The following is a 72,089-nucleotide window of genomic DNA, read 5'->3' on the forward strand; positions in this document are numbered from 1 at the left end:
AGACTCTGGAGTAGGGTTCAATTCCTTCACCTGGCTGTGGAAACTATTCACAACTAGTGACTTCAGTTTTCTTATCAGTACAAGGAGTGATAAAAATATGACCTATTGCAGGGCCACAAAGAGAAACCCTGTCTTGTAAAGCCAACATATATAAATGTCTACTCAGAAAGATTTATAAAAGTTAAATGAATTAAAGTTTCCATTCATTAAAATGTTATGTGGCACATAGAAGACAGAATTTAATTTTTACCTCATTTTTTCTGATTAATACTTTAATGAATTATTTTTAAATAGTAATTCTTGGAGATGACAATAATCTATGTCAAACGAGAAACTTTCTGATTGAGCAAACACCAAACAATTTATGAAACAGAATACAATTGTAAGCAAGTATTTTAGGAGCTCTCAACTTGAGCTCCTCATAATTCATAACTACCCTGTCAGATAATTGTAGCTAAACACAATCAAATATTCTGAATATAGAATGATAGTTAAGAACATAAAATGCTGAATTTGTGCTTTCAGGTCATGCAGGGCAAGAGATCTAGAAAGAGGTAACTTTTATTTTTATTTTTATTTTTATTTTGCAATACAATTCAGTTCTACATATCAGCCACGGATTCCCTTGTTCTCCCTCCTCCCGCCCCCCTCACCTTCCCCCCAGCCTACTCCCCATTCCCACCTCCTCCAGGGCAAAGCCTCCCCCGCGGACTGAGATCAACCTGGTAGACTCAGTCCAAGTAGGTTCAGTTCCCTCCTCCCAGGCCAAGCCAAGCGATCCTGCATAGGCCCCAGGTTTCAAACAGCCAACTCATGCAATGAGCACAGGACCCGGTCCCACTGCCTGGATGCCTCCCAAACAGATCAAGCCAATCAACTGTCTCACCCATTCAGAGGGCCTGATCCAGTTGGTGACCCCTCAGCCATTGGTTCATAGTTCATGTGTTTCCATTTGTTTGGCTTTTTGTCACTGTGCTTTATCCAACCTTGGTCTCAACAATTCTCGCTCATATTGCCCAATGACAGAGAATTGGAATGAGATCTATATGAACAGCCTGGACATGAGTGGGGGTAGTGAAGGGCGAGGGTCGAGGGAAAGAGAGCTTGGGGGAGCGGGAGATCCCAGCTGGATCAACAACAGAGAGGGAGAACAAGGAATAGGAGACCATGGTAAATGAAGACCACATGAGAATAGGAAGAAGCAAAGTGCTAGAGAGGCCCACAGAAATCCACAAAGATACCCCCACAACAGACTGCTGGCAATGGTTGAGATACAGCCCGAACTGACTTACTCTGGTGATGGGATGGCCAAACACCCTAATTGTCATGCTAGAAACCTCATCCAACTACTGAGGGATCTGGATACAGAGATCCATGGCTAGGCCCCGGGTGGATCTCTGGGAGTCCAATTAGCGAGAATGAGAAAGAGGTGACTTCTAAGGATAGCATGGTCAACAAGCTTTGGCTGGACAGCCAACTCCCATGCTCATTATCATTACTCTGTATACAATTCTGCATCCCCATGTAAGTCCTTCATCACCCTGATGGCAGTATGTCCTCCTACTTCTGAAAAACCACAAGTCTTGGATCCCTATGGCACACCAAGCACAGGGTAATTCATATTAACCTGTCTCCTAAATTCCATTCCCTTGCATTCTGCTTAGCACTCAGTTGGAGTTCACAGTTTATTTCTTAGATAAATAAATACTAGATGGAAAAAAATACATCATTCCAGAAATCACTCAGAAAAAGTTTTTCTCTATAGTCATAATACATTTCCATAGAAAATTTTAATACATTTTTTAGCTCAATTTTACATGGAACTCCTTCTGGTCTATGAATGTGACATGGCCCTCCTTCTGGTCTCTGAATGTGACATGGCCCAGAAATTTTTTTTCTAGACTTCTGTAGATTTCATACATTATACTTTATCTAGGTGTAGATTTTTCCAGCAAACTAATCTACATTACACTGTCCACTGACTGACACTCGTGGATAGTGCTCTATCTGACCTGAGCATCTCCTAAAAAAATAGCCTATTTACACATCGATTATTATTGTAACCTGAGGCAAGCTTGTATACACAGCATTCACCCAGTTATATTGAGCTTTAGAACCAAGATAATCTGAAAAGCAATGGCACTAACAGTAAAAGTTTGGAATTTACTGAACTTTGGGAATGTACGAATGATACCAAATTCATTTCTCAGCCCTGGGGAGAGCAGAAAACAGACACACTTAAATGTTCATAACCTTTCCTAGTTTCACGTAACAACTGATTGATGAGTGCAAGATAAACACCCAACTAACTACTCCAAATCTTACCCACTGTGCATCTTACTTTCAACTCTCCAGAGGGTGCACTCTGTTTGTATGACATGAATGCAGTGCTTTGCTCAAAGCCCTGTGCTTCTAATTGAATGTTCATATGTAAGTGGACAATTAAAATGTTTTAAGACAAATATTGCTGAATGTTCTGTAATTTCATAGTACAAGAAACAGATTTTCTTTCTTTAAGAAATTGAGCTTATTTAAGTTTTTAAATGATTTATTTATTGTTCTTATTTTATTTACATAGGTGTTTTGTAACATGTAAGTCTGTGCAATTCATTCAGAGGTCAGAAGAGGGCATCCAATCCCTTGGGACTGTAGCTGGAGTTGGTTGGTAGCTGCCTATGGGTTCTGGGATTGAGCCCAGGTCCTCTGTAAGAGCAACCAATGGTCTTAATTGCTAAGCCCCTTATTTAACCTTTTAAAAATAAGGTGTTAAAAGAAAATCACTTTGGCCTCAAATGAAATGTATTTGTAATCCTAACAATTGGGGTGGGGGGGTGGGGAGAAAGGAAGGAGCAAGGGCAGAGACATGAGTTTTAAACCAGCCTGAGGTATGTAGCAAATCCGAAGCTGGAAGACTGAGCTACATAGCAGGGCACAACTCAAAAATAAATAAAACAACAACAATAAAAAAGGGGATGCATATTCCAGTGGCAGAGGCTCTGTATTGTAAAATAGTTCAACAGCACAAGCCAAAACTTTAAAGAAGTTATGCATTAATGACCACAAACATTTTAATTTAATTTTTAATATTTTACATGTGTGTTTTCAAATTTTGTGTATATGAGTGATAAGATGGCATGTATGTCTGAGCACCATGTGCTTGTTTGGTGCCTGAGGAGTTATGGATGGTTGTGATGCTAGGTAATCAGTGGCAGCAAATACTTAGTATAAGCCAAAATGCTTATGAATTATCCCACATAATCATTGCAATAATCCTCTGCTTAAATGAAGATAGCTCTAGGGTTTGAACCAAGGGCCTTGGATGTGCTCAGAAAGAGCTGTACCACTGAACTATATTACCAGCATGAAATATCTATTATTATCCCAAGTCCCATTCATGAGAAATTGAATTTGGTACCTTGTTTGTTTACCAAGCTTGAATGAAGCCGAATTAAATTGGAATTGTAGCAAGCCTGTCATCAGAATCTATGCACTTCATAATTTACCACAATAGAACCATAAGGAATGCCCTTACTCTTTTACACTGGATAATTCCGTTTTTTTCAAAACTATTGCTTGTTTTGTATTCTTTTTAAATCAGACAAAATGTTCTTGTGGATTTGTCTCACAAAGTCAGAATCCGAGCCCTTCGCTGCATACAATGTGCATAGTTTTCATCCGCCACAAGAGGGCGGTAGTCATATTTTCAGGGTAGGTTATTTCCAATTAGAAATGCTTGCTCTAAACATAATAAAGGCCAATGACTACTGTCAATTCAGAATGGAAAATGAAAAAAAAAAAACACTGAAATGACAAAATAATTGCTTTTATGTACTACATAATACAAGTAGTGCACTCTCGGAATTTGTTATATATTTAAGAATATATATATGTGTGTGTGTGTGTGTGTGTGTGTGTGTGTAACAAATCTGTATTTGGATAGTAGATTGATAACTTAGAAGGAGAAAGCACTATTAATTAAGTAATTAACATTACATATTCATAGAATGTTTTTGAAATTTATTTCTTTTCATTTTTATTTACTAAATTCCCACATTTTACATTGATATGTAACTGCAATCTACCTCACAGATAACAGAATTGAGAATTGAAGGTCAATGTCTCGTTGGTGCAGTGATGCTTATTAACATGGGAGATTACTCACTGGTACTACCTTCAAATCTATGCACACGAATTTTCTTTTGTGTTTTGCTTTTCTAGAAAGGGATTCTCATTGTGGCCAAGCCTGGCCATGAATCACTGTGTAACTCAGGCCAGCCTTGAACTAGTGGCAATCCTTCTGCCTTAGCCTCCTGAGTACTGGGACTCAAAGTCTGTCAATACACTCAGCTAAACAGCATCATTCTCATTTCTCACAGAAAGTTAGCATGAAAATGATAAGACTTGACAATTTCCATCAACTTAAAGTTTTGAATAATTGTTCTTTTCTCTACTACTTTCCATCACTCTTAATGTGGTTTGGTGAATTTTTTATTGCTGTTTCCAGAGTTAACAGGCTGAATAGATCAAACATGTATGTGTGTGTTTTTAATTTCACTAAAAAATAATAACTTGGTTCTGAGCCTCAGATCTTGTTTGCCAAGTTTCTACAAGGAGAGAATTTTTATGGTCAAATTATAAAACCCTGAAAATAGGACTTTATAATAGAAATGCTGATGCAACCGTAACTATGGTATTGCAATTGTATCAGTATAAGAAAATTGGTTTAGATAATATACCCTGCTGGAATGAATGCCATTCTAAATGATTGCACATCTCCATAAATCTAAGCTAACTCAGTAATTCAAAATTACTAAGATTTAAGTTTAGTACCAATAAGCAATAAACTTATGGCTACTGCTATAATAACTGTTGGTCGCTCCACCCTTATTTCACAGCAGGTGGTCGGCTCCATGCTGGTAGCAAGCTGAAAGAAAGCAGGAAACACTTGCAAACTAATTCTGGAAGTTGATGGAAGACTCCAGAGCCATTTCAACTGGTGAAATAGTGTTGTTGCATTTTGTGAGGGTTTTTTTTTTTCTTTTCAAATTAAATGCTCTGAGACACTTGACCTTTCTGACAAAGGAAGGGCAAACAGAGCTTTGCTTTAATTTCATGTCTCAACTATGGGCCTCTTGATTCTTAGAATTTTCCTGAGCAGACTGTTGTCAGTTTATAAGTCATCATTAACCAAAAACTGCTATGAATGAAGAATAATTTGTCATTGGAAGAGTTTCTTTGAGTCCAATATTAGATAGTTTTTTAGTCCATTTGTGTTTGATACTCATTTATCAATTATGAAATCACATGTCTTTCCTTCTCAAGTCTTAAAAGTTGTACCATTCATTCAAATTACACACCCAATGGATCACATGGACATGTCAAGTTGTCAGATGTAAGAGACACTAGTAAACATTTTTTTTCCCTTGGCTTGCAAAGAATTGTCCACATGGCAGTGGAGGGACTCAGTTCTTCTTGCTTTAGATGTCAAATTTTTTCTTGAATATTAGGAAATACTATTCTACACTATTTGAAAATTCGTTTGCAATTGTTATTAACATTAACAGTTCAGGTGAATTAGTTTGTCCTGTTGACATTGAATATCTTAAATCTCAAAATCCTTTCTATTTTTATTTTTTTCTCTACTTACTCAGAAGAAAACTTTACATTCAGTACTCACTGAACACATTTCTTTCTCCGTCCCCTACTTTGAATGTGGTACTCAGAAACAAGAAAGTGACATTAAAGACAATAGATAGAAGATGATTTGTTAAGCTGAAATATGACCTCAAAGTCCAAGACATAAATCATTGTAGAGAATGTCCTATTCAACACTGGTTCTTATAACATTATCTAAAATGATTTTCTACTTCAACTACAAACTATTATATGTTTACACCAACTTGAATCTGAAATTCTAAAATTATTCAGAACCTATATTCATAAACAGAAACGTATATTTTATTTGTTACTTGGGCTTTGAGTTCAATGGTTATAGTAGTCTTTAAGTACATGGAAATCAATTGACAGTGGAACTGTATATGTACATAAGGTACTTTACAGAAAAATTTTAAATTTCTGAGCTTTCATACTTTGTTCTAACTAGTGTCTTCTGAAGTTTATTCACCCTATGTTAGTAGATACAGAGAACATACATCTTGAACATTTTAAATAGGAAATGGTGAACACTGTTATCATGGAGAGTGGAAAACTCCATTCCTTGTGAGCCATTTAGAAGCCCAGCCACATAATTTATAATATGTCTTTCAGTCACTGCATCATCATCCATAGTAGCATTCACTTACCTTGTGAAACATGAAAAGCAGAGCTCATGTCAGATCACATGGTACAATGAAGTAGCCTTGGGTTCACAATGACAGCTTCTTGCCCCTCTGTTGTCCACAAGCAATGCCAAAGGCCTGCTTGCTTTGCTTGTCTGCTGAATTTGGCATATTAATTTAATACTATTAAATTTATGATTCTTCTCAAATGGCCAATGTTCACTCCAAAGGATAGAATTAATCTCAGTTCTTGTTGGCACTGCAGAGAATTGGAGTATAAGTGTAGCTTTCATTTGATCTCAGTCTACTATAGCTCTTGAATTTGTGATAAACATCCTTCTACAATTGGCCAGTTATCTGGCAACATCACATTCACAGTCACCCGACTTCATTGCTTCTCCACACATATTTAAATGCATGTGGAAAATTTGCGGTCTTGTCAAAGCTGATATTAACATGAAAGTTGAGATGCCTTAGAAAGTTGTTCCCAAAGTTGTTCTAAAGTCTATTCCCAACCTTAACTTATATATTGTTAGCATGATTAGGAATATTATTTAAAGTTCTGATATCACATAGCCAATAATGGTCTTGAACATACTATATAACCAAAGCTTGCCTTGAACTTCTAATCCTCCAATGGGGTTTTGGGTTGAATTGTCCTGATGACTAAGGGTGTTGAACATTTCTTTAAGTGTTTCTTAACCATTTTACTTTCCTCTTTTGAGAATTCTCATTTTTATTTGCTTTATTTGTTTTTTTTTCTTATTTGATATGAAGTTTCTTGAGCTATTTCTATATTATATATTTTGGATATTAGGCTATCAGATATGTAGCTGATAAAATTTATCATTCTATAGACTGCTGCTTTGTCCTTTGATGGTGTCCTTTACCACATAGAAGCTTTTCAGTTTTATGAGATTCCATTCATTAATTGTTGACCTTAGTGCCTGTGTTAATGACATTCTGTTCAGAAAATCTTTTTCTGAATCAAGGAGTTCAAGGTTACTCCCCAATTTCTCTTCTATCAGATTCAGTGTATATGGTTTGATGTTGAGGTTTTGATCCTTTTGGAGGTTGAAATTTTTACACAGTGGTGTGGATCTTGGGGGTCCTTCTACATGGAGCTGTCCAGTTTAACCAGCATAATTAATTGAAGATGTTATCTTTTTTTCCAATATGTATTTATGGCTATTTTAAATCAAGTATCTGGTGTCCATAGGTATGTGGATTTATGTCTTGGTCTTCAATTAGATTCCATTGATCACAATGTCTGTCTTTATGCCAATACCATCTGTTTTTATTATTATAGCTCTGTATTAAAATTTGAGATTGGGGATGGTGATACCTTAAGCAGTTCTTTTATTATTCAGTATTTTTTTTAGCTATCCTGTTTTTTTAAATGTTTCTATATGAAATTGAAAATTGTCCTATCAAGATCTATGGAGAATGGTTTTGGAATTCTGGTGGGTATAGCATTGAATCTATAGATTGCTTTTAGTAGGATGGCTATTTTTTCTATATTGCATCTACTGATCCATGAGTATGGAATATCTTTCCATCTTCTGGTATCTTGTTCAGTTTCTTTCTTCCAGGACTTGAAGTTTGTACCATAAAAGTATTTCACTTGCTTGATTAGAGTTACCTGTAGATATTTTTGAACATTTGAGGCTATTTTGGAAGGTGTTGTTTCTTTAATTTCTTTCTTAGTCCATTTATCATTTATATATGAGGGCTACTGATTTTCTGAGTTAATGTCATATCAAGTTACTTTGATTAAAGTGTTTATCAGATGTATGAGTTTCCCAGTGGAATTTTTAGGCTTACTTATGTATACTACCATATCATCTGCAAATAAAGATACTTTGACTTCTTCCTTTCCAGTGTGTATTCCCTTGGTTTTCAGTTGTCTTATCTTTCTAGTGAAGACTTCAAGCACTAAATTGAATAGGTTTGAGTGGACAACCTTGTCTTATTTCTGATTTTAGTGAAATTGCTTTGAATTTCTCTCCACTTACATTGATATTGCCTATGGGTTCTACTAAACTGCCATTGTAATGTTGAGGTTTGTCCCTTGTACCCCTAATCTTTCCAGAATTTTTATCATAAAGGGGTGTGGGAGTGATGTCAAAGACCTTCCCTGCATCTAATAAGATGATCAACTGCTTTCTATCTTTTAGTGTGTTTGTATGGTAGATTATTTTTATCAATTTACATATATAAAATCATCCCTACATCTCTGGGTTGAAACTTGTTGGGTCATGTTGAATGATCTTTTTTGATGTGCTCTTGGATTATGTTGGCAAGCATTTTATTGAGAATTTTTGCATTTCTGGTTATAGGGGAAATTGGTCTGTAATTCTTCCTTTGTTGAGTCTTTATGTGATTAGGGTATAAGAGTATAAAATGAATTGCATAATGTTCCTTCTGTTCCTATTTTTTGGAATAAATTTTGGAGTATTGGCATTAACACTTCATTGAAAATTGAGTAGAATTCATGGTCTATATTGGGAGCCAGTTGACTTTTAATTACTCCTTATATTCAATTGTAGTTATATGTCTGTTTAATGGCTTATCTGATCTTAATTCAACTTTGGTGAGTAGTATGTAGCAAGAAAATGATCCATTTCTTTTAGATTTTATGATTCTCTGGATGTTTTTAGCATCTGTTATTATTTTCCCCTTGTAATCTTTAATTTTGTTGATTTGGATCCTCTATTTACATCTTTCACTTAATTTTGATAAGAGTTTGTCAATCTTATTTATTTACTCAAAGAACCAACTCTGCCGGGCGGTGGTGGTGCACGCCTTTAATCCCAGCACTCGGGAGGCAGAGGCAGGTGGATCTCTGTGAGTTCGAGGCCAGCCTGGTCTACAAAGCGAGTTCCAGGAAAGGCACAAAGCTACACAGAGAAACCCTGTCTCGAAAAACCAAAAAAAAAAAAAGAACCAACTCTTTGTTTTATTGACTCTACCAATCTTGAGCTTGATTATTTCTTGTCATCTACACTTTTTGGATGATATTTCTTCCTTTTGTTATAGCTTTCAGTCAGATGTGCAGTTAAGCTACTTGTATGAGATCCCTACAGGTTTTTTTGTTTGTTGTTGTTTGTTTGTTTTCCCTTTTTATGTAGGCATGTAATGTTTTGAATGTGTCTCTTAAAATTTTCTTCATTGTGTCCCATAAATTTGGGTATGTTGTGTTTTCTTTTTCATTCAATCCTAGAAAGTCTTTAATTTTTTCTTAATTTCTATCTTGACCCATTTTCCAGTAAGTAGAGAGTTGTTCAGTTTCTTTGATTTTGTAAGATTTCTGTTATTATCCATGGTGATCAGATAGGATGCAGGGTGCTATTTCAATTTTCTTGTAACTTTGGAGACTTGTGGTGTGTCTGAGTATGTTGCCAATTTTGAAGAAAGTTAGATGACATGCTGAGAAGAAGGTATATTCTTTAGTCTTTGAGTAAAGTATCCTGTAAATATGTTTGGTCTATTTCGTTTACAACATCTGTTATCTGATTACTTTTGTCTGAATGACCTGTACATTTGCAGTATTAAAGTCACCCACTATCAGTGTGTTAGGGTCAATATGTGATTTAAGCTGCACTGGTGTTTCTTTATGAGCATAGGTGCCCTTGTATTTGATGCATAAATATTAAGAATTGCAATATCCTCTTGATGGATTTTTTTCCTTTAGTGAGTATATAGTGTTCTTCCCTATTGCTTTTGATTAGTTTTGGTTTGAAGTCTATTTTGTTGGATGTTAAAATGGCTACACCAGTTTGCTTCTTAAATCCATTTACTTGCAATATATTTCTTCAGTCCTTTACCCTGAGGTGATATTTATCATTTCTGGTAAGATGTGCTTCTTGGATGCAGCAGAATGATGGATCTTGTTTGCACATCCATTCTTCTAGTATGTCTTTTTATCGGGGAATTGAGAAAGTTGCTGTTGAGAGTTATCAATGATTATTGGTTTTACTCCTGTTATTTTGTTGTGTTTTTTTTCTGCTTTTTTTGATTGGCTAGTCTGGGATTGTTTATTCCCTGTGTTTTCTTGTTTGTTGTTAACTTCTTCGGATTGAAGTTGTCCTTTTAGCACCATCTGTAGAGCTGGATTTGTTGATGGATACTGCTTAAACTTGCTGTTGGCATAGAATGTCTTTTCTTCTCCATCTACATGATTCAAAGTTTTGCTAGATGGAATAGTCTGATCTGGTTCCATAGCCTCTTAGAGTCTGTAGCACATCTGTCCAGGCCCTTCCGCCATCTGAGAGTCTCTGTTAAAAGTCAGATGCTATTCTAATAGGACTGCCTTTTTATGTTACTTTGTCTTTTTCCTTTGTAACTCTTAATATTTTTTCCTTATTCTGTAATTTTAGTGTTTTGATTATCAGGTGCCAAGGGGAATTTCTTTTCTAGCTCAATCTATTTGGTATTCTGTATGCTTCTGGTTAGGGAAATTTTCTCCTATGATTTTGCTGAAAATATTTTCTGTGCCTTTAACCTGTGTTTCTTCTCCTTCCTCTATTATTCTTAGACTTGGTCATTGCCTAGTGTCCCAGGTTTCCAGAATGTTTTGTGCCTGGAGTATTTTAGATTTAATGTTTTCTTTCACTAAAGTATTCATTTCTTCTATCTTGTCTTCATTGCCTGAGATTCTCTCTTCTATTTCTTATATTCTGTTGGTAAAGCTTGCCTTTGAGGTTTCTGTTTTAGTTCCTGAAATTTTCCTTTCTAAATTTCACTCAATTTGGGTTTTCATTATTGATTTTATTACCACTTTCGAGTATTGAACTATTTTATTCATTTCCTTCCATTGCTTCTTTGTGTTTTCATAGATTTCTTTAAGGAATTCATTCATTTTTCTTGAGGACCTCTAACATATTGATAGAGGCTACTTTAAGATTCTTGTCTTGTGCTTCAGGTATGTTCCATTTCTCAGAGCCTACTGTAGTAGGTTTGCTTGACTCTAGTAGACACATATTGTCTTGATGTTATTAGTTGAGTTTTTATTCTGGCGTCTAGCCGCCTGATATGGGGTGATTGTAATTCTAGACACTAGTATCTATTTGTTTGTTTCCTCTGGTTCCTGGGAGCATGTGGTGGCTGTGTGTTATCTAGTAGGGAATGCTCTTGGGATCCTGCTGTGTAAGGCCACTAGGGGTTATGAGCAGATTGTGTTTCTAGGTATTGGGAGCTGACACTTAGGAATGGGGATGGGTTTCAGGGGTCTGAGGCATCCACAGTAGGGGGAAAGGAGGGCATTCAATGAGGATCTGTTAAGTTCCTGGGGATGGGGGCAGAGAGTGAGCACAGGCCAAAACAGATAATCTGCTACAAAGGTGAGGATGAGACTGGAGTTGTATTTAGAAAAGTGTAAAGTTCTGAAGCAAGGATATGTGTTTCACTGGCCTGCTTCCTTCTCTGGCAGGCTTTGAGTGGCCTGTTCCTAGAGAATACCTGGGCTGGAGAGATGGCTCAGCCGTTAAAGGCTAGGCTCACAACCAAAATATAAGAGAATACCTGCTAGATTTGAGGGCTGGGACAGCAGGATGGATGGGGAGAAAAGTTGGAGGATAAGTCTAAGTTACCCTGTTGGAGATGGTTTCAGAGCAGAAGAGGAGGCCGAGCAAGTTGTCTGCTACAGAGCTGGGAGATTGAATTTGGAGGAGAGGAGAGAGATAAAGGTCTACAGTTAACCTAGCTGCCTACCTGGCTAGTGTGACCTACGGATTTCCAGGGAATTTCCTGACTCTGTGCTGGGATTACAGGCATGTACCACCAAACTTAACTTAAAAGTTATCAGTTTTTTAAATGTGGTATCTAGATCTATCCAGATGTGAAGAACTTCCCATACCAGACAGTCCTAAATCCTTAATTGAATGTTTTCATAGAAGATTTTGAGCTCTTTTCTTTGAGGAGAAAAATATGTTGTTCTCCAAGTGAGAGTTAAATGAACATTTAGTCACCAGTAAAGTCAGATATGCTTAATTCTGACTAGCTTTTGAAATCCCATCTGCTTCTCCTTAAGAAAATATATCTAGACTTCATTTTATAATCAATCATATAGGTAAAATTGGACACAGGGCTGTGTTCTAGCACAAACAAAAAGATTAGTAAGCATGGTATGCAGCATTTTTATATAAATTACTGTCAAAGAAGATTCTGTTTCATTTCTGCTTTACACAGGGACCTTGCATACTACGCATTGAAAATAATAGATTCCTAAGATGTAAGAAATCCTGGCTGCCAGGATCCATGCTGAAGAAGAACCTTGTTTAGAATAGTGCTCCTGTTCAAATTTCATGAACAACAAATAAATGTTTACTATGCTTGACTCATGTACAAGTTTTCAATAATTTGTTATAGATGTTATTATGACCTAATTAATAGGCTTCCTAGGAACTTAAATCACTATCTTTAGACTAGAAAGAGAAATGACCATTCATCAAGGTTATTCTGAGGATGAAAAGAGCAAGGGAACGTGACCACTTTTAAAGTAAAATCCCATCATTTATTTTAGCGTGGTTTCAACATGGGATATTCACAACCTGGATGCCAACACCTGGCCACTTTGTGTCCCAGAACCTTGGCTAGGGATGGTGAGGGAATGAGGAAAGTAAAGACACAAAGACACACATTCAATGATGTTGGCATCTGGTATAGTTCATTAACTCATACCACCACAACCTAGAACCTCCATGTGCTTATTAGATATAGCACAGGGAAAGGGTTAGCTAGTCTGTTAAAAGGTCTTTGTAGGCAAGCAGCTTTAGGTAGTAAATATAAAAAAGGAGAAAGTGAAATTGCTAGTCTTTGCTATTCATAAACACTTATATTTGAAATATTGAGGAAAGCTGAAATATCTTCTCTCTTGAGCCTAGTCCAAATGGGTAACAGCTCTACCTATTTACCAAGGTCCAATTGGTCTCAGAGTCCTGAATAGGCCTTGTTCATGTCAAAATACACATTCACTCAGGTCTTTACTCATTCAGGTCTTCCGCCCATCCCTACAGGAAGACAGAAACTCTTTCTATACAAAATACCCTTCTTCAGTGAGAACACATGATGATTACTATAGGGTTTTTTACAGGTATTTGTAATGTAGGTAACAATTCGTCCTTAGGATTATGAAGATTAACCTGTGGAATGAATAAAAGGAAAATAACATTTGCAAGAATGGAAGTGCTATTTCCATTTCAGTGATATGGATCAGGGAAATAAAAAGAAAATGGGTTTTTGCTACAGCTCTTCTCCTTCTGCCAAGGATATCCCTGAACCTCAAGTGTGTGAAACACCACTAGTATATCCTTTTATCATCTTGATCTAAAAGCTGGAACAGAGTGACTTCAGAGACTAAGAAAATAGATGTGAGCTATTAATTTGTTGTGCTTGAAAAATACCAGAACTATTTTCTACCTTCTGGTAGAGCTAAATTCTTTTGTCTTTTAACCAATAGGATTTGTACATTTAAATGTCTAATAGAGGAGCATTTCCAGTCAATTTTTATATTTCCTAACATCCCTTGTGCCTTTACAAAGTAATTGCTCGATTTTGGTTTGTTTCATATAATGGCATAGCTTTCATTTGTCCCCACAATGTAATAAAATTTTATCACTAATGTAATCACTATCAGTATTTAGAATATCAGTGAAGCATAGACTTGGATCAAAGAGACTATGGCATTTTAATGAACAGCCTATTCTAAGTAGCCATGTGGTTGGGTTAAAATGTTACATGCTATTCTGGATGAACTCTCCTAGTATCACAAACTGTTCTGGGGTTTTCAGCCTCAGAGATTTCACATTATACTCTGTGAGAATAGTTTCTCATTTGAAGGTCACTGAAAAGTAGCATTGCTTCAAGACTGCCTGACTCACAGTCTCTTCTGCTGCAATGCTTCTGCCCAGTTTCCTTCACCTTGAACTGATTCTAACTTGGTTAGGTCTTCGCTTGATTATTTTATTTTTGCAAAATCCCATTCTTTCCTCCCAATGGTAGCACATCTGTTTGTTCTTTGTTTCCTTATTTAGAAGTTCTGTGAGATTAGATGGATGTTACAGGTATCTTATCATTTAATATTTGTTCTTGCCTCCATGCACTGCACATGCCTTGTTCTTTGTGTTTATTTCACTGAAAATATTCGCATCTCCACCCAAATCTGAAAATGTTAGTCATACTTATTTTTACACCTCACATACTATTGTCATAGGAGGTTAATCAAGCAGGGCTACATACGGAATTAGAGATAGTTTTAAGTTGCAAAACCAGCAAGAGATTGATTTATATCTTAAAGGATCAAGTTTATAAAATGAATGATCAAAGAAAAAGAAAGTCAGAGACCTGGGACAAAAAATAAACACAATTTTCTTCAGGGTTGAAGAAAGTGATAAGCCCATCGTGACAAAATCTTCAGGCAAAAAGAGTATGGGTTCTTTGTTTTCTAGGCTAAAGATCAAAATAAGATAATACGAATCTTCTCCATAGTGACATTCTAAATAATGTCTTTAGATATGAAGTGCTGGGAACCATGGAGTTGGCCTGGCTTAGCTGCCTAGAGAGGCATGTGTCATAGATTTTTTTTAGATTAGAGTTCATGGCTCCTCGGACACTGTATGTCTTCCAGATTCTAAGAATCTGAGGCACTCCTTCAGGCAGCGAATAGTTCAGCCTGTTTTGTGTTTCTTTGTATGTTCTCTTAGTAGTCAAGGAAGCACGGAAACTGGACAGGACAATTGACCTTAGACATGGATCTTGTATACCCTGTATAGTTTGCAAATTTCATTGTATCCTGACAACTGCAACAGTATTTATCCTGGAAATTGCCATTATATTCTGTTTCTGATAAAGGTGTAAAATGTCTGATCACTCTCAATAAAGTTGTCACAGCCCCAGTCTTGAGATGGCCCCAGTCTTGAGATGACCTGGTTTAATTACTCATGGTCCTATCAGTTGACCTTGGCCTGGTAAGTAAGTTCAGGCACTTATAATGGAGTATGTGTGGTCTCTGGATTGTCTTATGAAATACTATGCTATACTTTATACTTAGCACTGGTTTCTCCTTAGAGGCTCATTGGTGTTTATTTAAAAATTCTTTCAATAGATTCATGTTTATATTTAGTGGAAATAGATTTTTAAGGACAATGATATGGGAATTGTGGCGGGCCATGGATGGAACCTGCAATGAACTTCTTATAAAGTACCTTAAAAGTTGTATCTTTCATCAACTTGGACTTGAGTTTTGTGCATGGCAACAGATATGGATTTATTTGCAATCTTCTACACATCGACATCCAATTATGCCAGCACCATTTGTGGAAGATGTTTTCTTTTTTCCATTGTATAGTTTTGGCTTCTTTGTCAAAAATCTTGTGTTTGTAGGTGTGCAGATTAATGTCAGGGTATTCAATTTGATTCCATTGATCCACATGTCAGTTTTTATGCCAGTATCAAGCTGTTTTTATTACTATAATTCTATTATAGAGTTTGAGGTCAGGGATGGTGATATCTCCAGAAGTTGCTTTATTTTACAAGGTTATTTTAGTTATCCTGGGTTCTTTTGTTGTTGTTGTTTTTTCCATATGAAGCTGAGGATGTTCTCTTGAGGTCTGTGAAAAATTGTGATGGGATTTTGATGGGGATTGCATTGAATCTGTAGATTGCTTTTGAAAAGATTACCATTTTTATTATGTTGATTCTACATATCCATGAGCCATACACAAAATTCAAGTCCAAGTGGATCAAAGACCTCAACATATATCTAGTTACACTGAACCTGATAGAAAAGAAAATTCGAAGTAGCCTTGAATGCATTGGCACAGGAGACCACTTCTTAAATAAAATACCAGTAGCACAAACACTGAGAGCAACAATTAATAAATAGGAAATCATGAAACTGAGAAGCTTCTGCAAGGCCAAGGACATGGTAAATAAGACAAAATGACAACCTACAGAATGGGAAAATCTTCACCAACCCCACACTTTACAGATGGCTGATTTCCAAAATATATAAAGAACTCAGGAAACTAGACATCAAAGTACCAAGCAATCCAATTGAAAAATGAGCTACACAACTAAACAAGAGAATTCTCAACAGAAGAATCTCAGATGGCAAAACACATTTAAGGAATTGTTCAACATCCTTAGTCATCAGGGAAATGCAAATCAAAATGACTCTGAGATACCATCTTACACCTGTCAGAATGACTAAGATCAAAAACACTGATGACAGCTTTTATTAGAGAGGATGTGGAGCAAGAACACGCCTCCATTGTTGGTGGGAGTGCAATCCTGTACAGCCACTTTGGAAATCAGTATGTGGTTTCTCAGAAAATTGAGAATCAATCTACCTCAAGATTCAATGATACCACTCTTGGGCATATACCCAGGAATGCTCAATCATACCACAAGGATACTTGCTCATGCTCTGTTTATAGCAGCATTATTTATAATAGCCAGAAACTGGAAACAATATAGATGACTCTCAACAAAAGAATAGATAAAGAAAATATGGTGCATATACACAATGGAGTACTATTTAGCAATTAAAAAATGATATCATGAAATTTGCAAGCAAATAGATGGAACTAGAAAATATCATCCTGATTGAGGCAACCCAGACTCAGAAAGACAAACATGGTATGTATTCACTTATAAGTGGATACTAGATGTAAAGCAAAGGATAACCAGACTACAATCCACAGCTCCAGAGAAGCTTGCTAAAAAGGAGGACCCTAAAAGGAACATATGGATTGCCTTGGGAAGAGGAAATAGATGAGATCTTCTGAGTAAACTGGGGGTGAGGGGGCAATGGAGGGTAGGGTATCGGGGATGAGAACATAAGGGAATGAGATGGCTGAGCTAGAACAAGAATGGAGTGGGGAATATTTTGATAGAGGGAGACATCATGGGGATAGGGAGAAACCTGGTGCTAGGGAAGTCCCCAGGAATCCACAAGGATGACCCTCAGCTTAGACTACTAGCAATAGTGGAGAGGGTGCCTGAGCTGGCTTGCCCGGTAATCAGATTGGCAATACCCTAACTGTCATCATAGAGCCTCCATCCAGTAACTGATGGAAGCAGATGCAGAAATCTACAGTCAAGGACCAGACTGAGCTCCAGGAGTAGAAGAGAGTAAAGGGGGATTCTATGAGCAAGAGACATCAAGAGCATGATGGGGAAACGTACAGAGACAACCAAATCAAGCTAATGGGAACTCATGAACTTTAGTCCCAAGGAGCCTCCATGGTACTGGACTAGGCCCTCTGCATAGGTGAGACAGTGTGTAGCTTATTCTGCTTAAGATGCCCCTGGCAGTAGGATCAGGATCTATCTCTCATGCATAAAATGGCCTTTTGGAGCCCATTACCTATGGTGGGACACCTTGCACAGCCTTGATGCAGCGGGGAAGAGCTTGGACCTGCCTCAAATGAATGTACCAGGTTTTGCTGACTCCTCATGGGACGAGGTCTTACCTTTTCAAAGGAATTGAGAGGAGAGTTGGGGGAGGATAGCTGGGGATGAGTGGGGGAGGAAGGAAGAGAGGGGAATGTGTGGTTGGTTTGTAAAACAAATAAAAAATTTCTTAATTAAGAAAAAGAAGTTGTATCTTTCATAGCGTCTAAGATTACAGTGACATTTTTATAAAACTACCACAAGTGAAAGTAAAAATTGGGGTTTGAAGGTTTATTCATTTCCTTTCTATAGTTAGATTTTTATGTTAAGAATACAAATATAGGACAAACAAGATGATTATGAACCATTATTTGAGTGCTCTGGACCAAACCCCAATCCTCTGGCATAGTAGCCAGTGACCATAACCTCTGAAGCATCTCTCTAGCCCCTTCTACATATTTTCTTTATGTAAGGTTAGAATTTTATTAAATATTCAGTGAAAATATCAAGGAAGTATATGGCCTTGTGTTTAGTGTATATACCTAACTAAGGATAATTTTGACTTCACCCACTCTCTCTATTTCCTCCCTTTTCCAAACTAAACTGTGCTTGGAAAGTGGAAAGAAAATCTCATTTAAGTGATGAAAGTTGAAAATTAATTTGTAGAGAAGATGATATAATTTATTTATTTGCAATTTTTTCTTCATAAAGTTACATTGTAAGTGATCCAAAAGGTGTAATTATCCTCATTCACTAACTACCATCTAGCAAATGCATTTTGTATACTTTTATCATCCAAGGTGATGAGGTTTCTAATAAGTCTAAATATTAAATATAGTGAATAACTGAACGTATTGATGGTACTGAATGCCAGATCTACACACAAAAAGACAGTGGAAAGAAAATGAAATGAGAAATGTTTCTTTCAACATATCCCCTATCGCTTTAATTCCACAGTCAATGTTGGTCTCATTAGATCCTCAAAGCCTTCCTTCAGAAATACCACTTGGCTTATCTGTTTCATTGAGATCCATCATCAGCACAAAAGGCTTTAAATAATAACTGTGAATAAATAGAAAACAACAACTTCTAGAATATTAAATGAATTTGCATAAAGGTATGAACTCTCAATTTATACCTACATTTATGTAACCTGCGTAATTTCTTATGGAAAGAAATTGCAAGAAAATTTTACAGATGGCTTATTTGTCTGGCCATCATCAGCTTTCTCAAGACTCTGTTAACATAGCCACCATTCAACTGGGCATATCACTATTTCCCTTATGAAATAAGAGTTTCCCTCATCCGATTAAATGAGAACAGAAGTTAAGACAGAAGACCAGTACCTGCTTCCTTATAAAACATCAGTCATAAAGTTCTCCTTTTTTGTTGTTCATGTTTGATGTGTTTGGAACAGGAGGAAATATTAACCTTATTGTAATATGTATCAATCTTAAACATCAAGGAATTAGGACTTCTTAAATTAATGTAACTGACAGAGAATCATTGCATTAATATGACCACACCATGGCACTTTATATTTATTTACAGTGTCTGGAGAGAAAAAGTATTGGAATAATTTTTCAAGCATGGTATGCTGGTAACATCTGTGATTTAATTTCACTAATCAAATACATGTACATTGTTAGACAAAAGCAATGTTATATTGATTTAATTGATGCACAGAAATATTTAGAATTTGACTGAATTTAGCATAATACATTAGAAAAATGGCATGGTATAAGATTAAGTTCAGAAATCATTTATCCCCAGTATTGTAGAATTTATAACAAAGACTAAGTCAGGTAGAAAGCCTTGGTATATTTGAATTTTTCTTGTCTTACAATGAAGCTTAAATTCACATCCAGTCATCTCCCATTCAACTCTCTTTTACCTTTCTGCTTTCTCTAGTTTGCCAAGACATATGTTGTTATTGAGATATATGCTCACCATAAAGTAAATCAGTAGCATTCCCCACTTTCACTGTTTCGCCTAACACTCAAGCATAGATCACGTTTTTTAGACAGTTTTCACATGAGGGAAAAAGTGGTTAAATTTTGACAAAGTACCTCAAGCAGATGAAGTTAAAGATCAGGATGTTTCTTTTATTTTCGTCAAAATTCACTAGAATATGCTCATTGAAATTGCCTTTATTCTGAAATTTCTTCTTTGTTATGTAGACAAATATTCACTAATGCTTTTTTTTTCTTATAATGATTATTTTAAAAGCCAGCTTTTATTGTATTTCCTCCTGGATTAACTCATGACTCAAAACAATACTTAAGTAAAAATAGTCTTACTATGAACTAGCAAAGACTCTTAGTAATGGGGGATATAGAGCCTGAATCGCTCAACTTCTGTAACCAGGCATGGCTTGCAGTGGTGAGATTGGGTCACTAACCCAGCCACAAAACCTTCAACCTACAATCATTTCTGCCAGCAATGTGTGCTGGAGTAATAATGGCACTAAACTTGTGGGAGTTGCAAACCAATGACTGGTCCAACTTGAAACCCACACCAGGAAAGAAAGCCTATACCTGACAGTGCCAGGAACCAGAGTCTGGATCACCTAGAGACCTAAAATATAATTGAACACTAATGGAAAAAATAAATGAAATGATTCAGAATTACATTCTGCTAGGCTCATAGATCTGTGCCTAGCCCATTCGCCATCAGAGAGGCTTCATCGAGCAACTGATGGGAGCAGATGCAGAAACCCACAGTCAAACACTATGCTGGGCCAGGGGAACCCTAATGAAGAGGCGGAAGAAGGATTGTAGGAGCCAGAGGGGTCATGGACATCACAAGAACATGGCCCACAGAATCAACTAAGCAGGGATCATAGGGGCTCAAAGAGATAGAAACAACAATCTAGGATCCAGTATATGTCTGAGCTGGTGCACACATGTTTGTTTGTGAAGCTGGCTATTCTTGCGGGACTCCTAACAGTGGGAGTGGGGGTTGTCTCTGACTCTTTTGCTTGCTCTTGGGACCCTTTTCCTACTATTGGTTTGCCTCATCCAGCCTTCATATGAGGGTTTGTGCCTAGTCTTACTGCATCTTATTATGTTGTGTTTGCTTGATATCCCTGGAAGGCCTGAAGGAAACTGTAGGAGGAGTGGATCTGGGGAAGAGGGGAGGTTAGGGGGAGAGACTGGGAGGAGGGAGGGAGGAGAAACTATTCATTGGAGAGAAAAATAAATAAAAACAAGACTAAATTTTATACAGTTTATAAACTACTTGTTTTACTTTTTGGGGTATATGTGCATTAAAAACAAAAATGATAGTTACGGTATTGTATCAGTTAGGGACATAGTTCAGTTGGCCTAGTGTAAGAGCTGTAAATGCTCTTAACTGTTAATTCATCACCCCAGCACCCTAAAATTGTATTTTATTATGCATCATGATTTGCCTGTTTATAATGCACCTATTTCATTTGGTCTATTTTTTTATTTTTATTTTTTCATTTTTATTTTATAATTTAATTTAATTTTACGTATCAGCCACGGATTTCCCTGTCCTCCCTCCTCCCATCCCCCACCCTCTCTCCAACCCACCCCCTACTCCCATCTACTCCAGGGAAAGGACTCCCCTGGGGATTCAGCTCAAACTGGTAGATTCAGTCCAGGCAGGTCCAGTCCCCTCCTCCCAGACTGAGCTAAGTGTCCCTGCATAGGCCCCAGGTCGCAAACAGCCAGCTCATGCACTAAGGACAGGTCCGGGCCCACTGCCTGGGTGCCTCCCAAACAGTCCAAGCTAATCAACTGTCTCACTTACCTGGAGGGCCTGATCCAGTTGGGGGCTCCTCAGCTATTGGTTCATAGTTCATGTGTTTCCACTAGTTTGGCTGTTTATCCCTGTGCTTTTTCCGATCATGGTCTCAACAATTATCAATCATACAATCCCTCCTCTCTTCCTCACTGATTGGACTTCTGGAGCTCCACCTGGGGCCTGGCTGTGGATCTCTGCATCTGCTTCCATCAGTCATTGGATGAGAGTTCTAGCACAACAGTTAGGGTGTTTGGCCATCTGGATCACCAGAGTAGGTCAGTTCAGGCTTTCTCTCGACCATTGCCAGTAATCTATTGTGGAGGTATCTTTGTGGATTTCTGTGGACCTCTCTAGCACTTTGCTGCTTCCTATACCCATGGGGTCTTCATTTATCATGGTCTCTTTTTCCTTGTTCTCCCTCTGTTCTTGATCCAGCTGGAATCTCCCAATCTCCTAAGCTCTCTTTCCCTCGATCCTTGTCCTTCATTACCCCTCCTGGTGTCCAGAGAAATGGATGAGATCTACATTTGGTCTATTTTTAAGACACTATTTATTTAGAAATTTATTGTTTAATTATCAAACGTCTATGACCTTTTAAATTTTCTTCACATGTTGGTTTCTAACATGCATAATTGATTAGTTTTAATTTCAAAACTTGTTTGTAACTATTTGTATCCTAGTATATTGGCTGCTTGAGAGATGTTTCATGATCACTGGAGAGGAATATGTGTTTTGCTGTGTGTGTGTGTGTGTGTGTGTGTGTGTGTGTGTGTGTGTGTGTGTGTGTGTTTTGCTTTTTAATGGTTTGAATATTCTACAGATGTGTCAGTATGTTTTCTTTACCAATTCTACTTACATAATTTATTACTCAAAGTGAGGTTTTAGTGCCCCAAGTGTCATTATATTCACGACTTCTTCATTTCTTCATTCAAGTTTGTCACATTTAGCTCTATACTCATTGTATTTTGAGGATTCTATGTTAGCATATACATGCATATAGATGTGTTGTTGATGGATTGATACTTTATCATTACATGACATCATAATTCCAATAGTAATTTTTTTCTTAGAATGAAATTTATCATAACATCTTAACATCACCCCAGTTCTATTTGGTTAATGGCTGAATGTGATTTCTTTGTAAATTCTTTAAATATAACCAATTGTAAGGGGAAAATGTCCTGGTATTCATGCTCTATTCATCTATATTTTCTATCCAAGCTATACCAGTACAATACTTTCCAAAGTAAAAATGTTTTCATGATATCCCATGTGTCCAGTAATGAATGGAACTAGAAGTCAACTACTGAATTCTAAATGTCAATGCTCCATAATATCCATGTATTAATTATTACATAGTAGAATAGCAATGAACTTTTTCTCCAGTTCAGCAATGGTGAATTCTCCATACTTTATTCTTTCTCAGGAAGAAAATATTCTTCCACAGAACCTGAATCCCTTCTTTGACATTTGACCTCATTCCACAGTTTCCATTGTTACTTTATAGCCTGAAATATTTGTTGCATGTGTTATCATCAGGTTTTCGTAAGTTCAACTATCTTTGTCTCCCTTCTCTCATCTGTGGTGAAAAGGCTGGATGGAAATTTCCAACCAGCTCCATAGTCTATGAATCTGTTCTATTCTTTCTATCATGTATTTATTTCTGTATGGAATGGACAGATCAGGTCTACCAGTGTAATGTACACTCCCTTTCAATAGTAATAACAGTGCTTAGTCTTAACAGTATTGCAAATGCTGAACCTCCATTTCCAATCTACCAAATCAGACTTGGGGAGGGGGCTCTGAAATCTCGATTGAACTAGCCCTCTTGGGAATTATTAAGTAGGTAAAGTTTAAAAACATCAGGCCAGTATTTTACTTGACTTGACCCTGTGATGGGGAATCCATTGCTTTCATTTTTACAATATCAGCTTCTGTAAGCTGGGTCAACTGGCAGCAATTTAATTTTACCATATGTAAAATAAGGATATTAAAAGCATGTAGATTGAATCTGACATCATTTTCAGGTCCATAAAACGAATGATGGAAAGTATTAGATTTTGAAGGTTGGAATTGAATGGGTAATTGTTAAAAATTAATAAGCTACCATTAAAATGTGTGGAAGTCTTCTCCACAATCATCAGTGAATACAGAATTCCTGGTCATGTCATATATAAATAATTGCATCTTATAACCGAAACAATCACTTGGTCTCTAAGCCTCTAGTTATTTTAAATTGTAAAACACAAGAATTCGATCGTAATCTCCAGCTCTAAAATTCTGAGATATCACTGAATGATTTAATAATAGGTACATTTGAACAGTTAGCACTAAAAATATTATAAAACTGAATGCCATGTAGCTGTAATTTTCAACATTTCTCTTTTAGCAATCATTTTAAACAAATATTCCTTATTGAAATAGTTCAGGAAAAGTTATTTATTGGGAAGTTCATTCCAAATTAATTCAAACAGGTTTTGCTTTCCTGAGGAAATTTACTAGTAATAGTTTTATGACCATGTTCTTTGAAAAATGGTACAATTCACGCCCACACACAAATAGTTTTGGTTTTTATAAACTTCAGTAGTTAAAAGTCCTTTCCAGGAAGATCTATAAATAAAAGTGGTCATTGCATCCTGATTGCAAAACAAACTGACTTTCAAAAGAAGATCTGCTGTTACTTCTTGACTAAGAAACTGTACCATGAAGATTCATCTCTTCCTTTTTATTCTGCTCTTTTGGGTCACAATTTTGCCAGGTAATATGTGAGCATTTGTCAGGGGTATTTGTAGAAAAGGATTTTCAAAGGCATCAATTGCTGTTTCTTAAAAATATTTTTTTTAAAGTAAGAATGAAAATATTGTTTTACTGGGTTTACTGTGGAGTTTTTGAATTACAACAGAAAGTAGTTACTACTGGGAAATCTGGTGAGACATGAAGAAATGTAGTTTAGTCAATAATATTGTATTAATATTAATTTCTTCCCACTTACAGATAATATCATGCATTTTCAGGATATGACACACAGTAAGATTGGCCTCCACTGTGTTCAGAATCCAATATGTTGAAATCTAAAAGGATTAGAAAGTTTAAAATTAAAATATTCATCCCATTATGTTAACACAGAAATATATATTTAGTATGCATTCCTAATGGATTTATACCTTTTTTGGAAAACTATTGTTGAGCATTATCAACTGTAAGGTGTCATTAACTCAGTGTAAGAATATATAACTTATATTTTTGTACTCTACAATAATAGAGAATTAGTGAAATGCTTTCTAGTATTCTTTTCTCAGAATTACAAGCCAATTACATTCCTTGTTGGTTTTCTTTTAAGTATTTCTTGTCACTACCATCTACTGCATTTTGGTGAAAAATTTTCCCTGAAGTCTATTTTATTCCAGCAGATAAACAGTGAGATATTGGTCTTCTTATGAAGTGATACACATGCATTAACCACAAAAAAAAAGCAAAATAAGAATGCTGGCTTCACTGTACTTATTTATTTTTATATTAATAAATTAACCCATTCCTTCATTCATTTTAGACAGTCTAGCCTAATAACCTTTACAAACCCCCGGTTTCATATGGCCTCCAATACATAATAGGTCATATTCCTATATTTTTTGTAGTTAACACTAATTAACACTAGTAAATAACTATGTAAGTATATTTCAAGCCTATGCCTTTTTTTTTTTTTACAATATACGTCTTCAGGTGCCCTTACTAATAACCAGAGTTACTTATCCATTCCTTCAACAAAATGTAAAATTTACTTTGAATACAGGCTTGGAAATTATAAATCACTTAGATGATAGAATAGCATAAATTATATTGTGTGTCAATAGTCTTACGTATTTTTCTTTTACTACCAAAGGGTATGCTCTTTTTGAAATTATACACTATCTAAACCTACAGAGAACTTATTATTACAGACGAAAATAGTATGAAAAGCAATAACTGTCACTCTGTCTGGATGTTATTTTCTTTTCAATATTAGGAGAGGTACATTTTTTTAGGAAAGGAAATTAGTAGGCTTACTATCACTTTATATCTCACAATCTATCTATGGTAAGAGAATGAAATTCACTACAAATATAGAGCACTGGTGCTGAGGAGATGGCTGAGTGCTTATGAATGTTTACTGTTCTTAAAGGGGACCTGAGTTCAGCTCCTCAGTTCTGAGCACTGACAGTGGGCAGCCCAAGACCACCTACAACCCCAACTCTAGGAGATCAAATGATCTACAGAGGCACACATACAAACACATAAGTAAACTATAACCCACTAGGTGAAATTAGTGGTCTCCATGTACTCTTGGGTGTGGAGATTTCCACCAGAGTATCACCAACCAACCAGAGACACACCCTTAAAAAATATTCCCCTCAGAAGCCATGAACTGTCATTAGCTCCTCAGCTAATAGTTGGGCTTCATGCAGGGCTGTTGACTGGCTCAAACTTGCCTAGCTCTGGGCAGATAACCACAGCTGTCCAGAGTACAGTAGTCCTATATGTGTTAAATACAGTGTTTTGATTTGAGCTTCTCCAACCTCTGAATGTCTAAACTTAAATATTATTTACATGAAACAGAAATATAAAGTATCATTATACTACCAGTAATTATTGTCCTTAAGATTACTATGCCAAGAATTTCCATTTGTGTGACTTAGTTTTCTTCTGCATTTTCTAGACACTATAAATACACATAAATCTAAAAATGGGATATTTTTTTCTTTCTCCACTCTTTTAATTTTTTTCTGACAAATTGGAAATTTCTTTTATTATGAATGGGTATTTTTATTTAAATTTCACATATATTATGAATGCAGAGCAGCATATTTTTGTATCAAAGAGATCACATTGTCTTTCTTTCCCTGATACCTGCAAAAATTCAAGGTAATCTAAAGAATAAAACAAACACACAGATAAATAAAAACAAAAAGAAGTTGTAGGTGAAAGAATTATTTGGGGAATAATTCTGTACATGTTTATTTTTTATATTAATTGAGATTCATATACTACTTAAAGAAATTTTCTATCATTTGAAGCTATTATAATAGTATAAATGGTTCTTTCATGAGACAGTAAAGGAGATGGATTCTTCAGAGTAAGGGTAATATGTGATTCATGCATTTGAAGACAAGGGGTTATTTATTTGTCTTTTCACAGTATTATTCGAACACTGTTATTAGGGGTGACATTGCACCTGAGAAGACATTAAGAAATGCTTGGAGAACACTTCTCACAGCCTGTACTACTGGCAACTGTTGGGTAAAGTTTTCAGAACGGGTGCTAAAAAAACCCTGAAATGCACAGAACAAGCCCCTCAAGACAAATTTTTGCTCAACCACAAATTAAGCTTTGTTTAGGAAGAGAAGCCTACCCTAGAGCCTGCCATAACTCCCAAGAGTTATTCCTATGACATAGAAAATAACAGCCTGATATAGTAGCAAACCTCTTTAACCCCAACACTGGGGAGGCAGATTCAGGGAAATCAGGAATTCAAGTCCATCCTTAGATACATAGCAATTTTGAAGTCAGCCTGAGTTTCATAAAATCCTATCTTTAAAAAAGAGACTTTAAGTTTGCAATTCTAGACAAAGACATGACAAAGTTCACCATGGCAGAATACCAGTATTGGTAGAATCTGCTCATGACTCCAGCTACAAACTTCTCATCCTTCTTTTTTTTTTTTTTCTTCTTGATTCAAAAGGAATTGAAAGCAAAGCAGGAATTAGTAAACTGTTTTTTACCTAGAAATAAAGTAAGTAAATATTTCAGGTTTTATGCAGCCTATAAGTTCAACTGTCATTGAAATATGAAAGCTTTTATATACAATGTGTAAATAAATGTGTGCTAATGGAATCATACACCATAAAAAAGTGGCATGGTGGATTGGGGTCTTATGCACACTTCATTCTTACCAAGATTAACCCTACAAACAAAAATCTGAAGAAAGCCTTTTCAAACAGCTATTATTTCAGAAGTGTTGTGGTATTCCCATAAGGGTGAAAAATAAATGCATATTCTCTCTCTCTCTCTCTCTCTCTCTCTCTCTCTCTCTCTCTCTCTCTCTCTCTCTCTCTCTCCTGTCTGTCTCTCCGTTTGTGTGCAAGTGTAGTGTATTTCCCTCCCTTACCTCCATCCCTCTCTCTCACTCTCCTTCCCTTTTCTCTTTGATCAATGCTTTTGTTACATATAGACATAATTTAGTTCATATATTTGGGAAAGAAAATCACAAAGTATCCAGGAAATTTGAGAGCATTTGAACAAACTGTTTACCATTGCCTAATTCTGAATACTTTTGAAAGATAAAATTAAGTAGCAATGAATTTTAGTAATAATTTTCAGTAATGAGTCATAAGGCACAAGGCTTAGGTTGATTATTTATGAGAGCAGAATAGGGCATCCTTAATTCTATGGATAGCTGCAGAAAGAAAGCCAGTCAGAACATAAAACATGACCCACTTTTATGATTGTCTGCTGTGGATGATTGATTGATAAATAAGATGCTAATTGGCTAGTAGCCAGGCAGGAAATATAGGCAGGACAGAGAGGGAGGAGAATGCTGGGAAATGGAAGGCTGAGGCAGGGAGATGCTACCAGCCGCAGTGATGAGAAGCAACATTTAAAGATACCAGTAAGCCATGAGCCACGTGGCAACTTATAGATTGATAGAAATGGGTTAATTTATGATATAAAAATAGCTAGCAAGTAGCCTGAGCCATTAGGCCAAAGAGTTTAAATAATAAAAGTCTTTGTGTGTTTACTTGGGTCTGAGGGCCACAGGAGCCGGGCAGGAACAGGATAACTTCAGCTACAACTATCTTCAAGAACTTTTCCTGGGCCATCACCCAGTCATTTATGAACACCTACTTAGGCCCAAGACACTTTCTGAAGTCTAGAATATCCTTCCTATAAGGCAACAATGAATTCACTTAAATTTGCCCCAGCATTGGAGAATGGTCACACTATAAACTTTTGTCTCTAGAACTTTCTCTGTATAGGTATGTTATATATAGTTTCCTAATTCCAGCCATTCTTTCCTTCTTGCAGCCAAAAAGAGGTATCCTGAATATGGTAGTTTGGATTTGAGGAGGGAGTGCATAACGAGTAAAGGTCACTGTAAAACCCAGTGCTCTGAAAATGAATTTAGGATTGCTTTCTGCATAAGACCTGGAACTCACTGCTGCATCTAGAATTGAAGACTGTGGATGAAAAGATACACATAATCCAAAAGGAAGAATAAGTCTAATTAAATCTTCCCAGCAAAACTTTCAAGATACGTGTGTCTCTGTAAAACAAAAAGAAATAAATAAAATTTAATCCTGAATCATTCAGAAGTGGCCCTAGTTCACATATTAATTGGTGCATTCAGAAAAAAACTGAATCCATATAATGCAATATAATCCTTGAACAGTACTCAGAGTTCTGTGTCTTGTGGGAGTTGACATAGGAAGATGATGGGAAATCCTAAGTCAAAAAAAGGACATGTATCTCTGAGATGCAGACTTCTAGTAGATGTGCACGATTAATTTATTATCCACAAGAAAACGTATGAACTCCTAGGCTTGGAGACTAGATGTTGAGAACACAGATCATTCTCATGAGATACAAAGGGCTTAAGAGGGAGACTAACCAAGGCATAGGAACAATGTAGCAGAGAAAATTCACATCACCACTAGTGTCTACTCATGTTTATTTAGTGGAGAGAAGTGTGAATCAAAAAGGATGGGGGACATTTCAGAAAGGAGAATGTAGACATAATTATTTTGCATCAAAATATATACTATGCCCACTACTTTAATCTTTTCTTTATTCTGAAGAGCAGGTATTGCAAGAGGAGATACACATAAGGAAAGAAGGAACACTCATCTTCACTTTTCACCTTTTTTCAGCCTCACTTTCTCTCCTGCCTCTGAGTGCCACAATATTCTGACCTGTAATGTTACATAATAAACCCATACAATATCCACCCAAAATTCCCATTTTTTTTATTATTGGCATAGCATTACAATTTAGCAATTTGTATCAAATCAAAATGCTTTTGAAACATTCACTCACCCAATAAAATAGAATAGGTTTTGGCAAATTAATCGATGGAAAGGGAAATTATTAGCAACATACACATGGACTAGAATTTGACTTAGAAACAGATAGGAAATAAATTATTTATTTTATTGTTGCCTCTCTGTGAGTTCATTCCTGTATCCAAATACAAATAATAGATGTGAGCAAGTATATACTAGACATTATTTACACCAGTGCCACACGTGATGGGAATAAGCTGCCACTGCAGAGGTTATACTGCAATGTGTGTGTGTGTGTGTGTGTGTGTGTGTGTGTGTGTGTGTGTGTGTGTGTGTGAGAGAGAGAGAGAGGGGGGGGGAGGGATCAATTTTCAGTATTTTAATTCAATGAATACTTGAGTTCCATCCTGAAGCGATTATTTTCTAAGCACACATTGGAGCTTTTTGTGTCTTTTCCTTTTCCAGATTTTAATATCTTTAAAGAGTCAGATGAACTCATGCGCTCTCTTGTAACACATACACTGAAAAGTATTTTATCTTACGGTAGTCATTTGCAGCAAGCTCTTTCTGCCTTGGCACTCTTGGTATTGTGGTCTGGATAATTCTCTTTAGAAGAGCTACATGTTACATTGAGTGACAATGGCAGGACATGTCACAGTATCTTGGGCTTTTACCCACTAGATGCCAACACCACTTGTTCCTTTACAGATAAAAATCAAAATGCCTACATATGGTGACAAATATCTCCTTTGAGGAATGAAACATGTAGACACAAAGCACCCATTCTCACAGAAATTAAAATTTTAAATGGAAATAAAAATATTACTAACATTGACAATTTGGTCAGTAATAACATTTCTGTGTCTTGTAAGAATAATTAGCGATTCAAAACTTTATTATATTAGTATATATTAATAATTCCAGAAAAATTAAACTTCGTTTTCTGCAATGAGTATATACGTTACATTAAGGAAGAGATTAAATTATGATTTTAAAATGAATGTTTGTGATTTTTTTTACCAAACCCATTACTGACTTATTACTACCACAATCTTTCTACTAGAGTAGAGAGATGTAATATGCCATCTGTATAGGGAACATCAGAATTCAGCTTGTGCACACACATGTACATACACACACACACACTCACACATCCACACACACATCCACACACACACACACACACACACACACACACACACACACACACACACACACAAACAAGTGAAAGTACAAAGGCTAAGTGTATGCTTGATATGTTAGGTAGAAGCAACTCGAGTTCATCAGAGGTTGACAAAGAGGGAGACAAAGATTAAGATTTCTTGTCTGGGCACTCATCAATTAAATTTTGTCATTTATTGAAAGCAGACAGTCACTGGAACAAATTTGAGTTGGATTACTCACTTAGTTCTTTGTACGTGAACCTGTAAAGATAGAATGGATTTTAGAAGTGATTATGTGGAGAAGATAGAAAAGCACTGGTTATGTTGAAATATGGTGATATTTTGAATTGGTAGGAGAGGAGAGCAGCTAGTTTCAGTCAATGTGTTGGTGATTTCTCATAGCATGGGGACTGTGTCTTTGTTCATTTGGGGAAGTAGAATGCACAGACATAGATGCAGGCTGCTAAGCTCACCCAGTGCAAAAGCGTTAGGATGTCTCTTCAAAATGTTCAATTGGGTTACTGAAGGGGGAACAATGAGAATAGCTAGGAGTGGAGATGGCCAAGATCTGGAATTACTAACTAGATTAAATGCTGTGATGATATCTTTAAAAGCACAGAAAGTCAGTTAGACGTGACCTGATTTACAAAGGTGATAAAACCTGTTCTCATATTGATGCATGTAGCTTTGTACTGGGCATGACTCAAAAATAATTTGAATGTTCTGCCACTTTATGTGTTTTTTTCTTGATTAGTCCAGTTGTTCCCAACTCTCTTATCTAAAGACAATTGGACTCTCTCATCTTATTGTTTTTTCCATGCTATTCTCTAAACCTGTGTAAATTCTATTCTCTACCAAACTCCTTGACAACTAACCTAGACTTAGTTTCTAATTTCCAACTCGTACACACAGTTGTTCACCTGCATTCACCAATATTTATCTTCTGTTCCCATCGAGCACAGACCCAGTACAACCTAGTTACTAAATTAAAGCGTGTGAAATTTTTTTTAAAAAGGATGTTTTCTATAAATCTAAAAGTGAAAAAAATCATTAAGTTAAAAGATAAGTTTAACCAGCCACTAACCTATAAATCATCTATACTAAGAAAAATGAAAAAAAAATAATTTGTAAACCATAAACTAGAATATATATGGATATTATCATTTCATGTGATTGCACACAGTGCCCTGGAATAGACAATTATTATAAACTACACTTTATAGTCCCGAAAAAATATAGGGCATACTTACAAGATACACAGCACACAGTAGGAACACTGACCTTCAACTGACTGCCTCAGTTGCTCTATTCCCTTGAAAATGCACGTTCTGAAAATCTCCTCTGGGGGGAGCTTCCTGTGAAGCCTGTTGTTTTCATGATTTAAGAATTTTCAAAAGTGGTTTGATTTTTTTCACATAAAATGCCTCCATAATCCATTAATTGTTGATAACTGAACATTGATATCACTAATTTTAACTTGAGATTATTTTCTCTTTATAGTTGTAGTAACTTTTTGTTCATATAATTTGAATCCCTGTAAATAGATGGATAAATATCCAGATTTTTCAGCTCCTCTTATTTTTAATGTTTTTAATTCAAATAGAATGACATCATTTTGTCACTCCTTGTCCCTCTTCCAGCCCCTACCAGCTACCTTCACTTGCACCTTCCCATCCCCCACGCTGAAGTTCACAGCCTCCTTTTCTTTAATTACATTAATCACACACACACACACACACACACACACACACACACACACACACACACACACTCACACACACACAGGTGTATGCATATGTGTGTGCATGAATATATATAAATACAAATTGCTGGGTGCATTTTGTCATTTGTGTGCACAAGCTTTCAAGGCTGACTACTCTGCCTTCACTTTCTCTTAGTAAATATTTTAATGTTATAAAATGGCTTAAAATGGCTAATAATATTCTCTGCTTGAAATATTATTTGTCATACCTTAAAATGGGCCCTCCACGTTTCTTTGAACTAATGCTGGCATATGATATCATTTTCCATTCACTTACTAAGGATTTATCCTTGTTTTAGTAGTTGTGATGTGTTTTTCACATCTAGTTGAGGGATCATATCATTAATTAAGATCGTTTAGTAGGTACTGTACATAATTTTGCTTATATGTATATAACATATTAGTTCTTTTTATGACTATGTTTTAATTAATTGTATACTTTAAATTTATTTTGTTTCTTTTATCGACTTATGAAATACAACACATTGTGTTACTTTCAAGGATGTTCTGGTATTTGATGATGTGAGCTTTATCTTGTTTTTCTTTTTCTATTTCTTCCTGACAGTTGTACTGCCATTGATCTTAATCATATATAGTTATTTTCCTCTATATTCAATTTTTATTCCTCTATCTTTGAAGATTTTATCCAAAACCTCAAATATACTAGCAGAGCACAGTATCATTCACACACACAACAGTGTTTGTTTTCTCTTTTCCTGTCTTTTTTCCTTTTTATGGAAGATGTGCCCTTAATGGCACTACTTCTGTAAGTGTCCAAAAACAGAAAAAAAGAAGACATTGTTTTAAAATTACACAAATTTTCATTTTAATAAATTCAACTGCTATGTAGGTGTTATTTCATCTCTACAAAAAAAATACAGTTCTCACCTCAAAGGAAATGGGATAGTTTATTCTAGAGGCAAGTTAGAGTGACCATGGTCCAGGAGTACAGATTTAGATCACCCCAAATTCCATGTCCTGTGGGCTTACAATTTGAAGAGGTTTGTATGCAACAGAACAAAGTCGTAAGATAATTAAGTATATCAGCAGAAACACTTCAGGAGGCAAAGCAGAGATATCATTTGTGACAGGCCTCAAATGCTATTCATTGTCTGAGCAGTGGAAACTAGGTACTAACTTAAATGTATTTCAAAGTGTTTCACCAGGTAGTCATGAAGACATTAGATCAGACACGTCAGTGGGAAAGCAATGGCTAATGGTAGGCTAGTAATGGCTCAAGATAGTTTTTTTACTAGGCTCTGAACCTGCAACATCCCAACTCCTCCCCTATCTTTGAAGACCTCTTCAGTTTCCAGACCTGTAGAAGTTTTGGTAAAAGTTGCAGCTTCTTTCCTGGACCCGACTTTCACCTAATAAAATTAGATACAGAGACAGACACAGGGGATACCAAGGGCGTTTGACACAAACTTCAGTGTAATACAACCCTCCTCCTAGAACAGTGGAACCTCAGATCCAGAAAATAAAATCCTTTGGTATTTTAAAAGATGTGCAACCACTTAGAATATTTCAATGGTCCCCAAAATATTAGTCTTTAGTCAGCAAGATCCATATTGTATGGCTAACTTTGAAGTTTGTGTTCTCAGAACCCTTGGATGCGAAACCCTAGTTTAATCACAACATTGGGCTTTACTGAATGCTTTGCATGATGCTGATGCATGCTGATGTCTGAGACTGTTGCTTCCATGTAACATCTGATAACTGATGATCTGAAGGAGGCTTTGACCTGAAAGGAGCAAGAAGAGGAGGGAAGACAGGTTGTCTTTTGAAAAGAAAATACTTCTTGAATGTGTCATGGCCTTAATTCTTAAAATCATGAAAAAAAATCAAATTATGATTTATGTCAATTGCTAAACTTATCATATCACACTAAAACATTGACGTCAAAGGTTCTAAATTTTTCAGTTTAGAATACTTCATAATTTATTAAGAATTCTCCCACACTGGATAAGGAGGAGGCAGTGAAATCTAGCAAGGGACTGATAAACACAGATATTGGCCCTGAAATTTTCACTCTGTGATAACTGTGTTAAAATTTCCTGCAGTCCCATAATTTAAGGTACCCACAATAATATGGTAAATATTCCAGATTTAATTAGAAACTGGCATTGTATTATAATTCTGCTCCTGACAATAATAGTGACAACATCTAGCCCTTTGGCTTAGTATCCCAATCAGTTTTCTCTGTGGTAGTCATCTTCTCCTTTGTTTTCAGGGCTATACAATTAGTTTGCTGTTTGCATTAACTAAACCTCACTCCCATGTTTTTGATATGCTCAAACACAATGCAAAGCAACACTCAGAGAAACCTGTGAGGAAACTTTTTGAACAAAATATTGTTGGTCATCAGCCCTACACAGGCACTCCTAGTCTGAGCTCTGTGCTTAACTTTTTTCTTTGCTTTAACTTGATATGAATTGTTAACACTTCACTTTTATGTTTAAACTACTTGGTGTGGCTATCTGTCACTTTCAAGTGAAACTTGGAATTCAGAGATTTCATGTAAAGGATGAAGGGGAGGCCACTCGAAGACATAAAATAACTGAAACATCTTTGACTATATTATCAGAACTTTAATAATAAGTATAATTATTTATAAAATTTAATAAAAGTATTTTGTAGCTTTGCTGGTTTTTAGTTTTCCTATTTCCAAAATAAAAGTATTTGTTTATAGCTTAAGCATCACTAATAGTTGCTATTTAATCTTTCACAGAGTAGGTTTTATTGAGACTGTGGGTGTGTTACTATAGTAGGATACTGACCAGCTTTGCTGCTCTACAAATCCTCCCTATTTACTCTGCTCATCCCTCATGGCCTCAATGCTTACCTATCAGTACTTCATTATTCTTGCCACGGCTTGCCTGTCTCAGTTTGTTACTCTATTTTAAAAATAACTTTTAGGGGGAAAATCAACAATTGTATTTGTAAGTAATGTAAATCAGATTTTTGGGCCTCCTCCTTCAAAAAAAAAAAAACTTAAACAAATTAAATTAGATAGGTCTATTTGTAAAAAGAATGTTTTAGAAATTGGGAAACACCTTGAACTAGTGGTAGTTCACCAAGTAGTAGGAACAGCAGCTGGAAATAGAAGCAAACTAAATCAATTGCTTGATTGACTACCACTAGGTACTCATTTTATTTCTAAATGGTATAATGGGGAGTTTTTCTTACTTGGGGATGATCTAATTGGTTGGTTTCCTGTGACTGACAGAAATTTGGCTTCTTGTGGTTTGCTAAAATTTGACTGCTTTCTTATAAATTTTTAAAGGTTATTTTAAATATGCTTAAAGAGTTATTCTTACTTTTAAATTATGTGTATGAGTGTGTGTCTGTGTGTGAGTTTGTCCATGTGCTCATAGAGGCCAGGAGAAGGTTTCTAATTCTTAGGCACAGCAGTCACAGGTAGTTGTGAGCAGCCTGATGTGGATGCTGGGAATCAAGCTCAGGTTCTCTGCAAGAGCAGTACTGTTCTTAACTAGTATGCAAGTCTCCAGTCCATACTGTGAACATTTTAAAATGCTATGTTCAGTTTCAGTTCATGGTACGAAGGATGTATCCAGGTCAGATTTAATGTAAAAGGTCCTTCTTAAGAAGAGCACCAACCTATGTGTTTTAATTGATGCAGCAAGATGACCTGCAGATCACTATAGACAGAGAGTAAAGACGCATACTACCACTGTTCCATAAAGAATGTAGGCTCCTCTGTCACTTTCCCAACACACACACACACACACACACACACACACACACACACACACACACACACACACACACACACTCAAAATTGCTTACATCCAAGTCATATTTTGGCAACTCATATTTCTGAAATTTTGTTTAAAGGAAAGGACTACTTTTTCTTTATAGTGACATCTCAGTGTCTGGGCTTTAAAATATCACTGCATTTGTATCACTACTTTTTACTTTCCTTTGCTCGATGATTTATTTTAATTGTCTTCTGAACGGTTGCTTGCTCAGTGACTTACAGATCAGTAAGATCAGTCAACAAGGTGTATCATATACTAAACAAGTGAAAGACAATATACAAGGGCCAGATCATACAGTCTTTCATGTTTAAGTTGTGGAGATGACAAAGTCAAGTTATCAAATATATCAGAACTCAAGAATTAAAATAGACCTTATTGCATTGATTTTGGGGTAATATAGATATTTAAATATTCTTTCTTTTCTTAAAAGGCTATGTCCATCTTTGTAAATAAATTTCCTTTCCTTAATCTTGTTTGATGCTCATGGCCTTTTAAGAAATGAGACATTAAAGAAAATCAGAGTTATTTTTGTTTATGCTAGCCTGACAGGGAACTAAGAGATGTCCTTTTCACACTATGAACATTGATACATTTAAAATAGAATACAATATAAATAGAGTTGTGTACCTTGAATTAGGCAACATTACTTACTAAACAAAAGATGAAACCAAAAGCAACAGTGAAGTGTATGAGGACTAAGTTGGTTCAATGTGTGGTGGAGGTGGGAAAAATAAAATTAATCCATGTAGGGACTCTAGGTTTTACATTCACACAGCACTAAAAATAGTCACAGCTCTTCGCAAGAAAGACCACTGGAAAACTCATTGTTTGCAGTCTAGATGTAAGTAAGTGGTAGAATGCTTGCCTATCACATGCCAGGCTCTAGGTTTAACACTCGGTATAAACAGAAAACAAACAAATAAATAAAAACAAAAACAAAACAAAAAAGAGAAACAAAAAAACAGAAACATCGCTCAAGATTCTGACAAGTAAAATTAAAACTATAATATGCATATGCCAGAAAAATAAGAGTGCATGGACGTACACTTTGCAAGTGAGAGAAATGAGACCTTAAATCAGTCAAGCAAGAGACGTTAGCTGAGCTGTCCCTCAAGGATGGCAACAGTGACTCAGGTTACAGGAGGAGCTAGGAAGTGATAACAGTGCCAACCCAGCAAGCACCACAGCAACCAAGTTCAAAGCCAGGAGTCAACAGCAGAGTTCTAAGACAGTGAAGACTGCCTTGCCACTTCAAAGGAGCACACACTGAGCGTCACAGAGAACAAAGAAGACATAATGAGACTCTAATGGGGACAGGGAGATCTGTGGGCTGGGTGCTCCAAATGGATTGTCCGTGACTAGGACACAGGTTGTTCAAAACCTTTCACCCACAACATTTTATTTTAGCCCCCACTGTTTACAGGGAAACAGGAGCAATGCTTAAAAAAACAAGATTAATGAAACGTTTCAAGGGAACATTGGAGATTTAGAATAGACTTCTAGGAAATTCACAATGTAACTTTTTTATTAAAAAATATTAACTGTACATCATTTAAGCTACAGAGACTTAAGTAACAGCCTATAAGCTTGCACTAATTCTTTAAAGACATGCCAATGAAGCTTTCTACTAACCAGTTCTCTCAATAAGTCACAGATTCCATGACCCTCTAAGATTTATTAACATTAGAGAATAGCTGAGTTGTAAGTCACCTGCTTAGCATGCGGGAGACTTGGGGTACAGTCCCCAGCATGAGAAAAGAAAATGCAAGTCGCTAAGCAATATGCCTCACGGATGAAATGTAAATATGTCTCCTCCTCCAGAGTCAGGCGATCTTCCTCTACATATTTCTTCTTCACAAATCCTCACCAAAGGTATAAATAGGTATTTTTCTAATATTACTTTAAATAAGCATGAAACAGTTATTGCAATCTTGAAATTCTTCAATCTATAATCTTCAAAGGCACATTCCCACTAGTGGCCCACTTACTGCAATGGGGACACACGTCTTAAGTCTGTTTGGCCATGAGTTTATGAATGAATTAATCCACCAGAGAATTCAGCACACTAATGATTCACTCACCTCCCAACAATGTCACCAGCTGAAGACAAATGAGCCTTTATATCAAAACCAAAAGTTTCCAAATATGTATCCTTGTTCACCAATTTCTTTTATTTCATACATTGGAAAAAGACACAGAATCTGTCTTCCACTATTGATTTTTGCCCTCTGAATAACAATCCTTCCACTGAATAGGAAAAGAGATTGACTGCAGAATTACAGTCTCCTGACAATTATCTAACAAAGGTGCATATTTTCACATCCAATGTCTGATATTTATTTGAAATTTGAACACAGTGAAAATATTTATTGAAGACTGAAATTTGCTAAAAGAATCACTTTCTAATAATATACTCATATGTATTTCTCATCACATCTTGGGTATCTCATCTCTATAAGGCAATATTGATAAGGACCACAAATAGGGGTGTGATAGAATAAGGACCTGCTTAGATGATGTGTCCAGAGGTACACAAAATTTGCTTTGCATACCTGCAGCATTTAATCTACACGTAATATGTACAAAAGTAGAAAACCTCAGTTTTGACCTCAAACTACTGAACTGGAATCTGCATTTTAATAGCTTAGGTTATTCATATACACACCAGCATCCGCAGAGTACTGCTTCAGTAACTCAGGGATGCATCCATCTACCTACAATTCTCCCTCTTCTCTTTCTACCCTCACATTCTATTCTTTTCTTCTTCCTCTTTCTCCCCTGTGTCTTTGCTTCTCACTCTCTGTCTTTCCTCTCACATTTTTGTTACCAGTTTTCCATTATGAGTTTACTTATCTTTTAATTAACCTAAAATACCTACCCTGGGAGTTTTATTTTTTCTGTTTTAAAGGCTGCATGGTTGGAGAATGTGAATGTTCTCTAAATTAAATGGCTATCAGAAGACACAAGAAATTTATACTGCTTTAAACTCCCCCGTGGCATTGTTCCTCCAGAAACCAGAAAGAATCTAACCTAAGCCTTGTTGGAAAGTGGACAATATCATATCAGATCCTTATCGATATCAGTCATCTGGCAAAGAATCAGCATATCAGAGACTGGCTCTCCTCCACTGTGATCAGATTCGGGCAGTAAGGGAAACTTTGCAATGTGAAAAACCAGCAGAAGTCACAGGAAAAGGAAAACGCAAGGAAGAACACACTGAGTTAGTTCAGAGTCACTTCCCCATGGAGCTACCATCTTTTCAATCACAGAATTCTGAAAGAACCTACATAGTCATCACCCTTCCTATTCCTATGCCACTCCAGAGTCCTCCGTCTGCAAGCTACAGGGATCTCCAAATCCTCTTCTGTCACGTGCTACATTTGTCCTCATTTCATGTTGTTGCTATGACAAACACCGTGACCAAAAGTAACTCAGGGGAGGAAAGGGTTTCGTGTCTTAAACTTCCCAATCAAGTCCATCATTGAGGGAATTCAATGCAGGAACTAAAGCAGGAACTTGAAGCAGAACCAGGGAGGAACACTGTTGTTCGGCTTCCTCACAGTCTCACTCTTAACCGATTTTCCATTTTTCTTTTCTTCCTTCATGACCTTTTTAAAAGAAGGGGTTACACTACGTAGCTTTGTCTAGCCTGAGCTTCCTATGTAGACCAGGCTTCAAATTTAAGGAGATCCCCTGCCTCTGCTCACCCAAGTGCTGGTATTAAAGGAGTGTGTCATCACACTGAGCAATTAGCTGACTTTCTTATGTAGACCAGGATCACCTGCCTAGGGAGTGGGACTGCCAACAGTGGGCTGAGATCTCCTTTATCAATTAGTATGAAAACAGTTCCCTATAGACATCACCATAGGGCAATCTGATCAAGTAATTTCTCAGTTAAGGCGTTCCTTTCAGTTGTTTTGATAATAAAGCTAATTAGGACAACACTTATTATAACATCCAATATTTCCTTCTAAGTATCTGTCCATGTTTCCTATCTATGTATATCTCAATATGCATTATCTCACTGGCTTACTACAGGCATACAGTGCTTAGAAGAATGTTTAGCATGTTCCCCCTCCATGGGACATGGTTTGGTTTTTGTCCCACTTTAGGGATGATAGAGATTATCCTTTATCACTGAAAACATCACTATCTTCCCTAATAACTGGTTATATTTTGTGCAGAACATGTAATTTCCAAAATAATTTATTTGAATGATTATTATAGGCTTTGTCTATCTTACTGTTCTATCATGGAGCCTATCATAGAGTTGTGTCAACATACAGTCAGATATCAGCAATTCTTTAAATTATAAGCAACCACTCCAAGATTTATGCATAATTTCATTGAGTATGCAAAATAATGAATCATATTATAATTATTAGATTTTAGAGAAGAAAACTCAGTATCAAAAAGGTCACATAGCCAATGGAAGCAAGCCTTAAATACAAACACAACATTTTATAGTAATAACAACAATAACAACAAAAGGACAAGTTATACATTCTTCAAAGTCTTACAAAGGGGTTGCAACATAATGGTGCACATAAGTAGGCAATTATATTAAATATACTTTAGAAATACTTTATGAATCTATTTCTACACTTCTATAGACTACTACCAAGGTTCTGGGAACACACAGTGGATAATTTTTGATATCCTATACTTTAATTTTGGCTCTTACAACTAACTACTCTGCATTAATCACTACCTAATGTATACATGCATTAAATTTCACATTAGACTTTACAAATATGCACAGATATATGGCAATTCCAATATTTTAAAAACTATCAAGTTTATCTTATCAGATGTTCTATGAGTTTTAGTAGGGTCTGTTTACCAAACTGAGGTCTTTGGCAGTAATATATACTTGTTGATTGTGAGGAGACTAAAGAAAATTTAGGTTTTTTCCATAATGTTATTCAAGGACATTTCCAGAGGTGATGTCACAGCTGGTGACAGTTATTTCTAGATATTATTTTTTGGTCTTTCAGTCATTTTAATTCTTTAATATTCCTCTTGGTTTCAGTCTGTAAGTACAATATGTTGAATATACATGCATATGCATATAAACATAGTTTTTCTTCATCTGTAGTTTCCCTGATTCCTGAAGAATAAGGAAATATCAAAGAGTAGAATTTCTGACAGAACACTGAATAAAGATTTCTGGCATTGCTGATGCAGTCAAATGTAAATGAGGAATTTCTAGGGAAACAGTTTAAGAGAATTATTTATTTTCTTATGTAATTTAGACTACACAAAGATGGCAGTTAGTTTTATTCTTAAATCCAAGTAACCAATGCTCAGACAGGAAATATACCTTGCAGAAATCCTGAAGAACTGCAAACCCATAACACAAGATTTCTGCACATGACGAGCTACCCCAACAATAGGGTAGGTTTTACCTCTGCAATGTTGAGATGGTTATTTGTGTTGGTTGGGGAGAAGAGAAATCTCCCTCTCAATTCTCAGCATCATCTAACCCTAGTTAAAAGAAGTGAGGAGACTTAAGTAGAAGATATTATGCAACTGAGCACATGCCTAACAGAAACAAATTGTTGACTATGCATGTGGTAATTGATTAAATATGATAGGGATTAGAAGTGTGGAAGTTGTTCTATGATGGAAGTTTGGACTAACTGTTAAGAAGTTAGACAAAGCAGGGATGATGTGTAGGCTGTACATTTTCTTTAAAAGATCATCCTAATTGATTCTAAATGCTACAGGTTCAGAGTACACTAATTTAGGTAATCTCCCTGGTATTTTTAGTGATTAATTTACTTTTAAATGAATTATATTAGTTGAAATAATATGTTTTCTCTTGGGGAGTGGTTGTTGAAAGCATGAATATTCCTTTATAATAAAAAAAAATAGAAAGAACATCATGTCTTTGAAATACCAAGCGACCTGATACTTATCTTTGGTTGTTATTCCTGGATGAGAAACTAAGATTCAGAGGCTGTCCATCAAACCAAAGGTTTACTAGAAATGTAGGAATATCGAGGTTAAACAGAACAGCATTTCAATTGCCATCAGTTCTGCCCGTCTCTCTTCTCAGCATGGTGTTCTTTGCTTGTGTTTTCAACACCTGTGCTTTGGTCTAGAAAATTTCCTATGTGAGTGTTTTTCCGTAGCAGTCTCCTGAAACTCAATCATACTCTCTTCTCCTAAAAATTTTCCTTTCCTACACTTTTATTTTCTGAATAAGAAGAAAGTAGAAACATTCATATTTTGACCTCAAACTACACAGGTCTCACTATAGAACCCAGGCTGACCTTGATCTCAAGACTCTTCTTAAGTCTCTCCACTGCTGGGAGTACAGTCACATGCTCAGAGGCCCAGCTCAACTCTCAGAATTCTGATTGAATTGTATAAAAGCATGATGCTTCACCCATCTTTCCTTTGGGTTCATATACTTAAGGACAGTATTCTATTTTATTTAAAAATCTCTATATCTTTGGTTTTTCTTTATAAATCAATGGCCCTTCTCATTCTCAATCCACTTTTTCCATTTTTCTTTAAAACAAGCCACAAAATGAGGCTTTTGTTGACAGAATAATAAAATGTGAATTTCTCCCACCCTTCTCTGAAGGATTCTGAGCAGAGGCAGTAAGACATTACTTTTTCTTATTCAGGTTTTATGCAAATATTCTGTATTATCAAAACCTTCCTTTATTTATGTGATGCTAACTACTGTCAATCAAATATGATAAAGTCACAGAAATTTACAGGGTCCATCTGATGCACTACATTGATCTCTGTGGCTTAATGTAGACAATAAAATGGATTTGGGCTCCACTGCAGCAGACTTTTGTGGTAGGTCATATTTTATTTAATTAAATACTAAATTAATGCTTATATTTACCTTTTTAATTATGTTTCATTTGTACTTTTTTTTTTAACTCAACAACAGAATGAGCTAGAACATAAGTTGGTCATTTGAGGGATGTATCATTTTGGAGTTCAGTATCAAGCTAAGCATGACCAAAACTGTTAATGTTCATGTGTCAATTATGTCAGATTTGACAAGTGGTATTTGTTTGGTACTTTCCACTATAATTCTAAGTATAAAATACTCGCCTTACCAATCCATTTTTCAATGGATCCTAGTAGCCTGGTGAGCATTTCTTTTAATTGTACAGCTCATGTGTTCATACATGAAAGTATCAGATTGCAAGATATTCTTTCCCTAAATGTAGTGTTCTTCAGACTCTTAACACACTGTGTTCTACTATAAATTACATTATTTCATGATGGAATAGTTATATGTCATAAAAAGCACAACGTTGTCTATTTAACAAGTAAGACAACTTTAAGTAACAGTGTTAAGATATTTATAAAGATATATTTCCTGTTTATATAAAATTAAATTACAGGAGCAATATCTGGACCAGGTCATGTGTACAGATGCAGAAATGTTCTCCTCAGACGTGAGGAAGCCAGAGGTGAGGAGGTTGAGAAGACATGTCCAGTTAGCACAGTAGCTGAGAGTTCATCTTAACTCTGCCAATGAGGACATAAGTCATTAGGAGGCAACAATATGCTCAGTTAGAAAGCAGTTTCTATTGATTAGGATTACCATGAGGATTAATCTGCTTAATATATACAAATACATAGAACAAGAGCTGGGACATCACTCACAAGTAAAATGGATAAAGCACTAGCCCAGCATGTGTGAGTCTTTGGTCCAAACCCTGCACTACAAAACAGTAAAAACATATGTTATACATGCTTAGGTCAGTGTCCAGAGTAAAGCATGTTTAAGAAAGCATATGACTAAAAATGTAATGGTAGACTCTCTGTTTTTTCTTTCCTTCATTTTACTAAGCTTTTAGTGCACAAAATAATGAATCTCATTATGACATTTTCAAATATGTGTCTCCTTGTACTTTGTTTCCATTCAATAATACACTCTTGTTCAACCCTACCCCTTTCACTCTTTTCATGTCTGTCCTTAAATGCTTATGCTTCTGCTCTCATGACATATGTGTGTATGCCTGTATTATGTATGTATGTATGCCTGTATTATGTATGTATGTATGTATGTATGTATGTATGTATGTATGTATAATCTATCTTCCACATATGAAGGAACTATCATCTTTTTTTTTCTGGGCCTAGTTTATTTAGTTTAGCATTTAGATTCAACTAATTGCCAAGGGTACTTTAAATCCATTTTTTTCTCTTGTCCCACAGAAAATGAATTTATGTCTGGCTTATTGAGGCAACAGAGCAAAAAGTCCTTTATTATAGGTATTTACTATTCCACAATACTTTTGCAAATTTTGCTCAGTTCAGAAAGGCATAATTAATCAGAATTGTAACAGCTGAGAAGGTCCTCCTTTTCTTCAAAAGAAAAGGTCTTTGAGCTTTATCCTAACTACACTTGAGGAACGAAATCAGCAATAAAAATATTTTGCATTTTCCTTATTGTTATCTCCACTGTCTTGTGGTCCTTCAGGTAATGTTTGGAATATGGGAAGAATGTGAAGGGAAATACTGCTTTATTTGTTTATTTATTCATTCATTGCTTTATTTATTTACTGCTCTATTTCTTTCTTTCTTTCTTTCTTTCTTTCTTTCTTTCTTTCTTTCTTTCTTTATTTTATTGAAAATATTGTTTTGAGACTCCTCTTCAGCTGTTCAGTGGATACTCATTTTATTGTTTGAAAAAACGAGAACAAATAGTTAAGAAATGAGAATATTTGTCCAAAGATGCAACATTAGACCTGGTGATTGTGTTAAATTGTGTTATGAGACTATTTGTTATCAGAAGGAATCCTGTTTCTTTCTTTCAAATATAATTTCATTAGATGACAAATCAAGTTTTTGCCACTAGCTCAGAAATAAGAGGAGGGGAAGAGAGGGGATGGTTATTTCTACCAAAGACCAGTAAATTATTTTTTCTCATCATCTTTCTCTTTTGAGAGGTTATATTGAAAGTAAATATTTGAAATATATCTTGAAAAGGGGAATGCTAAAAGCAAAGGAAAATATTGTTGGACAAATAAACTTGAAAGAGAAAAGGTTTCATTAATGTTGTTTAGGTTTGATTACACACACACAGACACACACACACACATGAAATTCTATGCAACAAATAAGTGTATCCATCCATCAGTTTGTCTACGTGTCTGGAATAAGTGTGGATTAATAGTTTTTGATGTTTTCCTCCAGCTCCTCAGATGAAAACAAGACAAATTGCAGAAAGAACACATAAGTGTTATCTGGTCAGCGGTTCATGCAAGACTGAATGTAAAGCTTGGGAGTATGTCTACAATTACTATGACATTGAGTCCCGCTATGTGGTGTGTAAATTCCAAAAGCCAATAGTGAGATTCTTGACTAGTCCCAAGGCTACAACTTAAATTATGAATTGTAAATCTAATACATGATGGACATTGTACTAATTACTAATAAAAATGGATTTTTACTTTGTCATGAGAGATGCTTCTGACGTTTTAGATTGCACTATGATGACTAGTGATTTCAACGTTGGGTAAAGGAAATGTGAAAGAAATATAAGACTGAGAGTGGTTCATTCAGAAGTTGGAAGATTTCCCACTGTCCCTCACTTTCTTACTTGTTTTATTCAGAAGCCTCCCACACACAGTTGGAGGTATCACTAACCACTCAACCAGGGCTTATGCTGCCATTTAATAATTTCATGACTCTTAGGCATCAGACTGCACATCGTCAATCAAAAAATAAGGCACTATGGATAAGGTAACTGTAAGAAGAGAAACTGAACAATACAGGATAGGAGTTACAGTGGAAAATGCCTAGATCTTAATTGTGCCAGGATATAAGAAAATGGCACAGGAAAAAAAATCCATAGAGAGGTGATTTGAGAGATATTGTCTCAAAAGGAAATGTGTGAAATTTTATCTTCATAAACTGAAAAAAATCAAATGGATAAAATTGTGATTGTGAAGGTCTTTTTATGAAAATTGGAAGAATTTTAAAATGTTTTAAATATCTCTATAGGATATCACAATATATAACTTTTCCTCCCTTCTAATAAAAGGGTGTGTGTGTATGGGTGGAGAGAGAGAGAGACAGACAGAGACAGAGAGAGACACAGAGACAGTCAGACAGACTTAAAAATTGTAAACCACAATTTTTGAAAAAATTATAGGATACAGAGAATTTTCCTTCTGCCATAGATGAAAACAAATACAGAGACCCATAACCAAAGAACAGAGAGTGAAAACTTGAAACCATTAATGTGATGGTTTCTAATTTTGTGTCTTTATGGGATTTTTGTGTGTGTCTTATGAATGTGTGTGTCTCTGTGTTTATAAATTTCTTGTTCTTTTTCTCTGTCTCTTTTTTTCTGTTCCTTTCTTTGTTCTATTCAGATTTATTTGTTTTAATTTTATCTTTTATATTATTATTATTATTATTATTATTATTATTATTATTATTAACTTAAGACATCTGTTTTCTAGTGAAAGAGAGCACAGAGGTGTGAGTTGGGTGGGTTGGGTGGTTGGAGAGGTTTGGAGGATCTGAGAGAAGTTGGAGGAGGGGAAACCATAATCAGAATATTTCAAAGGAAAAATATCTAGTTTCAATAAAAAATTACTAGATAATACATTTATATAATCAATAATTTAAGCTTCTATTTTAAGAATCTAGAAGGGGCCAGGCAATGGTGTTGCACATCTTTAATCCCAGCACTTGGGAGACAGTGGCAGGCAGATCTGTTTGAATTTGAAGTCAGCCTGGTATAGATGTAGTGAGTTTCAGGATAGCCAGGGCTACACAGAAGGAAACCTGTCTTGAAAAAACAAACCAAAAAAACAATCACACACACACAAAAACACAATAATAGCAACAAAAAACAAAGAATTTAGAAATGTAAACTAAACCCCATTTGGCAAAATATGCATTTCAATAATGTTTTTTTACTTCCTTTTCTAAAGAAAGAAAACAGCAATGATTAATGATAAATTAAATAAAAAACAAACATTAGTAGGGCAATTAAAATTTGTTTTGCCTTTTTTGTGTGTGTACAGTCTCACACATTTGTATATACTATGTTCACTCAGAGTAATACATTCTATAGAATTTAAAAAGAAAGACATTTCATGTAAGGGTGAATCATGAAAATTGTAATAAAAGATTCATATTATATAAAATTCAATTATATTTCTATTAAACCAGTAGTAAATAACTAAGAAATGAAGTACTAAAACATTATTTATTAAATAAATCAAAATAATGAAATAACTACATTTATTAATTTATATACTCATTGAAACAGATCTTATTATATGACAACTACATTGTTAAGAGTAATTAATAAGTATATAGAGTCCTAAGGATTCTGGTCACTGAAAAGAAACCCATTCCACCTAATTTACAGACCAAACTGGAGATTTCCATGAAAGACTGACTTATGAAGGAAAACAAGGAATTCCCATACTAATACGTTCTATTCTTCATCCCAGCATCAAGGATTTGAAAAACATGTAAAACAGCAGAATTAGTACATAGGCACAAACAAAAATAAAGGAAACAGTGATACTTCAATGGGAAAAGTGGGTTTTAAACAAAACAAAGCTCTCTAGAATGTATATAGACAGACATTCTGGAAGTCTTTTCATCTATAAATCAAGAATATTACTCTGACAATAGAGATGGATCAGGATAGAGATGTTATGGCATGTTACTCAAAGATAGAGGCTGATTAATATATAGGAGGCCCTGGGTTCAATCCCCAACAGTGTAAACAAAAACAAAGGGAATGGAGGCAGCAGAAAAGGTACTTATCACCTATAGGTACATCAATCATATAAAAGTGAAAAGGAAGGCTAGAGCCTCTGAGAGTTAAGAATAAAAAGAAGTACGGAAGATATAATGGAAGCCATTTCAAGACATTGAGTTTTCACTAAGTAGTGAGACACAATTATTAAATAAATAAGGAATAATTATATTAGGAACATGTCTGGCAATTGCAGTTAATGTATATGAAAATATAATAAATGGAATATAGTGGTAAGATTTTACATAGTATTGACTTACTCTAGAGGTAAAATATCACCTGCAAAATAATATTTGTATGGATACATGAATTTCTAAATTAATTTTATGTTTTGCAAATGAATATATATTCATGTAAGAAATTGAGCATATTTAAGATTTACCCCTACAAATTAAAAAGAAAGCAAGACAATTTGTGTCAAAAAAATGAAAAACAAAACCATTATCCACAAATGTAAAAGAAATTCATTGTTTTTAATTATTCCAGTAACATAATTGACCAATTGTACAATTTAATTAAAAACATATTCTCAAGATATATAATTGAAGACAAAAATTATAACTGCAATGAAGAACATTTTGTTATAAAAATTTTGTAAATCACTGGCCAACTTACAACCCAGTCTCCTCTCTGTGAAAGCTTTGTGGACCCGAGGACATGGCTCCACAGGAAAAACACTTGCCATATGCAAAGAGTGAAGCCAGAGTTCTCTGCACAGAACAGAGAACGTGGGATGGGCATGTAGCCCACCTACAAATCCAACACATGGCAAGTGGAGACAGGAATCAAAGAAAACATCTGTCTAGGTAGAGGAGCCAAAATTGAGAGCTCTGGTTCATCATGAGACCGTCTCGGTAGGGATCCATTGAGTACACCCACTGCTAACCTTAGGCTACACAGGCATGTGCACACACATACAACCATGTATGTATACACACCACACACTTATACACATAAAAAACCCCACAAAACTATGCTATGGTTTTACATATAAATTGAAAGATGATGAACATTTTTCATAGTTTTAAAATATTAAAACATTTCATATAATCTGGTCGCTAAAATGTAACTAAATTATCAAGTGATTTTCAAGTTACAGAAGACAATTACAAGGGAATATAGGGAGCTCTGGAAAAGCTAAATCCAGCTGTGAAGAAATACAGCATGAATTTTAATGATATGTTAACAAAAAAATGAATCTTAATTTTATATATGTATCATGAAACATTTAATGTATTCATATCTGTTATATTTTCTTAACTTGATAACATCAACTTATAGAACTTTCTGAAAAAAAAAAAAAGATACATGCTTGACCTAGTGATCAGTAATTTTAGATACACTTCTTTACTGTAGCCACATAAACTTTGCTGAGTTCCAGGAGGCTTGGGATGTAAATGTCAATGGAGGAGACATTGTCTTGAGGCTGAACCGCGTGTTGATATCTACCTCTCAGCATGTATGATTTTCTGCATTGAGATGGTGTGTTGAGATTGTTTTAAGAAGCTTGTGAAAAAGAGTATATGTAGACTAGTGGAATATGATTCGTGCCTCTGAAATAGCTCCTCAAACAGGACTAAATCATTGTCCTTTACAGACCTTAGTTATGTATATGATGGAATGAGCTGAAGATTTACACAGAAGTGTGTCTGTAGCTAAAGTCCTAAGACATGCTTACCAGGTTTCCTTCAATTTGGATTTTTGGAGCACCTAAACTTATATAAGCACCTTATATAGCTTAAGCTTTTCCCAACTTCGGCTCACATTAGAATTTCAATTCTTTTTTTTTTTTTTTTTTTAATTTATTTTAATTAATTTTGCAATACAATTCAGTTCTACATATCAGCCACGGATTCCCTTGTTCTCCCCCCTCCCGTCCCCCTCACCTTCCCCCCAACGCCCCCCCCCCCATTCCCATCTCCTCCAGGGCAAAGCCTTCCCCACAGACTGAGGTCAACCTGGTAGACTCAGTCCAGGTAGGTCTAGTCCCCTCCTCCCAGGCCGAGCCAAACAATCCTGCATAGGCCCCAGGTTTCAAACAGCCAACTCATGCAATGAGCACAAGATCTGGTCCCACTGCCTGGATGCCTCCCAAACAGATCAAGCCAATCAACTGTCTCACCCATTCGGAGGGCCTGATCCAGTGGGGACCCCTCAGCCATTGGTTCATAGTTCATGTGTTTCCATTCATTTGGCTATTTGTCCCTGTGCTTTATCCAACCTTGGTCTCAACAATTCTCACTCATATAAACCCTCCTCATTCTCGTTAATTGGACTCCCAGAGATCCACCCAGGGCCTAGTCATGGATCTCTGCATCCAGATCCCTCAGTAGTTGGATGAGGTTTCTAGCACAACAATTAGGGTGTTTGGCCATCCCATCACCAGAGTAGGTCAGTTCGGGCTGTCTCTCAACCATTGCCGGCAGTCTGTTGTGTGGGTATCTTTGTGGATTTCTGTGGGCCTCTCTAGCACTTAGCTTCTTCCTGTTCTCATGTGGTCTTCATTTACCATGGTCTCCTATTCCTTGTTTAGAATTTCAATTCTTATAAGTCAATATTTGGGTGCTTACTGATTGTCTAAATAACATCATAAGCTTATTAGAATCAAAAACCAAACAAAAAAGGAAGAAATACAGGTGTACAGTGCAAGCTAGGTGTTATTATTGGTTCATCCTCTTTTTTCTCTCTCAAAGTTTGATTGTTCACAAAAGACACAATCCTTACATTATTTAGTCCTTTAAGAACTGGGCGTCTTTAATCCCAGTACTCAGGAGGCAGAAGCAGGTGGATATCAATAAGTTCAAGGCTAGCCTAGTTTACAGAGTGAGTTCCAGGACAGGCTCCAAAGCAACACAGAGAAACCATGTCTCAAAAAAAACAAAAATAAAATAAAACAGGAGGCAGAAGCAGAAAGACTGGATCCAGCTGGGAGAGAAGGGGGTCGGGGGACTGGAAGGAGTAGAAGGAAGAGAAACCATAATCAGGATATATTATGCAAGGAAAAAAATCTATTTTCAATAATAAAGAAGTAGGTCTAAATGAAAGCTGAATTTAAGTTAAATAACCTAGGCCCATAGTCAAGTTCACTAACATTTTGTTATTAGTACTGGATTTCAAGTTCACTGTACAAATTAGACAACACAAGTATTTTCTTCAATATTATTTTAATAGTTGGTTTAAAAAATACAGACACTAGAAACAGTTTTCTGGAAAATACGAAGGCTGCATTAACTCTGAACGAACATTGTACCAGGTACTCAAACCTGCTTACTTCAAATCTAATTACTGCTTCAGAATTAATTTGTTTTGCTCTGACTTCTTAACACAAAAGTATGCACAAATACAGCATCATGACTAAAGCTGCTGTTCAGGACTGGGAATTTGGACAGTCAGGGATCAAATGTGTTGGAAAAATTTGAGTAACATGTACCTCCAGATGCAAGTTTGTTTCATTAGAACACAGAAGTTAAAGACAGGAAGGATAGCCAAGGTGTGTCATCATACAGGTTCAGAAGTTGGGGACAAGGACCACATCTGTGGAAAGAAGGGAAAATGCTGGAAGTTAAAGGGTTAATATAGGTCAGGATACAGAATGGTGAGAGGGGGTAATGGATGGCTTCACCACAATTAAAAGTGCAAGAACATGCCTTTTGGAAAGCCACTAGAAAGTAAGTTAATTTTCACTGTATGTTTAAATAAGACTTCAGTAATCCAGCTACTTCTTTTACTGTAGCCATGTACACACTGCTGAGTTCTGATTGCTGATCACAATATAGAAGTCACTGTAGGAGAAACTGCCCTGAAGATGACCATGTAGGTTAAAGAAAGGAAATATATAGCTTTAAAAATATAACAAAAAGTATAACTTAAAAATTAAAATGGCCCCGCTAGCTCAAGGGCTACTCTGCCAGGGCAACAAGTAGGCTGAAGGCTGACCCACACCTCTCCTACTGCTCCTGAGATCCAATCCCCCCTGTCTCAGCCCCAGCTCTGTAGCAGGAAGCCTGCTGTGGTCTCTCTTTTTTCTCTGGCTCCTTCGCCAATTGATCATAAAGATCTGCTCCCTAAACCTGCCTTCCTCCAACTCATCCCAGTATCCCAGCTCCAACATCAGCTGGCATTCACTGGGAAAACACCAGCTGAGCAGGCCGGGAAAATAGGTAACACAGCCATGGCACTCTCCAAAACTCCAGAGAGGAAACAGAAACCAAGGAACAAAACACCCAACCAACAAAGAAAAATAAAAAAAACCATCCCCTAGACCTGTAATCATCTCAAACTCAGATGCCTACATTTCAACATAAAAACACAATGAATAAAAGCCAGTCTCCACTAGAGTTTAGCTATCCTACCATCGCAGGTCCTGAATATTTCAACAGAGCAGAAGCACAAGAAAAAGACCTTAGAGCCAATTATATAAAGATGATAGAGATCCTTAAAGAAGAAATGAGTAAATCCCTTCAAGAAACCCAGAAAAACATAAACAATTGGAGGAAATGGATTTATACATTTAGAGAAAACATGAAGAGTTGAAGGAAAGGAATAAAACTGTTCAAAATCTGAAAATGGAAATAGAGCAATAAAGAAAACAGAAACTGAGGGAATCTTGGAAATGAAAAATTTAGGAATTTGAACAGGAACTACAGAGGTGAATTTCAGCTTCAGATCAAAGTCCTGGAAAATCTATGGAAACAGAATATGTGGCTAGAGAGGCCATGGAACCCAGAGGAGAACCCGCTCTTGCCACTTTCCTAAGGTGGTGTAAGTTCCAACTGTGTTCCAAATATTTATATTTATAACAATAAATAACTGTAGCTCCTCCTTCTCATCAAAGAAACTTCTTTGGCAAAAGACAAGATATCATAACAGAGAGCCAAACTGGCCAAAGTGCAGAGACCAACTGACTGTGAGGTACCTGTCTCCAGGTAATACTATTGCAATAATCTCTACAATTAAGGCTCAGAGAACATCAACAAAGAGGGAGTAGACAGCTTGTAAGATCGAGAGAGGAGCAGGACATCTGTGAGACAGTCTTTTCTGAGAGGAAAAAAAAATGAAATGTGGGAGAAGAGATAGGTTGTGGAGGAGATGGGGAACTGGAATGGAGGGCAAATGTCATCATGATGCATTATATGAAATTTTCAAAGATTTAAAAATTATTATTAAAATAGCTACAGCCCTCTAACTGTACCCCTTATTACACAGTGCACAGGAGGTAGGTCAGGGGATTCTGGCATCAGACTTTTTATGACCACTTAATGGCTATATCAGATAGAGCACATTACTTGGTATCTTAACAGCTGTGTTTCAACATCCATAAACAAGAAGTGATTACAGCACCTTCTCCAAGGATGCTATAAGGAGTAAATAAAACATACAAGCATTAGACATATGGCAATGTTTAATGGACAACAAATTATTTAAATGCTAACATTTTAAGAAGTTACCCTTGTTCTTTAGTAATAATGGTGAAGCCTAGATAATTAATTAATCAGTATGATTTTTACTGTTAGTACCAGATAGAACAGAATTTGAGTACTTTCCCAAAGTGCTTGAGACTAGTTCTGAGAAAATAGTCTAAAGCATTTGGCCAGGTGGAAAGGAGCTTTTAAAATCTCCAGGCTTATTTCTTCTTGTATTTGTTTCTGAAATGCCTGCAGAGATGTGGGCAGTCTTGGTAATAACTGCTGCGCTGGGAATTAGAATATGCATTGGGCCTGAATAAGCACCAAACTTTAATAACACTCTTAGGACTCGTGGCCACTTTTAATCAGAATCTACTCACCTTGGCTTGAGTAATTATCGAGGTTTTGAGCCCACTTTAAGGTAATCACAGAACAAGATAGTTCAGAATACCTTATCCCACCCAACCCCACCCTGCTTTTACAAATCCATTCAAGAAACTGACTCTAGAAATTTGATGCCAATCAAACAGCCATTGAATAATCTTCCAACATTTGAGGTTGCAGGGTTTAGCAATTAAACATAATTGGGTTCATGACATTTTAAATTTTTATTAGAGCTTTCATTATCCTCACAGAGTGCAGACACTGATGCCTATGAATTAGTCATCAAATTAATTTTAACTTCTTTTTAAAAGACTAGGAGATTCATTCCTAACATTCCTATTATTTCCCAATCTTTAAATATTTGTAGCCAAAACAAAACAAAGGAGAAGGGAAGTTTGATCTGTGGCTGGCACTCCTTTCACATACAATAATTAATGACAGCATATTGTAGGAGCATTTGTGTAATTAACTTTCTTATTAACCTGAAATACAACTTATTGTCAGTGTTAGTACTTAATGTCTTATACATATATTACATACATTTTTGACTAACTCTGTGGGGATAGAGTAGTTTTCTCTCATTGTGTAGTTCTCATGAATTTCACTGTCTCTGAAATCTACATTGTGTATGGTACAAACAGACAGTAAAGAATGATTTATTTCACCCACCATCATGAAGATTTTCAGTAAAAAACACATGTACAAGGACAGGGTACAGTCTAGTGACTAGTAAATTAGGATGCAAAATTGTAAAGATTCTTTGGTTCTGTAAACTTTGCAGTTGATTTATACCATGTACTGGTGTTTAAAAAGCAGAGGAAAAGCCAAGATTAAGTTATGTATACATCCCCCAGACATCCTGTGGAATATTCTCAATGACATTGGCCTTTCTTGGAAAAATACTTACTTAAAAATAAAATCATCAGCTGACAGTAACAGTACTTTTATGTTCCCTAGATGAAAGAGAAGGAATGTCTAGCCCTTTTGCCCCAGGCACCAGTAAACAGAGGCTAACTTGATAGACATGAATGACCAAATCCATTTCACTGCAGGAAGAGACAGAGACAGCAAAACTGTCCATCTTGCTCTTATTTAAAGACACCAGCCCTTCTGCTGTAACTGACTCTTCATCATGAAGCTACCTGCTCTTCTCTTGGTTTTGTTTTGCTTTCTGTACCTGCTGTGTACAGGTAAAGTGCCAATTGAAAAGACAAAGGCTTCAGGGGAGGAAATCTTGTTAAGTATCAGCTGGGGACACGGAAGGGATTCAGTAGCTAAGGCAGTAGTTAGGTAAAGTTCCAGAGTGTATCATGAATACAGGACTTGTGGCCTTGCTACCAGTGAGTCACATCACTGTGTGAAACTAAAATTTTAGGTTTCAGTTAAATGATCATGAGAAAATCAATTAACAAAATGAGCATAATCTTGGAAGTTACTGATATCTAAATTCAGATTTGATTTCTGTCATATATTGGTTTTATAGCTATCATTTAAACTCATTTGTTTATTTAATTCGTTTATAAATTAAGTATATTAATTGTATCTATATAATATTTTCATAAAGATTAATGATATATGAATATACAATACTTCTCAAGTATTAAGTGAGGATAAGTTGTAAGGAATTTAAAACTGGTATTGTAATTACTTTTAAATTACATTGAAAATTCTTGAAAGCAGATAACATCTTATCTTATAGAAAGAATATCTTCTTTGATGTCTATCGCCAGAGAAATAAAAGTGAAATTTACCATCGTGGGTTTCACTTGCTTGGACTGTGTGCTTTCTTTCTTTCCCATTGAACTCGTTACTCTGACTTTGGATTAGAAGCCCAAGGGAAGCATTTTGATTGAGGGCAGGGAAAAGATTGTCTTGACACATTTCAAACTACTTAAGACAGGGCAGATATTTTTCTTGTTTACTCAAAAATACTGCAATTACTTCCAATCAGCTTTAAAAATAAGGAAGTTATCTTAGCAAACATGCAAGGAGTCTTTGAACTGTTTGATTTTGATGTTCAAGTCCATTCTATAGGAGCACAAAAAAATCAAGAATTCTATCAATAAGTCCAGTTTGAGTAGATTAAAAATCCCCACATAATTATTTTTCACAAAAGGGTAATGGGGTCTGAAGTCAGATGAAGTGGGATACACATACAGTTCTAACTTCTTAAACAGTCTGAGACAGAAAGCTCATTTGCGAACAGGTCAATATCAGTATGGGCATGATAGCAAAAAAAAAAAAAAAAAAACCCTCAAAATAACAACAAAACCCAACAAAAATAGTTCAGATAATTTGAATATTTTACAATGCAAATTAAAGATATTAAATGATAAATATGAAAATTATGAATATATTACATTATCTGAAATTTAAGGTAAACTATCAAAATATTTTAAATTTTTAAATTACATTATTTTCTCCTTTCCTTTTTCTCCCTTCAATCCCTTCCACATCCCCTTCCTTGTTTTCTTCAGAAATCATGGCCAAACAGTTTCAGAAAGCAGAAAGCATGCTGGCATTTAGCACAGCCGGGTTTGTATAATAAAATATTAACTCCAGTTTTACTATCATGATTTACATGTGTCTCTTATGTCAGTACTTTGGAAAAATATGTAAAGTTCTTCCTGACATTTTCAGTACTTTTAAAACCCTGAGAGACATAGTGTATGTGTGTGGAGAGTTTTATCTAGAAGTTGAGGAATTTGCAATTCCTTCTTGTTGCATGAAAATGAATTTTAATATGGAACAGTAGCTGTTATCTAGAGAGAAGCTATTTGTTATTTTTGTTACTGGTGGAAGAATGCTAATTTATAATTCCCACTTAAATAATGCTTTTCTTTTTCTCATACTGATGCTTGACAGCTGTCATCTTGTTATTTGTAAATTCCAAATAAGTCAAAATACATTCTTCACACCCTCATGTAGGACAGTGTAATTTGAGGATGCATTTTTTTAAACTAGCAAAATAATGTCTTTCCCCCTGGCATCAAAGGCAATAAATAGCATCTCTCAAGATAATATAAATAAGGAGCCATCATTAATTTATGCAGTTTAGCAATGGTATCATGTGGTTTAAGATATATGATAAAAATTTCTTATTGGACTGGTGATATAGCTCAGTAGTAAACTTTTTTCTAACATGTACAAGGCCCTGGTTTCCATCCCCAGTACCTTTATTTTCCAAAACCTCTTCCTTCCCAAAGTAACAGAGATAGTATTGCTAACCTAAGTTCACTGAAAACAGAAAACATGAATATATTGAGTTATCAGTACCATCATTTCCACCTTGCTTAGATGTTATGAATTATCCCAATTGAAAGGGGATGAAAACTGTTAACATACCTTCTTAGTTGATGTCTGACAATTTCCCATTACTTTTCTTGATTTTACTTTGAGAGTTTACTGCACTATGGGACTATCTTAAAAACAGAAACAAATCCCAACCTGATGAAATAGAAACCTCATTCTCGTAAGGTAGATGAGTTTATCAGTTGTTATAAGTTGTGATCCTGCAGATTTGAGTACTTTATAGAAAACTCTGAAGGTAGAGACTAAAGAAATACTGAGCAATTGAATTTCTTTTTGTTTTTCCATGATGTCCATAAGGGTAATCTTGCATGACAATACTTGTACTCCTTGCAACCTGTTGTCCCCAGCTGGTACTTGGATCTTTGTACATGTTCAAAGAACCCACCTTACCTCAAAGCCTGTTGGTTATTTTTGTTTTCCATAAAAGTAATTCTAATGATTTTCAGGTTGTACAGTAAGATAATCACTATTAACTAATTTTCCTACTTTGTATCTGAAAGACAAAGGTATTTATATGTTTTGGTTTATTTGAAATTGGGAGGAAATATTTGAAGACATTGTATGTACACACATACATACAGTTTTAGATGCTGGTACCATGAATGTTTGCATGAGCCTCAATTATTCTTTTAATTGTATATATGATATAGACATATCTTTGTGTGTCAATATACTTCAGTAAAGCTGATTTAACAAAGCAAATAAGTAGAAAGAATGACAGAGAAATTGTTAGTGTACATCTCAAAGCCACTCTAGATCTTACAATGTGTAACTGAACATTTTAATGTAAGTATGAGCACCTAGTGGGTTCAACCTATCAGTAATAATTGGAGAGAAATCTGACAATGAAACAAACAAACAAAAAACACAATGCTATTATCCTAAGTAAAATAGGGAAAAATTAATTCTGAAACCGCTACCACAATAAAAAGATGTTATATTTATTTTCACATCAACAATTGATTTATCCCAAATTTAGGTCTATAGAGTATGTAAAATGATGTAGTGATTCCTTTGATGTCTTGTTCTTTTCACAGTAAAAGCTGATATGAAAGACACCTATTTTTGCTTTTTCAAGAGAGGCAAATGCAGACACGTGTGCAAAAGTGTTGAAAGGAAAGCTGGATTCTGCACAAAACTGAATGCTAATTGTTGCATGTTTGCACCTGAAATGAAAGCCCTCTATCCTGAAGATCAAAGCACAGTGAGTATAAAGATTAGTAATAAACAAAACTGGGTTACCAAGCCCTCCCACACAGTCCATGTTGTTCCTTTCATTAAATGGTGCTGTTGGAGAATATTCTCGTTGCCGAGAGTCTGACAATAGTGAGAGACTTCCAAGGTACAGGGCAGATCCATGGAAACATTTGATCATTTTAGATACCATGTTTTTCCTAAATGGTAGAAGGATGAGTAATGTCGGAAGAAATTATGATTTTCAGCACCCTTTGATTCAAAAACTGTTAAAATGAATAAGAATCTAGCACGACAATTAGAGTGTTTGGCCATCCCATCACCAGAGTAGGTCAGTTCGGACCGGGTCCTGTGCTCATTGCATGAGTTGGCTGTTTGAAACCTGGGGCCTATGCAGGATTGCTTGGCTCGGCCTGGGAGGAGGGGACTGGACCTACCTGGACTGAGTCTACCAGGTTGAACTCAGTCTGTGGGGAAGGCTTTGCCCTGGAGGAGATGGGAATGGGGGGGGGGGGGGGCTGGGGGGCAGGTGAGGGGGACGGGAGGGGGGAGAACAAGGGAATCCGTGGCTGATATGTAGAACTGAATTGTATTGCAAACTTAAAAAAAAAAAAAAAGAAAAAAAATGAATAAGAATCTATCTCCATGTTAAGGAGGTACTAAAACAGACTGAAGAGAAGAGACAAACACACATTTCAGCACTTTGGGGATTAAGGGAGCAGATTCATTATAAGCAGGAAGGTTTAAGCTCAGTATAGGACTTTTTTTTTTTTTTTTTGCATATGCCCAATTCTTGAGCAGAGAACTTTCAAAAGAAAACATTCCTGAAAGTTAGACACAGTTGTATACCGATAGAAACAAGTAACAAGTGGTATGACTTTTATGGGTATTATTGCTAAGGCCAGAAGGACAGGAGATAAAAGTTCTAATGTGATCAGTGTGGAAATCACTAACTAACTAAAATACTAGATGTTTTATTAACAATCTTACCATGTTCCTTGTCTGTATCAAGATGAGTGTTAACACTTGGTATTACAGATATACTTTGGATGGACTCAAAATTGTCTGAGTTAATGTAACAAAATAACAAAAAACAGAACCAAGTACATGAACACTGAATACAAACGATTAGATCTAATTCTGAAATCAAACAACATCTAAATGCTTATTAAATTAACCCAATTTGGTAAGTAATGTTTACAGCAAACGTGGAGTCCTTAAGCTAAGTAAACAGACTGAACTACGGTTTATGCTCCTGCTCCGGTGAACAAAATAAACCTATGTTTGAATACGTCTATTCTTTGGAACTTTCCCACAGAGCTGGAGAAAGAACCAATATAAATATTGAGTTGAACAAAAAAAGAACATCAGAGGAACTAAAGAACAGACAAGGTGAGTCTGAAGAGTCAGCTGGGGATGTTTAATAGTAAGCACAAGCTTTCTGTGTACTTGCACCCACCAACTACTTCTAATTGATTATAAATTTCTTAACATCAGCATTGATGATCTCATAAATCCCAAATGTGCTCACCGCACCATCTCTTCTATACCATAGTAACTAGGCAGGTATGAGAGTAAAATAGTACCTTGCCTAGTATGCAATTTAAAATATTTACATTCCACCAAGTTCTAATAAAAGTCTTACTCAACTAGTTAACCAAATTCATTATAGTCTAACTCTGAATTCAGAACTGAAGTACAGTATTGTGAGGTAATGGTAGAAAACAAATAAAAGAACAACAAAACTCAGCCAACCTAAGAGAAGCTCTCAAGGAAAGAGGGGTCACCCACCTTGTTACAGAGATAGAAACATACTGACATGGTGGTTATTATTAATGTCTGATTAAAAATCAGCTGCTTAGTCCTTCAGAATCTGTCAAAGAACAGGATCTATGCTGTGGCAAATGTGACGTAGAAGGGAACCATATCCCTTTAGTCATGTGATATCTTTAATTGAAATTTGGTTATTTGGCTGCCTGATTTTTGCCTCCTGTAGAAACAAGTTTCTATAAATTTGACTCATAGATAAGAAGGTATTGAGACTTATCCAAGATTCAGAATTTTTTAAAGATTCTCTCTGGATAAGCATTCAATGCCAATTACTCCCTTGAAAATGGAAAAGAAAGGAAAAGAAAAATTCTATATTTCACTGGAAAACTCAATCAACCACAGATAACAGTTATAAACTTAAAGAAAATAGAACAATATTCATTGACAGTACCATATGCTCAATATGCAAAGTTATTAAATTATTAGATAACTGCATTTTAAAACCAAAAACAAATATTTTAATTAAATTAATTAAAATTTAAAAATTGATTTTTTCAGATATGCACACATTATATGTTTATTTGTTTACCATACTCTCCCTCATCTTGTACCTTTCCTTCTCTTGCTCCCTCACCCACCATCAGCTCCAATCAATAAATGTACTAATGAAATTAAAAACAAATCTTGAAAGATGAAATACAAACGGCCAATAAACATAGTGTGGGGGATGCTCATGATTACCAGCCTTCAGAGAAAGGCAAAACAAAACTATGCTAAGATTTCATCTTATCTCAGTCAGAATCTCAGTCCTCAGGAAAACAAGAAGTGCTGGTAGGAATACTAGACTATTCATTCTGGAATTCAAGATGAAGATTTTCAAAAACACTAGTGATAAGTCTTTCATGTGACCCCACTATACCATTATTGGATATTTACTGAAAGGACTTTAAGCTTCATATTATAAAAGTACTCTACATCTATATTTATTGCAATAATATGCAAAAGAGTATAAGTATGGAAACAATTTGGTGCCCAACAATGTAGGAATAGACAAAGAGAAAAGGAGTATATACATAATGGATTTGTTTTCATATTGCTTTGGGGGGTTACGGTATCAAATATGTCTTAACAAGTAAAATCTATGGCAGGGGGCATAGCTCAGTTGTTGAAGTGTTTGCTTTGCAAGCAGGGGGACCTGAGTTCAATCTCCAGAAGCCGTGTAAAATAAACAACACGGTAGCATGGGCTTGGAAACTCAGTGTTGGAAAGTAGAGACAGGTACCTAGGACTTGATTCTAAGCTGCTTTGTCTTTCTTGGCAAGTTCCAGGCCATTGAGAAACTGTCAAAAAGAAAGAAAGAAGGACAGAGAGATAGGGGGGTAGGGAGAGAGGGAGGGAGGGAAAAAGGTGGTTACTTCCTGAGGTGAAACACCTGAGGTTGACCCTCTGACTTTCACAAATATGTATTCACATGTGTACATACAGCATAGCAGCATACAGGTACATCCACAAACACACATGTATGATTACACACATATACAAAATTAAGTACAACTCAGTATTTGTTTTTCTCTACCCAACAACATCTAGGGAAACAGGGAAGCCACGCACACCCCCAAAAAAGTGGTGGGATCCCAGGAAGGAACTCTTGGATGAGTATAATTGGATGGGTTTGGTGGCTGAATGTAATTGAAGTTATATAGAGAAGCTCAAGCACTGTAGACTGGTAGAGTGGGCAAGCTTTGTAGAATGGGGCAGAAAATACAGGTAGCTGAGCCTGTCACTGCGGTTTTCCTCTCCCTCTGTCTGGAGTCCTTTCAGAGGCTCTGATGTTGCTGTTTATTGTCTGTTTTAATGCTGTGTGGCCTGTCTTTCTCTGAGAACATTTAACCTTCTCTGGACCTTTGCTCTGCTACCAGAAATCATAAGCAGAATCTTCTTCTCATAAGTTTCTCCAAGCCATCTAGGCAACATCTGACTTCCTGTTAAAAACAAGAATCTTGAAAATCAGAAACTATTTTCAGAGACTATCAAAGGACCAAACTACTGAAAATTATGTTAAATGGCTAGAGAGAGAAAGAACCACTAGCATTCAGTGTACCTCTTAAATATAAATGTTGATTAGACAATTCTTAATTTATAATTAATTCTAGAGAGTAGGAATTCAAACTCTGAATTAACCTCTTGATTTTTTCTCCTAGTATCCATTAGATCACATGCCACCTTTCACTTATAGAATATGAAGCTGCAACTGAGCATCAAAATAATAAGAGACTTACTTCTGGCCAAGAGAAAAAGAAACAATGAATGTATACTTTATGTATTAAATGTGCAAATAAACATTCTGTGCTTTTCACAGTTGAATTTTATAAGGATGATAAATTGAAATGTTAGAAAATTAACAGTGTTAAATAACATCTTTAAAAATTATTAGCTTGAGAATCGGGGACAATGATAAATAAAAAGATTCATAAAGATGTATAACCAGGGCCTCATTCCACAGCCACCGAGGGCAGAGAACAAGGTAAGACATTGAACCCCATTCACTTGTTTGAAAGAAGTTATTTTGTACATGAAGACATTATTAATTGTGATGAATCTTATTTTGGATGTCTTCCTGTTGGACTTTTATGAGGTCCAAAACAGAGGTAGAAGAAAATACTATGAAATATCAAACAGCATTCTCAGACAAGGTGGGCTACAGGTCTCAGAATTGTGATGTGAAATATACCCTGACCTCTAGGCCATCTTCTATACTCAATGTTAAGTCTGACAGCCATTACCATTAAGGAACAAGGACAGGAGCCTTTAATCTAATGAGAAAATGAAAATGAACTCTAAGTAGCTCCCTCTTCTCTGCAACAAAACAATAGCAAATAGCTAAACAAATCAGTCAGGAATCACAACATGGGGTAGGAGGAAGAGCTGGGGATCTGATATATAATATTGCAGTGATCCCAGCTACAGAGGTACAGTCCTGATCTAAGCAAGTAGTTGACCAGATGTGAGGCATAGCAGCAACTGTCTTATTCCACAGTCATTCTACAACTGCTGAGCAACACGTATGCTGATATAATGCCAAAAGAAACATGTATTATGTGATTGGGTTATGTTTTCGTTTTCAGTGTTAGCTGGGAAGTACAAAAGCAAGTAGATATTCTCTTTAGAGAGTGGGAGGTAAATAATTTCTTGTTATGTTTTTGTATGATACTTTTCAGATTATGATGACCCACAGCCACAGATGACTTGAGTTTTTTATGTACCCTGCCAATTTCAGTCTTAATTGAACACCAGTGAAGCTCTAAAGCATTACTTGAAACCATGACTAAGTTCTCTGTTGCAGACAGGATAGTGTGTGTTCTGTAATCAGGAAAAATACAGCTTACACTTCACCTTACATTCTATCCTTAAAATTTGTTCAGTTTCCTTCATAGATACATATTCTGACTTGCTTCTGTCCCTTCAGGAATATAATCCTTCCTATGAACAATATATTGCTGTCTTCATCTGAGTCATATTTCAGCTCATCTTAGAAACTACCACTGATGAAACTGTTTTATGGATTCTTCCTGTGGTTGGTCAACTTGACTTCTACCTGGACATATCTCAGAAGAGGGAATCTTATCTGTGAAAATGACCCCAGTATATTAACCTGTAGATAAGTTTGTGGGGGTATTTTCTTGATTAATGATTGATGTGAGAAGTCCCAGCTTGCTGGGGAGGTGCTATTGGGCAGGTGGTCCTGGGGTGTATAGGAAAGCAGAATAAACAAGAAAGGAAAAGAAAATCAGTAAGCAACATTCCTCTATGGTCTCTGTATTAGCTCCTGTTCTTGCCCTGTCTGAGTTCTGGCACTGACTTACTTCTATAATAGACATTGATGTGGAAGTGTAATATGGAATAAACCCTCTGGTCCCTAAGCTACTTTTTTGTCATGGTGTTTTATCCCAACAATAGAAATCATAACTAAAATGCCTTCCTTGTAGGTAATGCATCTGTTGAGAAAGGTGTCTGTTTAGGGGTCTACTGTCTGTGCTTCCATTTTATAAGTTTTATAAAGATGAAGATGCATTCTTCCTACATACTAAGATGCTTTTTAGAATAAAAAGTATCTTCCGTAAATATTTCTCAGTGAAAAAATTCATGGAAGAAGTCAATGAATGAAGAGAAGAGGAGAATATTGTGAAAAGAAAAAATTTATATAAATACAAATCAAAACCCCATATGCCAGAAAAACATCCATGACAGTCACTGACAATTGAACAAGACTTTGGTTTTACAGAGTTAGGAAGTAGTGATTATAATTACGAAGCTACAGTATTCTCAGAGATAAGAGGTTTCTATAGGGATAGATAAATCAGAGAGGTGGAGAAGATCCATAATAGTAAGCTCAACTTTATTGAGATTAATCCACTGAGTCTATTTAATGATCAAAGGAATTTATTTGGGGGTAAACTTACAACCACGGGAGATTTATCACAGGGTCCCAGAAAGCTGATCTATGTCCCACATTGAACGGCTTGGTCTAAGATCTCAGCATCCAAAACCACAAGGTAGCCAAGAAGAGAGGGTATACCTGCATCCCCTATCTTAAGTGTCCTCATTGGCCCTGCCCCAGGCCAGGTACCTCAAGGTCATAGGCAGGTGTAACAGCTACAGCTGCCTCACTAGGAGAAGTGCTTCAGGGTATGGGTCAAACAGATATTCACTAGACAATTTAGGTCAGGTTATTTTGCAATTAGGATTAAAACATATAAACCCAAAACAACAACAAACATAGGTAGTGTTAAGTATATAACATTAGTACTTAAATAACAATGAAAATCATCATTATAGTCATTATAATAAGTCAACCATGTGACAATTAAAATATTCTAGCCCTAACCCTGTAACAATACCACATTTGTATATAGATGTCAGACTTTTCACCGTGGAAAGGAAAAAAAAAAGAAGACTCTCAAACTTGGATAAAACTAAAAAGACACAAAAAGAATTCCTGAGGCAAGGAGGAAACCCTAGGATGATTAAATTTTTCACTTCAAGGAGCCTGCACCTCCTGAGTAAGGAGGAAATGTAGAATACACATGCTGTAGAGCAAACCCAGAAGCTTTAAGCAACTTGTCATGGAAATAAAACACATACACATTTTATGAGAAGACTGGAGTACATTAGTCAGAAAGCTCAAAGCCACACAATGTAAACTACTAAGCACTGAGTCCTTCCTAAGCCCTAATCAATGCATCTCTTGGAGAAGAAAGGAAAACAAGTCTAAAGGATATGTTATTGTAGATGCTATGATTATGCACACCCAGCTCTTAATTCAAAATGTCCCAGAAAGCTAAATCCTTAGGAAAAGATAGTAATAACTATGAAAATCACTTGAAATTTTAGAACCAGTTTTAATCCAAATATAATTGATTCTGTAGGCCTTATATTCAGGGTCTCTAAGCATACATTTATACCTCACATTTTAGAAATAATTTCCTGAGCAATTGCATTTACATAATATCATCAAGTGAGATAAATTCAAATTCATAATTATGTTTTGAATTTGAATATTGTTTTTAGAAATCCCATATAATAAGGGAAAAACATAACAGCTGAGAAAAAATAAAAAAAAACTTCTATAATCTTTGTATAATATAAATACATATAGTATTATAATATATAATACAAATATTAATATAAAAGAGTCAAATATTCTGCAAATTGAGCAATCAGCAAATAGTTGGCAGATTGGTATTTCCTGACTTGCACAATCAGATTGAAAGTTCAAGTAATAAATTTGTTTGTAACTAATAACTGTAATGCCAGATTATATGGCTTATTTAGAATCCCAGGTTCTCTAGGATTTTTAGTTCACAATGGTTGTACATAATGCATGTTTTATATTCTTTGCAGTCTAGCATATAAACACACTAACCAGGAACAAAGAATCTACTGTGAAGTAAATGGTCAAGTCTCGTGGGCATTTGACTCTGTTCATCCATAGCTTCTATGGTCAAGTGATAATGTACTTTTCATTATAGATTTGTGACCCCATGTAATGGTAGGATTCCTTCTAGTATATTCCCTGCATTATACTTACCATATCTGCCCTTAAATAATTTCAAAACAATTACAGCAAATTTAAAACTTCCCAGAGGAGATAATTGCATTTTTTTTTACTCTTTAAAAATAGATTTGTTGAGGAAAAAAAATACATGTTGCAGACATTTTGAAAAGCCATTTCAAAAATTTTGACAAAATTATACTTCAGTATACTATTACAGAAATCAAAATATAAAATATTAGCGGGTTCCAAAGAGATTTCTCTTGTCCTTTCAATCAGGAGCCACCCTCAGGCACCACTCGTAGCCCTCAGCTCCAAGAAACCTCTGACATTCTATTTTGTTTTTCCTGGATGTTCACTTGAAAGGAGTTGAACTCATGTATTCTTTCATGTCTTGTTTCTTTTATTGAAAAATACTTTTAAATTTATACATACTATTCCACATTTCAGCAGTACATTTTCTTGATGTTTTCTGTCTCATTGTATGAACATACTATTGTTTCTTTAATCAGTCACCTGTTGGTTGATACTTGAGATTTTTCTAGTTGAAGGCTACTCTGAGTAAGTCCATTGAGAGCACTCAGTTACACACTTCTGAGTAGGCTATGGTTTCTCAATCTAATTGCTGTTAATTCTCAAAATTCTCTGCTATAGAGGAATATCTTGTTCATTCTTAAATTAAAAAAAAGAATAAAAAAGAAACATCATTGAATAAGTTAATAGATAAGCTACCAGCTGAGAAAAGTGTTTGGAACACATATGGCTCCAGAAACTGTAGTTTATAAAGAATTTCCACAAAATAGTAACAAAAAGAAGAAATTAAAGATGAACAAAAGACTTGAAGTCACTTCATAAAGAGGAAGGCATCTTGCTAAAGAGCACATAAGATATCCAATATGATCATGCATTGATTGTTAAATTAAAATAAACTATTGCAAGTTGAATTGTTAAAATGGAAATAATTAACAATACCAAACATAGACAAGTATGCAGAGTAACTAGGACTGTCATACATTGCTGGTGGAAGCATAAAATGAAACACCCTCTTGGATAAACTGTTTGTCAGTTCCTTAAAAAGCTACTTATATTTTACACTGTGCCCAAGGAATTCCATTCTTGGGTATTATCCAAGAACAACGGTTGCACATGTTCCTCTTGCAAGGGCTATTTAGTAATGTCTCCAGGTGTCATTGATAACACTTATAACTCTGGGTTAAGGATGGGTGATCCTGGCATCTGGGAGATGATTGCAGTTTTTAAAGACAGTTTCAAGATATCTTAACTCATGACCAGTTACAATTATGTTCATTGTAACTTTCATTTCATGGTTCTGCTTATTGAGATCATATTTAACTAGTAAAGTTAACACCATTAACATGTAAGGACATTGCCATAATTTGACATTACATTTGATGTGCATTTTTCTTCCCTGAAAATTCTCATGTGCTTTCTGACATATTGTGGCTTGACTTTTCATTCACTCATATTATTTGGCCACTGCTCTGAAGATTGCTCCATGATATTCACAATATGACTTCTTTGTAGAACCAAATCCAAGATTCCATGAGACTGTTCACTAATGGAAGAACAACTCTGATGTTGCTGATTACATTCATCTACTCACATAGTTTGACTAACTTACTACAATCAAAAATACCTAAACTGTATCTAAAGTGCCTCCTACTACTATCATTGCTACTAAGTACTCTAGCTAATATCTTTACTTCACCAAGACAACTAAACTAACATATTGTTCATTATTTTGCTTTCAACTAGAATTTTTATTTACAAAGCAGAGCTCGGGTGAGTAGTATATCTTCTTAAATCCACACATTTCCAGACACAACTACTATGTTTCATGAATGATTTCTTTAAAAGACATTTAAAATACATTTGCATTGATGCATATATTTTAGAATTAAAAAGTAATGTATTGGAATCAATGCATGTTATCTAAAGTCCTATGATTTTTCCTGTTCAGTTAAAAGTTATTAAATCTTAACTACCTGCCAATGCTGGTCAATTAGAATACTCTTAAGAATTTCAAAGTGTTTCCACCAAATGGAGATGTGAATCCTTCACAATTAATGACTACTTTCAGCAAGGTCATATCAATAGACCTTTCTTCTACCTAACTTGAGCTTCCTTCCTCTGCAGTTAACACTTTTTCTCTTCCTTCCTGGCTTGTTATAATTCTCGATAGCTATCCACATTGTTCAAGACAGAAGGAAGTTAAGAATGCTGTGGAGCAGAGGGACTCTGTATCAGTAAGTGATTTACTTTAGGGAAGGCTGCAAGGCAGCTTACCTCTCTAGGGTTTGTCTTGGTAAAGTGGTAGAAATAATGTGTTTAGGGGAGTCATGCCCAATCTGAATCAAAGCTTTAAAACTACTTATGCATCACATTGTACATACTAGACACTGGATGACAAATTTTTCAGTAACTTTAAAATACTCATGACATACTTTTAAATTTCTATACCTACATAATGTAGCGATCAACCTCTGGGGAGGTTATCTTTTCTCTTTCTCCCTGTATTATTTCCCATGCTTATCAGAATATCTGTCTACATTTCTGAATAAGCCAGGTATAAGTTTCAAGGTCAAGCTGGGATGTAGCCCAAGCAAAGTATAATTTCAGAAAAAAAATGACAACAAAATAATAGTGTCTAGTGTAAGGAGTCACAGAATGAAAAAAATGAAAAAAAAATTAGAAAAGTTAAAAAAGGGAATGATCTTATACTTCTGTAAAAGAAAACGTTACCCAAAGCTGTAGTGTTCTGTTAAGCAATCCTTGTGTTTGTCAGTTCTCCATTGGTAAGAAATAAAACTGACCAGAAAGGGATAGAGGATGCCTTAATGAAGTCAGAACACAGGCATTATGGTATTCACTTTCAACCACAGGCAAGGGAACACTCTTGGACCAATTTGAGTTCCTTCTATTTTATTATTATTTTAATACAGTTTTAACTAGCATAAATTTGCATCACTTTCCCCTTTTCTTTCGCCCCTCTAACCCTCCCAAGTGCCTTCCTTCTAATCCCCCCAGAACCTCTCTACTCTAAAATTAATGGCTTCCTTAGCTTCATTGCTGTTTTACATACAACACACATAAAGCCTGCTGAGTCAATTTTTGTTGTTTATATGTAATGATTTCAGAACAGACGATTTTGTATTGGGTAAACAATATGGAGGAGGTTTGCCCCTGGGAAAGGCTAATTCTCCCTCTCCCAGCAGTGCTTGGTTGTCTATAGTTCTTTGTCTATAAGTAGGACCCTGTGAAACTTCTCAACAGAAAAGAAATTGTACCTGACTCTAGAAACATAGTCAGTTTCCCTAAGCTAGTAAAATCATGGGCTTTAGAAAGAATCTATTATCAGTGCCACCACTTGTTTAGACCAACGTAACTCCTTACTACATTCTATATCATGTCCTTATGCCATAGGTAAGAATAACTACAGCCAGTCCTCAAATTTATTTTTGTAACAAATGAAGAACTTCACAGAAACCCCAACTGGACCAAATTCAAGCTCACAATTTTCCCATTTGTGAAACAAGATTTAAATAAAGTAACTTTAGATAGTCCCAACTCTAGAAAAGCTTTTCCCGAAACATGATTTTGAAGCAATTCTAACATAAGATACTTCGTTCTATGAAAGTTCTGAGATATGTTTTGATGGATGTCTTGTATATATTGACTCTCAATACAGGTTGTTCATGTACTGAAGGCAGCTTTGCATTTAGAAAATAACTGCATGGCACTGATCCCCAGAGAAGAAACAATGCTATGAGATGTGAGCTTTTCTTTTTTTCTCTCATTAAAAATTTACCCATGAAAATCTGCATTCTTTACTGAAGTAGAAACAGGAAGATCTGGGTTTCAAGTGTTTTGAGGTGATCTGAGTGTGCATAAACATTAACAAATCTTAAAACACATTGCAGGGTAGTATGCCGTTACCGAGACCTCATTTGTTCTGGAGGAGTAACAGTATGAACAACTGCCTTGCTGACTGCAAAATTAATACTCCAATGTACTCTGGAGGTCAGCGTTATAAGCCTTGTACAGAACACAAATCAATTTTGCCTTTCTTAGCAGGTAGAAAAGGTAGGGGTACAAGCTAAGTGTACTAGAGCAGTTATAAACAAAGCATGATTAGGCATGAGTGACACCTACCATCGCAAAGTGAATTCTTAGTCACTAAACAATTTAAAACACAAAACAAACAAACAAAAAAAAGGTGGTATCCCCATGCTTCTATATTCTTTAGTTTAATACACTTTAATCGGCATTTTTGGACCATTTCACTTGAACCTTTTGCGTATCGTCTTCTTCTGACCTTGGATCTTTACCCAGTCCAGCAATGTGTTTATAATACTAATCCTGGATCTCTGACAGTGATGCCCTTTCAGCTTTGTCAACTTCCCTAAGTTTAATTGCTGCAGCATCTCAAAATGAACTCCACATTAGTAAGGGTTATAACTGCCATAAATATATTAATAAAACTTTAATGAAATCATTGAAGTAAGGCTCAGTAAAACAGTGGACTTTACTTAGTTGTACAACATATTATTCCAATATGGAGAATCAGATGTATTATTGCAAGCACTGTTATGGTATTTAAAAGATTTTTTTCTTTTTAGTTATTGAACTACTCATTCTTTTAAGTAACCAAAGCTTTCCAAACGCATCATCAAAAAGTTTCATTAACATATTTATGAAGTTAAGGTTGCCTTGTCTACTGTGGTGTGATGTCTATAAATCACTTGAGAGTGTGGATTCTGTCATTAGCTCTGTGTCTTAAATACATTCCTGGGCAACACAAGCAATGGAAGGCTGCCCAATTTAGCCCAATAAAGATGCATCACATTGAAATCTCAAATGATTCAAGAAAAGCTAAATAGAAAAAAATCAGATTTTATTATTGCAACTCAGGTGGCATTTACATAACTATCTGAATTTACTACTTAAATATTTATTCATTAAATCCCACAAAATTCAAAGTTAAGACAAAATGAAGGTGCTGGAATGCATGGAGTGCCCTCCCCAGAGAAATTCAAAAGGAAACAATTTTGCCTTAAAAATTGAAACGGTATCACAAAAAAACAGAATCAGGTATTTTCCCCAAAATCATACCTAAAGAACTTAGAAGAATTAAAATGAACAGTCCTTTATAAAAATGTCTTAATTTTCTTCAGTATTGTGGAGTCATATGCTCGAGTATAATCTCTACAAACTAAGGAGAATATACACCAGGTATCCCAAGCTTTTTGTGCATATAAGTAGGACACTTATAGAGGCAGAGTATATGGCAAGTTTTCTGTTAAAAAAAAATGCAAAACCAAGAGTTGGAAGCAATCGAACAAAAATAAATTGTTCTAGCATAATTTATATATAAAATTCTGTGCATATAAAATAAGTAATTATTAACTAAGGGCTAATATAACATGAATCTTAAACGGTCCTATTAATAATTTTTTAAAAAGCCAGATCCAGATATTGGGGTGAAAGCTGAAAGATCAGAGAAACAGAACAAGCCAGCCATATTCTAACCTCTATGAAATCCTCAGTCTCAAGAGAGTGAGTTCCTGTTTCCTCATGCCTTATATACCTTTTCTGCCCTGTCATCTTACTTCCTGGGATTAAAGGCATATATTCCCAAGTAAAGGCATGAGATCTCAAGTGTTGGGTTTAAAGGTGTGTGCCACCATGCCTGGCTCTATTCCCAGTGTTGTCTTGAACTCACAGAGATCCAGATATATCTCTGTCTCCTGAGTGATAGGATTAAGGGTATATGTCACCACTGTCTGGCCTCTATGTTTAATCTAGTGGTTGGCTCTATCCTCTGATTCCCAGATAAGTTTTATTGGAGTGCACAATATATCATCACAGGCTAGAATCCAGTTTGCATTTGTCAACGTTGTTGTGTGAGAAGACCTAAGTGGCAAACAAATGATTCTTCCACTCCTCACAAAATGACTTAGATGAAACTATATGACAGGTAAGAAACACTGTAGAG

The 72,089-nt window shown here is 35.7% G+C and overlaps 2 protein-coding genes across 2 annotated transcripts; both read left to right on the forward strand.

Moving 5' to 3' along the window:
* The first annotated feature begins 24,146 nt into the window (after positions 1-24,146).
* Defb110 (defensin beta 110) lies at positions 24,147-28,645 on the forward strand. The gene is made up of 2 exons (XM_052743964.1): positions 24,147-24,201; positions 28,503-28,645. The coding sequence occupies exons 1-2, from the start codon at positions 24,147-24,149 to the stop codon at positions 28,643-28,645; spliced, it is 198 nt and encodes a 65-aa protein (XP_052599924.1).
* Positions 28,646-43,166: 14,521 nt separating this feature from the next.
* Defb113 (defensin beta 113) lies at positions 43,167-45,554 on the forward strand. The gene is made up of 2 exons (XM_052743793.1): positions 43,167-43,218; positions 45,364-45,554. The coding sequence occupies exons 1-2, from the start codon at positions 43,167-43,169 to the stop codon at positions 45,552-45,554; spliced, it is 243 nt and encodes an 80-aa protein (XP_052599753.1).
* Positions 45,555-72,089: the final 26,535 nt, after the last annotated feature.

Source organism: Peromyscus californicus, unplaced genomic scaffold (genome assembly GCF_007827085.1).
Source record: "Peromyscus californicus insignis strain IS unplaced genomic scaffold, ASM782708v3 Scaffold_19__1_contigs__length_69161282, whole genome shotgun sequence".
Classification (NCBI taxonomy): Eukaryota; Metazoa; Chordata; class Mammalia; order Rodentia; family Cricetidae; genus Peromyscus; species Peromyscus californicus.

What these genes read in the sequence shown, in the direction of transcription:
- Defb110 (XM_052743964.1), top strand. Translation starts at nt 24,147, where the DNA reads ATGAAGATTCATCTCTTCCTTTTTATTCTGCTCTTTTGGGTCACAATT. An exon ending in TTGGGTCACAATTTTGCCAG is followed by an intron (nt 24,202 to 28,502) that starts GTAATATGTGAG and finishes TCCTTCTTGCAG; the next exon opens with CCAAAAAGAGGTATCCTGAA.
- Defb113 (XM_052743793.1), top strand. Translation starts at nt 43,167, where the DNA reads ATGACCAAAACTGTTAATGTTCATGTGTCAATTATGTCAGATTTGACA. An exon ending in TATGTCAGATTTGACAAGTG is followed by an intron (nt 43,219 to 45,363) that starts GTATTTGTTTGG and finishes GTTTTCCTCCAG; the next exon opens with CTCCTCAGATGAAAACAAGA.